This window comes from Oreochromis aureus, linkage group 9 (genome assembly GCF_013358895.1).
Source record: "Oreochromis aureus strain Israel breed Guangdong linkage group 9, ZZ_aureus, whole genome shotgun sequence".
Taxonomy (NCBI): domain Eukaryota; kingdom Metazoa; phylum Chordata; class Actinopteri; order Cichliformes; family Cichlidae; genus Oreochromis; species Oreochromis aureus.
Genome location: NC_052950.1, coordinates 11894356 through 11966444, shown reverse-complemented (window position 1 = coordinate 11966444; position 72089 = coordinate 11894356). Strand labels below are relative to the sequence as shown.

General features: G+C 40.2%; 3 protein-coding genes and 2 long non-coding RNA genes across 6 annotated transcripts; 4 read left to right on the top strand and 1 right to left on the bottom strand.

Annotated features, from left to right (window-relative positions):
- Positions 1 to 2634: 2634 nt before the first annotated feature.
- On the top strand, positions 2635 to 6278 carry LOC120442066 (B-cell receptor CD22-like). Its single transcript, XM_039617819.1, has 6 exons — positions 2635 to 2641; positions 2814 to 3197; positions 3656 to 3961; positions 4046 to 4315; positions 4741 to 4814; positions 5829 to 6278. Exons 1-6 carry the CDS (start codon positions 2635 to 2637, stop codon positions 6276 to 6278), a joined length of 1491 nt encoding a protein of 496 aa, XP_039473753.1.
- A 21754-nt stretch (positions 6279 to 28032) lies between these two features.
- Positions 28033 to 68783, top strand: LOC120441740 (vascular cell adhesion protein 1-like). 2 transcript variants are annotated; one of them, XM_039617115.1, is made up of 5 exons: positions 28033 to 28138; positions 28347 to 28412; positions 28601 to 28984; positions 67988 to 68293; positions 68397 to 68783. In XM_039617115.1, the coding sequence occupies exons 1-5, from the start codon at positions 28072 to 28074 to the stop codon at positions 68672 to 68674; spliced, it is 1101 nt and encodes a 366-aa protein (XP_039473049.1). In that variant the 5' UTR covers positions 28033 to 28071; the 3' UTR covers positions 68675 to 68783. The 2 variants fall into 2 exon arrangements, with proteins under 2 accessions (XP_039473049.1, XP_039473051.1); XM_039617117.1 differs by lacking the exon at positions 28601 to 28984 and having other exon boundaries at positions 68397 to 68773.
- On the top strand, positions 29967 to 31051 carry LOC116335094. Its single transcript, XR_005614239.1, has 3 exons — positions 29967 to 30255; positions 30826 to 30901; positions 31033 to 31051. It is a non-coding gene; the product is annotated as an uncharacterized LOC116335094 (long non-coding RNA).
- Positions 35595 to 46972, top strand: LOC116335093 (sialoadhesin-like). The gene is made up of 8 exons (XM_039617112.1): positions 35595 to 35662; positions 35935 to 36002; positions 36432 to 36815; positions 37128 to 37433; positions 45910 to 46170; positions 46352 to 46424; positions 46579 to 46618; positions 46724 to 46972. The coding sequence occupies exons 2-8, from the start codon at positions 35960 to 35962 to the stop codon at positions 46970 to 46972; spliced, it is 1356 nt and encodes a 451-aa protein (XP_039473046.1). The 5' UTR covers positions 35595 to 35662; positions 35935 to 35959.
- On the bottom strand, positions 39110 to 41808 carry LOC120441743. The gene is made up of 6 exons (XR_005614235.1): positions 41582 to 41808; positions 40993 to 41036; positions 40810 to 40856; positions 40469 to 40513; positions 39609 to 39638; positions 39110 to 39177 (listed from the first exon to the last, which is right to left on the bottom strand). It is a non-coding gene; the product is annotated as an uncharacterized LOC120441743 (long non-coding RNA).
- Positions 68784 to 72089: the final 3306 nt, after the last annotated feature.

The following is a 72089-nucleotide window of genomic DNA, read 5'->3' as shown; positions in this document are numbered from 1 at the left end:
TGCATATTCATGAATGATTGCTTGCTGACAATAAAAAGGGCTGCAGCGAAGGAATCAGTTGAAGTTGGCTAAGGACAGGAGAAGGCCTGGGCTGACTTCCCTCGTGAGTCACAAAGACAAAGAGCTCTGTCTTGTTTTGTTTTGTCGTGCAGTTTGGGCTTGTGTTCCAGCAGGGTTTGATAGATAAACCCAACACAGCTCTCAGTAACATAATACATAAACATTATTTCAATGACTATCATAAAATTGTAACTGATTTTATTATAAGTTCTTTACCTGAAAAGGTTGACTCTGTTCATCTGGATGTAGCGTTTTCAGTGGGAGAAACATTTCGTCACTCATCCAAGTGACTTCTTCGTTCTCAGCTGACTGCAGGTTTCCCCAACCTGATGAACAGTATATTTGCACAATGACTCTAACCAGCACTGGATTAGCAATGAAATATTTCTCCCACTTCCCGATAAAAAGAATCAGCTTTTTGGGATTTACTTACCTGGATGATTGAGCATGCATCAGAGCATTATAAGTTCATTAGTTCTTTGATTAGACAGGTGGGTGGTGGAGACCTAAATCCTCTGTAGGTCTTCACTTACTGTCTAGTTTTGTTTATTTTCACTTTCGTTAGGTTAGGCTGTTTGAGTCTGTTTATTGCTACCATACATGCTCAATGGAACCAAAGCTAGTCAATTTTATGTATATAACAATCAAATATGACATCATGGCCACCTGCCTAATATTGTGTTGGTTCCCCTTTTGCTGTCAAAACAGCCCTGACTGATCAAGGTATGGACTCCACAAAACTGCTGAAGGTGGGCTGAGGTATCTGCACCAAGATGCTTTAATTCGTGTAAATTGTGAGGTGGGGCCTTCATGGATAGGACTTGTTTCTTCAGTACATCCCACAGTTGTTTGATTGGATTAAGATCTGGAACATCTGGAGGCCTAGTCAACACCTCAGTCTCATTGTTGTGCTTGTGAAACCACTCCTAAATCATTTTTACTTTGTGTCAGCGTGCATTATCCTGCTGAAAGAGACCACAGCCATCAGGGAATACAGTTTCCATTAAAGTGTGGACATGGTCTATAATAATGCTTATGGAGGTGATACATGTCACAGTAAGATACACATGATTGGTAGGACCCAAGGTTTCCCAGCAGAACATTGGTTCATCACACTTCCTCTGCCAGCTTTCCTTATTTCCATAGAGATTCCTGCTGCCAGGTGTTCCCCAACTAAGTGATGCATCCAGCCATCCATATGATGTAAAAGAAAATGTGATCCATCAGGCCAAACCACCTTCTTTCATTACTCCATGGTCCAGTTCTGCTCATGTGCTCAGTGTTGGTTCTTTCATCAGCGGACAGGCGTCAACGTAGGCAGCCTGACTGGTCTGCAGCTTTGCAGCCCCATACACAACAAACTGCAATAGACTGTCTATTCTGACACATTTCTTTAGTTTTGCTGTCTCTTTGTCAGTAATATTCTGTTTATTGTGTGTTGTTTTTCCAGCTGTTTTCTTCTCTCCATAATTACCTTCTCTCATTATGTGATTATTTTGGTGCTGAAGGAAACACACTACAAACAATAAAAGATAAAAACATTCAGACATCTGCTATTGGCCGAGTGGATCAACTGAAGAATGAATCATTAAATAAAAGCAGAAAGATTTAGACACATCGAGGAAGCTGATCAACACAAAGCTGTAACCTGTGTGAGTACAGACACACACAAAGACACAAAAAGAAGAACAAAAAAGCTAAGACACAAATACTAATATTAATGAGAGAATGAGGAACAGGTTAGTGTGTGAGTGGGGGGTCATATGAATCTATAAACAGCCAGGTGGAAGTGGTGGCTTCTAAATTGACAACAGAGTGCATGATGGGAACATAAAAGGCAGACTGACTGAAAAAGAAAGACAAAAAAAAGTGTCACAGGTCTGTTTGCTTTGGCATTACAACATCTAAACAGAGAAGTGTTTCAGTCGCTGTGTTTCTGCTGAAATCACACACAGACTTTTATTTTGTCGTTTCTCCTGTAGCAGTCTGATCATTAGGTAAGAAAACATTTTAATTTACATTTTTATATCACAATAAAAATAAATTCTTTAATTTTATTCTCTGATTTCTAAATTTTGTATTGTTCTATAAAACAATGCAAGTTCCTGATTTGATCAAACCTTTATGTGATGTTATGTTTTTTATACAGGTGATGAGTTTTGTGACAGTCCAGTCTGTGAACATCATGACAGACATCATGTTACTGAGTCTCCTCTTTATTCCAAGTGAGCCGTCTCATTTCAGTCATTTACAGTCTGACAGATCAGTGCAGATAGAGATACTTTACAGAGAAAAAAACCCTCACTCCGTGCAATACTGTACGAACTGCCACTCAAAAATTTTGTACTGCTCAGTTTGTGCTGCTGCTCACTCCTGCCACTTTATCTCATGTGCAATATTCCATTTGCCCCCATACATGTACTGACATGCATTTCTATTTAAGATTTCTTTATCTATTTATACAAGTGTGTACATATATTTATCTATATATTTAGTCTGTTAATATTGTTTACTATATTTTTTGCTATATTTTATAAATATTTTGTTTTTCTTTACTATTTTTACTGTACTATCATGCTGAGTGACTTGTCTTCTGCTCGTCAAATACATTTCATAGCAATGTTGACCCTGCGCTAACTTGCATATGACAAATAAAACTGAAACTGAAACTGAACTGAAACATGTCTGATAAACTCAGTTTATCATAATTATGTTTCCTATCATGTGTATTAGTTTGTTTTGATTTTTTCCAGGCTCTTTGGCTGCTTGTCCTTCAGACACACACCTGTTCATCACTGCACCAACAGAGATGGAAGCTCTGAGTGGATCTTGTTTACAAATCCCATGTAACTTTAGTACTGTTGGAAAGGATGAGTTTGACAGCAGAAGACCTGTCTTTGGAGTTTGGATTAAAAATCATTCGGATGTTTTTGCACAGCCAAACAATGTGATCTTCAACAGCAGTGGGACAGTTAACATCTATCCAATGAAGATTACAGGAAACCTGAAGGAGAAAAACTGCACCACTCTGTTTTCCAGTTTAAACACAACTTATACAAACACATACTACCTCAGAATTATGAACTGGCCGTACAGATCAACAGCTGTTTGTGATCCTCTAAAAATAACAATTAAAGGTGAGAAAGTTTTCATTTTAATGTTAAGATTAAAAAGTTGAATGGAATTATTATTATAAGTCAGATTTTACAGAAATTTTTTAATTATTATATTATTTAATAGTATTATAATATTATTTATAAATATTATTTTTAATTAGTTTCCAATATCTTTCAGGTTATTCAAAAGTGTTTGCACTACAATGTTGATAATATTAGAAACTTACTGTATTTACTGACTTTACATTTGACAGAAAAAAACAGTGAATGCTTGATGTCCAGGTTTCTCTGTTTGCTTTCTGCGTTTATTCAAAAGATCAGCTATTTCTGCTACATGGAGGAAATAATAAATTTATATTTCTGATCATCATGAGCATTTAATATCGAGACTTTAACACAACTACACTGATCTCCATCTGTTACTTGACTGTATTTTCTGTATTATCAGTGCACAAACTGTGTTTGATGTGAAACCACAGATTCTCCTTGGAGGCCCAATATTACAATCCCAGGTGATCTGAAGGAGAAGGAGTCTGTCACTATAACCTGCTCAGCTCTCACTCCCTGTCCACACTCCCCTCCTCAACTCACCTGGAATCTCACACAAGACTCTCACAACAAAATAGAGGAAAACACAGATGGAAGCTTTACAACTAAAATCCAGCAGACCATCACTCTGTCAGACACACATGATGGAAAGAAGATCAGCTGCTCTGCCAGATATCCTGTGAACCAAGGAAAAGACACCAAGACAGCAGAGACAGAAGAGACTCTCAGTGTTTCATGTAAGACAATCAGAGTTTGTTGTTGAACCGAAACCTATAGGACAACATGATTTATGGCATATGTCTTTCTTTTTTTCTCTCCAGATGCTCCTAAAGAGACCTCAGCATCCATCAGTCCATCAGGTTTGGTGTCAGCAGGCAGCTGGGTGAAGCTGACCTGCTCCAGCAGAGCCAAACCTCCAGTCAGCAGCTTCACCTGGTTCAAGAAGAGCAGAGATGGAGCTGTGAAAGTATCTGAAGGAGAGATTTACAGCTTCAATGTAACAGATGGAGGAGTTTATTACTGTGTGGCCACTAATGATCTGGGTAATCAGACATCAGCAGAGATGAATCTAACTCTTACTTACTGTGAAGGTAAAAGTCAGTCACAGCTATTATTTAGCTTTTTTTAATGAATTCGATCATCAAAGTGTATAAAGTCTTTGTTTTTTCCCCCCCTTCTTGCTAAATTTCGTGAGTGTGGACGCTTCCTCTCTTTGCTCTTTAAATGCTTTGCTTCTTTCATTGATTTTTATTGATTTTTATGCTGATTTTTTCCCTTTTTTCTGTATGAGCTTACCTGCGAGAGCTTCTGGACACTTATAGATCATTAGGACTAAAGTGTTCTTAACAGAAACAGCAACATTTTTATAGTTACCTTATCCTCAGCGCTCCGTGTGTCTGTGGCCTAGACACAGCTGAAGCCTGATTACAGCGTCTGGGCACCGAACCGCCTCAATAGACTGGAAAGGTGCTAACCGCTAGGCTAACTAGCAACAAGATGCCTTCCCTCTCCACAGATGACTACCACAGCCTCCTGCAGAAGATTGCAGTACTGGAGACAAAAATTCATCGCTTAGAAGTAAACGTGGAGGTAAATGGACTGTGTGGAAATGAAATAACCTTGCCTTTGATTCAAAACAATGGCGATGAGCAAGCTAATACACAGCTAAGGAGCACAGATAACATGACCAAGAAAGTAGACTCTGTGCATTATTATAAATCCTCAAGCGATAATCCCCCCTTGGACTGTCTTGGTGCAAAACCAAGACATAAATCATGTCTCCTGGAAGGGGGAGGACGTATCACAGGCAGAGCACAGCGAGCTGAAATCTCTGAAACTGACTGGCCTTCACTTCCTACGAGACAGAGAAGCTCTTCTACCCCTGTATACGGGAGGAAACAGGACTGGACAACCGTGAATAGGAAGGTTAACAACAAACCTCCAAAACAACTGAATGTGAAACTGCAGAACAGATTTGCTCCACTATCAAAGGACCCTGGATCTATATCGGACAACCATCCATCTAAAAGTAGCGAAGTAAGGTCTGAAAATCTGTTGAAAAGTAAAAGGCCGCAGGGAAAGCTAAAGGCTAGGCCTGAAACTCTGATTGTGGGTGACTCTGCCGTAGAGGATGTACAAAGGATGTGCGGTAAGAACACTAAAGTCCTCTGCTTTCCTAAGGATATGGTCAACAACCTGAAGGAGAGAATTCTTCAAATTGCAGATGAATATCCAACTGTGACAAACATTGTTCTGCATACAGGGTCAAACGATGTGTCCAAACAACAGTCGGAGGTTCTGAAACGGGACTTTACTGGATTATTAAATACTGTAAACTCTCTGAATGCAGCTGTATTCATCAGTGGACCTGTACCGCCCGTCAGAGGAGGAGACGAGAGATTCAGCAGGTTGTTTGCACTGAATAAATGGCTCATATCAGCATGTACTGACCACTCAGTGCATTTTATCAACAACTTTAATATTTTTTGGGAACGCAGGCATCTGTTTAAAGCAAATGGATTTAATTTTAACAAGTCTGGGGTGAAACTGTTCACCTCCAACTTGTTTTATTCCATACGTCATCCATCTGTGCTTGGTGCCAAGGCTGAGATAAACGAGGAGTTATCTCATAAAGAGGAACAAACAGTACTCCGAGAACAGACAAAGCCCAGCAGAAACCTTGAGGAGGAGCTCCATCTGCCCCCACCCGGGAAGAGCCTCAGAAAGGAGAGATGTCTGAGGCAAGAAGAGGGGTCCCTATTCGTCTCCAACTCTCTCAACAACACCATTGACCAGGACCAGGGACCACGACCTTCCCCAGTCCCCCAAACCCCTGACAGGCCATCACCCTCCTCCCCCTCCCTTTCTCCCTCCTCCCCACACCTGAAATTCACTGAGGAGATGATGGAGCGGGTCAATGCTGGGCTCAGATCTACCCCCGGCCCAATCCCTTTTGTCCCCATAAACCCCCACCAGAGCAGCCAAAGGTTCGCCATCGAGCCCCGCCCTCAACAGAGCAATCGAAGTTACATTGCCCAGCCTTGCCCCCCTTAGTTCCTCCTTACCACCTTCATGCCCTGTCTCCGCAGTCTGATGTGTGATGTGTGGAGGGTCCAGGCTGTGAGGATTATGGCAGTGGTGACTTTTCCCAGGAGAAGCTGGGACCCTGTTTATTAGAAGGTTTTAAAATTTCTGCACTTTTAGGCGACAGAAGGAGACATATGGCCTGGTCAAAACAAAGAGAGCTGCACTCTAAAAGATCTTTAAATATAGTAAACATACCTTGTGTGCCACAGACTGCTCCCAAACACGAGGGGGCAAATAATACCTCTAAAACACTTAAGTTGGCTTTATTAAACGTTAGATCTTTAGCTGGGAAAACATTTTAATTAATGATTTAATCACTGAGCACAGCCTTGATTTTATGTTTTAACTGAAACTTGGTTGGACCAAAGTAACAGTGGAGCTGTTCTCATCGAGTCGACCCTCCTAACTACAGTTTTATCAGTGAGGCCAGGGTGAGCAGGAGAGGAGGAGGGGTGGCTGTCTTATTTAATGAATCATTTCAATGTAAGCAGCTATCTCCTGGAAGTTTTCAGTCTTTTGAATATGTGGCTTTACAGCTGAAGGCCCGATCTAAAGTTGTGTTTCTTAATGTTTACAGGCCTCCCAAATACTGCACAGACTTTTTTAATGACCTCAGTGAACTGATGTCTGTGATCTGTGTTGATTTCGACTGTGTAATTATTGTTGGGGATTTTAACATCCATGTGGACAACCCTCAGGACAAAGGGACAAAAGACCTGAGTAACACTCTGGGCAACTTTGGGCTGACTCAGCATGTAACGGAGGCCACACATAATAGAGGACACACTCTTGACCTCCTGATCTCCAAGGGCCTGAGCATTTCAAACGTTACCGTGTCTGATGTGGGCCTGTCTGACCATTACTGTGTTTTCTTTGAAAGTAAAATCTCAGCCCACACAAATATATCAACAGCAGTGATCACAAAACGGTGTATAACTGAACACAGTAGTGAGATCTTTAACCAGGTCTTCCCATTAACACCTGACCTGTCCAGAGGTTCAGTCAATGAGCTCGTCAATAGCTTCAATGCTAAAATGTTAAATGTAATGGACACTATTGCTCCCATTAAGGTGAAGGTTATCTCTGGAAGGAAGAAGTCTCCATGGAGAAACTCCACACTGGTGAAAAATGAAAAAAGAGAGTGTAGGAAAGCTGAGCGCAGATGGAGAAAAACAAACCTCCAGGTTCATTATGACATCTATAAAGAGAAACTTCACAATTATAATTTACAACTGAGGAGTGCAAGGAGGTCCTACTTCTCTGACATCATCACTAAAAACAGTCATAACGCTCGGGTCTTATTTTCTACAGTTGACAGGCTAACAAACCCTCCTGTGTCAGTGGCAGCTGAACTTCATTCGACCATGGCCTGCAATGACTTTGCCAAATTGTTCACAGAAAAAATCCAAAAGATTAGACAAGCAATCAGTACATCAACAGCAGATCCAGGATATGTACTGTGTCCACCGAAAAACTGTTTAAACACCATCAAACAGTTTCACCCTATTAACAGCAAAGACCTGGAGGACATCTTAGGTCAACTGAACTCCTCCTCTTGCTGTTTAGATGTCCTGCCAACAAGTTTCTTCAAAAAGGTCTCAAAGACTTTGGAGTCAGACCTGTTACAGATCGTCAACTTTTCTTTAACATCAGGTGTGTTTCCAGAATCACTAAAAACTGCTGTAATAAAACCTATAATGAAAAAGGACAATCTTGACAAGACACAAATGAATAACTACAGGCCGATCTCAAATCTCCCATTTTTAAGTAAGATCATTGAAAAAGCAGTTTCTCAACAGCTCAATTACTTCTTAAAACAGAATAACTGCTATGATGCCTTCCAGTCAGGTTTTAGACAGAACCACAGCACTGAAACCGCTCTGACCAAAGTGTTTAATGACATATGTCTGAATACAGACAGTGGAAAAATGTCAGTCTTAGTTTTACTGGATCTCAGTGCAGCATTTGATACAGTTGACCACAACATATTACTCAAACGACTGGAGAATTGGGCAGGTCTTTCAGGAACTGTACTAAACTGGTTCAAAACATACTTAGAAAACAGGAAATACTTTGTATCAATAGGTAACTTCACATCTGAGCAGACAAGTATCACATGTGGAGTTCCCCAAGGTTCCATCTTGGGACCCCTTCTGTTTAATATTTACATGCTCCCACTGGCACAGATTATAAAGAACAACAAAATAAACTATCATAGCTACGCAGATGACACACAAATATATATCACAATGTCACCAGGAGACCGAGGCCCTGTACAGGCTCTTGGTAAATGCACTGAGGAAATTAATGACTGGTTGTGCCACAATTTTCTCCAGCTAAACAAAAACAAAACTGTGTGGTGGACCACTAGAGGGCTCCACTCACACCCAGTGTTGAGGAAGTGTGTTCCTCTGTTTTGTGGCGCGATATGTTCAGTTGATGTTGGAGACGAATAAAGATGGAGTGAGAACGGAAAGCTCTGTGTCGTTGATGCTTACCTCCACATTGGTGACCCCTGACTAGAGCATGCAACGGGCCGCAGATAACACAGACTCCGCTATGGAGGCATCAGCGGCTACCGGACCTCCGCCTCCTGTTGCGGCTACGTTCGCTGTGGCGCTGAAACTGCCGGACTTTTGGCTCCATGACCCCCCGGCGTGGTTCGTACACGTGGAGGCTCAGTTCGCCCTTCGCGGCATCTCGGCTGACGACACGAAGTATCACCATGTGGTGGCCTCGCTGGACCCGCTGGCCACCCGTCGGGCGATGACGCTCCTCCGGGACCCACCCGCCCAAGGGAAATACGCCGCCCTTAAAAAGCTGCTTCTCCGGCGCTATGCCCTCTCCGACGCTGAACGAGCCGAAAAGCTCCTCAACTTGTCAGGCTTGGGTGGCGGTACCGCGCTCGAGCTCATGGAGAACATGCTATCGTTGCTCGGGCCGGATGACGGGGGATTCCTCTTCGCCCACCTCTTCCTCCGCCAACTACCGGCCGCCGTGAGAGCGGTCCTCGCAAACTCCCCGCTTCTGCCTGCGAAGGATTATCGCTCCCTGGCTGAAGAAGCGGATCGCATTCTCCTGGCTAGCCGCACTTTCAACGTTCACGCCCTGGCTACGGACCCGCCGGCGGCGCCTTCCACTGCTCCACCTGCCTCCCCCGGTGCATCCGCCCCCTTGCTGACGGCAGGGATTGCTACACGCCGGCACCGCGGAAAGAACATCTGTTTCTACCATCAGCGTTTTGGCGGGCAGAGCGCCGCTGCCTGCGCCCGCCTTGCGCCACGGCCCAGGGAAACGGACCCGCCAGCGCGCCGTAGCAGCCGCGACCGCTGGCGACACAGAAAGGCTGCTCTTCATTGAGGACTCGCGCTCCGGGAGACGTTTTCTTGTGGACTCCGGCTCCCAGAAGAGCCTCCTTCCCCCTACCGCTGCCGACGGACTAGCAGCGAACTGTGGGCCGCAGCTCATGGCAGCTAATGGCTCTCCCATCAAAACGTTTGGGGAAAGGTTGGTGACTGTTTGTTTTCATGGCCGGGATTTCCAGTGGAACTTTGTTGTTGCCGCTAGCTCTGTACCTATTTTAGGTGCTGATTTTCTGTGCGCTCATGGAGTGCTTGTCGATGTTGCTAACAGATGTTTAATTGATGCTCTCTCGTTTTCTTCCCTACCGTGTTTTACTCGGGCCGCCGAACCCGTAATTCGGGCTAATGTAGTGACCTCCGGGGATGCTTTTCAGCGTTTGCTTTCAGAGTTTCCATCGCTGTCTGTCCCTGATTTCTCTGGCACGGTAACGAAGCATGGAGTTGAGCATTATATTCCCACGGTCGGGCCCCCGGTGTTCGCGCGCGCGCGTCGCCTCGAACCCGCGAAACTGTCCGTCGCTCGGGAAGAGTTTGCTGCCATGGAGCGCCTTGGCATTGTACAGCGTTCGAACAGTGCATGGGCCTCTCCGCTTCACATGGTGCCCAAATCGGACGGTCGGTGGCGGCCGTGCGGAGATTTCCGCCGTTTAAATAATGCCATGGAGAATGACCGTTACCCCATCCCCCACATTCAGGATTTTTCTGCCAATCTTGCCGGAACGTCGATTTTTTCTAAAATTGACTTGGTGCGGGGGTATCACCAAGTTCCCGTGCGCGCCGAAGACGTTCCTAAGACCGCTGTCATTACCCCGTTCGGCTTGTTCGAGTTTTTGCGCATGCCGTTTGGCCTGAAAGGTGCCGCCCAGACCTTTCAGCGGCTGATGGACTCAGTTTTGCGTGGGCTGCCGTTCGTTTTTGTTTATCTGGACGATATATTGGTGGCCAGCTGCTCAGCGAGCCAGCACGAGTCCCATCTGCGCCAGGTTTTCCAGCGTTTGGCAGCGCACGGCCTGATCATCAACCCTTCCAAGTGCCAGTTTGGGTTGCCTGTTCTGGATTTCCTCGGGCACTGCATTTCCGCTGAAGGTGTGGTTCCGTTGCCCGACAGAGTCCAGGCTGTTTCAGCTTTTCCGCGCCCCACGTCGGTTAAAGCGTTGCAGGAGTTCTTGGGGATGATAAATTTTTACAACCGCTTTCTCCCCAGAGCTGCCCACCTGCTACAGCCACTCTATGCTGCCTTAAAAGGTAAGACAGCCAAAGATCCGGTTGACTGGCTGCCAGAACGCGTCCATGCGTTTTCCGCAGCCAAGTCTGCGCTGGCTGACGCCGCCCTGCTGGCACACCCGCTTCCGTTGGCGGAGACCACCGACGCGTCCGACGTGGCAGTGGGTGGGGTGTTGGAACAGCGGGTTTCAGGTCTCTGGCAACCGCTCGCCTTTTTCAGTCGTACGCTACGGGATGCCGAACGCAAGTACAGTGTTTTTGACAGGGAGTTGCTGGCCCTGCACCTCGCGACACGACATTTTCGTTTTTTCCTCGAGGGTCGAAACTTTACTGCATACGTTGACCACAAACCTTTAACGTTTGCGATGTCCAAGGTCTCTGACCCATGGAGCGCACGCCAGCAGCGCCAGTTGGCGGCCATTTCGGAGTTTACCACAGACATTCAGCACATGGCTGGTAAGTCCAATCACGTCGCTGACTGTCTGTCACGTGTGTTGGTTTCTCCGGTGTATGTCGGCATCGACTACGCTGCTATGGCCGCCGAGCAACGTGCTGACCCGGACATCCTGGCCCTTCAGTCAACGAAAACGGGCCTCGTGCTGGAGGACACCCCGGTGTGGGACGGCGGTCCGCGCCTTCTTTGCGACGTTTCCACCGGCCGCCCCCGCCCGGTGGTTCCCCTTTCGTGGCGTCGTCGTGTTTTTGACTCGGTGCATGCCCTCTCTCATCCCGGCGTCCGGGCCTCGGTCAAGCTGGTCAGCGCCAGGTTCGTTTGGCCGGGCCTTCGCAAGACGGTGAAAGAATGGGCGGCGGGTTGTATCCCATGCCAACGCTCGAAAATCCACCGGCACACGCAGGCACCCCTCGAACCTTTCCGTATCCCCGGTAGGCGTTTCGATCACGTTCATGTGGACCTGGTTGGTCCCTTGCCGCAGTCACAGGGTTTCACGCACCTTTTGACTGTGGTGGACCGCACGACCAGGTGGCCGGAGGCGGTACCCCTGGCGTCCACGACGGCGTCGGCGGTGGCCAGAGCATTTTTGTCGACGTGGGTTTCCCGTTTCGGTCCCCCTGCTGACATTACCTCGGACAGGGGCCCCCAGTTTGTTTCTGAGCTTTGGTCTGCTATGGCTGACGGCCTGGGGGTGAAGGTCCACCGCACCACAGCATACCACCCGCAAGCTAACGGGATGTGCGAACGGTTTCACCGGTCTCTTAAGGCCGCGCTTCGGGCTTCCTTAACAGGTGGCGACTGGGTCGACCGTCTTCCGTGGGTTTTGCTGGGATTGCGTAGCGCGATTAAAGAAGACCTCGGGGTTTCCCCGGCTGAACTGGTCCTCGGCCAGCCCCTCCGGGTCCCCGGGGAATTCTTGCCTGAGAGCCCTCCCCCGTGTTTTGATGCCTCTTTGTTGCCTTTTCGCCCCCCGAGTGACTCATTTCCTGTTCCCGGTCCTGTGCACCACTGCCTGCCTGACACTTTTGTTACGAGTTCGTTGGACTCTGCTCGTTTCGTTTTCGTCAGGCACGATGCCCATAGGACTCCGCTGCGTCCACCATATGACGGGCCGTACAGGGTTCTTAAACCAGGCAGCAAACATTTCATTTTGGACTTTGGCGGTCGGCAGGAGGTTGTCTCTGTTGACAGACTTAAGCCTGCACATGTTATGCAAGGGGATCAGGTGGTCCCGGCCCAGGCCCCTCGCCGCAGCCGCCCACCTGCCACCGGGCTGATGGATTCTGTTTTTTCCCCCAGGAGCGACGCACAATCAACGGAGTCCGAGTCGCCTGCAGCTTTTTCTGACCGCCAGTGCCAGCCTCGTTTCCGGGCTGGGTTGCCCTCTGTCAGTTCCCCACCCCCCCGGTTCAGCCGTTCCGGCCGTTTGCTTAAGCCCCGGGTCCTGGACTAGTTCTGCTGGGTGTTCGGGGGGGGCATGTGTGGTGGGCCACTAGAGGGCTCCACTCACACCCAGTGTTGAGGAAGTGTGTTCCTCTGTTTTGTGGCGCGATATGTTCAGTTGATGTTGGAGACGAATAAAGATGGAGTGAGAACGGAAAGCTCTGTGTCGTTGATGCTTACCTCCACAACTGAAGTAATTCATTTCATTCATTTCATTTCATTTATTTGTTCATTTCAGGCACAACAAAATACATATATTGAACATAAAGTGCACAAAACAAAAAACAAACAAACAAAAATTACCTGAAAAGGAGTGGGACGAAGAAAACTTATTAAATCCCACCCCTATACTCACTCATCAACAAAAACAATAAGCTTCCCGCAGCTACGCCCATCGTTGCAAAGCATCATACATATACATACATACATATATATCTACACACACATGGACATATATATACATACATATGCGCACACTTTTTTTTTTTTTTTTTTTGAATCCATACCAGCAATGGTAAGAGAACAGACATTACAGAGCACACTAAAACCATCATTGAGTATACTGTGACCAGACCAACTGTTTGTAGAGGAATTTAAATCTATGAATATTTTTGCATTGTTTCAGCTGTAAACTCAGACTGTTCCAGATTTTCACACCACATACAGACACACAAAAACCTTTACGGGTTGTTCGAATTCTGGGTAATTTGAATTTTCCGAAGCCTCTCACATTATAACCTCTTTCTCGAATTTCAAATATAGTTTGTAAATTTGCAGGTAGAAGTTTATTAAAAGCTTTGTATAAGATTTTGGATGTATTGTAATTAACCAGATCCTGGAATTTAAGTAACTTTGCCTGAATAAAGAGTTTGTGAGTATGATCTAGATAACCAGCCTTGTGAATAATACGCAGTGCTCGTTTCTGTACTGTAACTAATGGATTAGTTGTATTTTTATATGTGTTTCCCCACACTTCCACACAATATGTAAAATATGGAAGGACCAGGGTACAGTACAGAGTACGAAGTGCATCTTTATCAAGGTATGGTTTCACTTTGTTCAAAACTGCGAGGCTTCTGGAAATTTTGGTTTTTATGTGTCTGACGTGGGGTTTCCATGAAATTTTATTATCAATTACGACTCCCAAAAATTTGTTTTCACTCACATTATCAATTGGTACACCTTCAATCTTCAGTCTTTGGTGCCAAAGAAAAACGATTACAGGTCACCAGAGAACTTCAATCTATACACCTAAAAACCACAAACCAGGCGAGAAATTTGGGTGTAGTGATGGATGCAGACCTAAACTTAGAAAAACACATTAAGACAATAACAAAATCAGCTTACTATCACCTCAAGAATATTTCAAGGATAAAAGATCTGATGTCTCAACAGGACCTGGAAAAACTAGTCCATGCATTCATCTTTAGTAGGCTTGACTGCTGTAACAGCATCTTTACAGATCTACCTAAAAAATCAGTCAGACAGCTACAGCTCATTCAGAACTCTGCTGCTCGAGTCCTCACTAAGACCAAAAAAGTGGACCACATCAGTCCAGCTCTGAGGTCTTTACACTGGCTGCCTGTCCGTCAGAGGATAGACTTTAAAGTTCTGATGCTGGTCTATAAAGCTCTGAATGGTTTAGGACCAAAATACATCAGTGACCTCCTGACCCAGTATGAACCTTCCAGATCCCTCAGGTCATCTGGATCCGGTCTGTTATCAGTCCCCAGAGTCAGAACCAGACACGGAGAAGCTGCATTCAGCTTTTATGCTCCTTATATCTGGAACAAACTCCCAGAAAGCCTCAGATCAGCTGAAACACTCAGTTTATTTAAATCCAAGTTAAAGACTCACCTATTCTCAGCTGCATTTGAATAAAGCACCAAATCCACACTTAAGTTTAAATTTCAAAACCTACTTTTCAATTACTGATTTTATCTACTGTTTTGATATTTGATTTTATCTACTGTTTTGATATTTGATTTTATCTACTGTTTTGATATTTGATTTTATATACTGTTTTGTTTGTTTGTTTGTTTGTTTGTTTGTTTGTTTGTTTGTTTGTTTGTTTGTTTGTTTGTTTGTTTGCTTGCTTGTTTTAATCAATTTTAAATCATGCTTTTTATTTGTTTTTGTTTTTAATGTCTCTGTAAAGCACTTTGAATCACCTTGTTGTTGAATTGTGCTATATAAATAAACTTGCCTTGCCTTGCCTAAATTGTCTTTGCATCATACCTTACCACAGTGGAGAGAAGGAAATGTGTTTAAGTGAGACTGAATTTAGTTTAATGAACTTTAAAGATCCTTCTTCGTGGGTTTTTCATGGATTTTGATTCACCTTAAAAACTTTTATTTACTATTAATCAGTTATTCTGTCAATTACAGTTTTTCTTTGCTCTAAAATCTTGTTGTATTACAGCTGGAACACTGGATGGTGTCTACACTATAGTGAAGACTGTGGGAATCATAATGCTTGTGAGCGCACTGGGCATGTTTGAGTGGTGAGAAAAATGTTTCTATGATACACTAATTTGCAGAGGTGTCAAAAGTACAGAGATTCTTTGCTTATGTAGACGTAGAGATACTTGTGCTAAAAAATACTCGAGTAACATTTCAACTTGTTTAGAAGTAAAAGTGAAAGTCAAAAAGTACCAGCTCTGAAATGTACTCAAAGTAAGAATGTAAAATGAACTCCTAGAAGAACCTTTTTACCACCTATTTTTATGCAAAGCTAAATGAACCATGTGCTATATTAATGTAATAATAAAATTATATTGGTAGATGGCAATAAAAAACTTTATTTCAGTCTCAGTATTAGACTGAAACAAGCTATAGCTGCTAGTATCAGTTAAGTAGAACATGAGCAAAGAAATAGAAGGAAAATTAAAAAAATAACTAAATTTTCTGTTGATCACATTGTAGTGGGTGGGTTTACCTCTAAACAGGAAAATGAGCACATTCAGGGGTTAAAGTGGGATTCAGAGGGTGGGGGAACCCTAAAAAGGAGTGTCTCAGGGGGAAAAATCATCAACTCAGAATAATTTCTATTGAGAGCTCCAGTAGATTTAACTGCTGCTCTGAGGTTTACTGCTTTTAGTGGATGTACACAATTAAATTTAAATAGATGTAAGTCAATGTTTCATGAGTTGTCCTGACTGATTTCCATCGTCTATACTGACAGTACACTGTTTACGCTGTATTTATACCCTACCCTTTATGTAACCTAATGGTGACCATGAGCACTGTAGTCTGTTCTGTGCACCAGTCACACACACTTTAAATCCATCACAACACAGCAAACTCGTCAGTTTATCTTGCACTGAACTGAAGAGTTCTGTCATAGTTTGTTTTGTATAATATTGTTACGTCCCCATGAAGGAGGTCTAGGGGTGTGAGTGTGGGGACCAGTAACAAATGGTTCCGGAACAGAATGAAAAGGGAACCAGACAGAGGTGTTCAGTACATAATATGGTTTTATTACAAATAGTCTTAACCTAAAGAGCTGGCAATGCCGTTTTATCAATAATGCCAAGAAAACCAAAGGAAGCAGTCGCAGCAACAGAGGAAAAAACTACCAAACAAATAAAGGAGGCACTTCCCACTTAACTCCTCACCACGGGGAGACGCTTCCGGAGCCCACAGGCCCATCTACTCACTCAATTTAACACCACAGGCACACCAAACATGTAATTGGACCTTTCCAACACCTAGAAAGATATTGTAGACTCACAGGACAAAAAAAAAAACAACAACAAAGAAAAACACCCGCACCACACAGTTCTTCCCCAGCCTATATAACCTCAGAGGTGATTGCTGACTGGGTCCAGGTGCCAAACGAGGGTAATGAACAGCAGGTGCGTCCTGGAGAGACGGCAGAGTGAAAGAGAGACAGAGGGGTGGGAGGAGCAAGAGAGGAGGAGGCATGGAGAACAACACCACACCCCCACAAGGGCAATTTTCAAGAGGAGGCCCTGCTAGGGCCGTAACAAATATGAAGAAACATAATGTCACAATTAAAAAATGAGGATTTACATGTGAGCTTTAAATTTCCAGTTTATTGAATCCCACCGAGCAGTCGTTGCCTTTAAATCTAATCTCTCTTCTTCCTGTCCTGTCTTTCTTATGTTTCTCAATCTCTGAGTGAAGTTGGCTCTCTTTCTTTTCCCTCTCTGTGACAAACAGCATCTGGGCCATAAGTTGCAGCCTACTTTAACCCCTGACTATGCCACATGGTTTTTTAGTAGTAGAAAGTACAGATATTTATTGTAAAATTTAGGGAGTAAAAGTAAAAAGTTTTCATTAAGAAACGACTTAAGTAAAATACGTACATACATAAATATTTGCACTTCATTATTTCCCACCTCTGCTTATTTAAAACTATATACTAAGTAGTTAGTGCTTCTCATTTGTTTTGTTTTTATCCCTCAGCTGGTTCAGATCAAGACGCTCCAACAATCCAAAGACAGAAAGCTGTCAGATGAGCAGAGTCACATCACAACACATCAACTAAAGTTTCTGCAGGACAAACTCCACCTTAAAGTATCACTTAATTCACTGCAATGTTGTAGAATTAGTAGAATCTTTACATGTTTGGATATTTCTTTATAGTTTGATCTTCAACAGCTGTACATGACCATCATACTCTGAGTACAGAGATGGAAATATCATTCCTCAAGCCAGTGCTGTCTTCCCAAAAGTAAACTATTCAGTTTTGCATCTTTAGAGCCAGATTTACTAAACAGAGCAAAATAGCATGCCCAAATGTTTCTGATAGGTCTGGTTAGTTTTACAGGCACAGTCAGTTCATTTCAGTGTGACATGTCTGATCTGCCAAGAGTCATGCAACTTAGCTTAAGCTCATAAACTAACTGGGGATTAATCCTTCTGGGAGAAATTAAGATGTAGCTACATTATAACCGTTATCTGGAGATCATGACTCAAACAATTTTATAAGTCCATTTGTGTACTTGATTCAAATATTGTACTTTTTATTTCACGCCTTCAGTAAGGAATTCCCTGAAATTAACATGCAAGAGGGTCGGTGTAGAAAACCACTGACCACTCTTTGTCTAATAGTCTATGTTCATAGTTTCTCTTAAAGCTGTAATAGTAATATGTAATTTATCCTGTCTCCCTGTCATCTTAAAACCACATGTTGATGAACAAATGATCATTTATACACAATTTTCTGAATGTATTCTGTGAACATGGGAGGTAGATACCTTCTCTCTGTAAATATTCCCAGCTTACACTTGCTTTAAAAAAAGAAAAGAAAAAAAAGTGCATGCAGACTGCTGTCTGTGCTGTTGTTTGACCTCTTTGCAAAGGTAAATAAAACTTATAAAGACAACCTGTTTGTGTGAACCTCAGTTTATTTCAGATTTCAACAACAAGCTTTGAGTCAGAGTAATCCAATGGCTGATTGGAAATTGGATGTGAGATGGAGAGTGACTGAATACTGGAGGGGAAAAAAGGCACAAAAAAGAAAATTGATTGTTTCTTGGTCTTCATGTCTGGTCTAGAGATTATTCGTTACAATTTGATGATTAACATTTTCTGAGAATAATGGGAAGGGATACATATTTGGCAGTCAAGGTTTCAGGAATCAACTGTCTGCTGTTTGCTGCACAACCAACCAAACTGTACTTACTGTGGTGTTACTGCATAGTTTCTCATGTTTTATGATTATTGGTGTTGGAGGAGCCACTCCAAATTTAAAGTATGATAAATGAAAATGGGTCTCTGCTGTTGTCTGAATGGCTGCACTGATGAATGACTCATGACTCATGAAATAAAACCAGAAACATTTGGGTACACGGAAGAAGTTGGTCAGCAGGGTTCTGCATGTAATCATCTTATGTGATTACAGACACAGCTTTCTGCAACCATTTTCTTCTTCGTTTTACTCATGTGGACTATGTTTGTTTCTTTTTCTGTGGTGTTTGTTTTAAGAAATTATCTTTAGAGCAACTTTAGATGTAGAAATTTAATGTTCCTCAAAATAGTTCCATCAGTCATATTTGTGGCTGTGCAAGACCCATGTGGATGTCAAGACAATTTTGTTTTAACTCAAGTATCAATAATATGCACATCACCTGCCAGGAAACAGATTTAAAATGCAAAGAGTCCTTTTTCCATGTAAAACATAAAAGAAACACAAAATTTGGTCTGAAAAAATCTTTCTTTACAACAATGCTTCAGCTCATGTTGTTGACGTACAGCTCTTTGAAGGTCCTTTTAATCAGACTGAGTCTGCACTTTTACTGACTGTACTGGATGACATTAAGTTTCTGTTTGTCACAAATGAAGAAGAGTGAATTTACATGAATGTGGCTTCAGGGCACAAGCACTGAGAATTTTGAGCTGGCTGCTGTATTTTCCCTGTTCTAAATAATTTTTAGCAGTAATTTTTAGCAGTGCTATACCCCAGCGGGAAACCATTATTACTCGACATAAACCATAGAAAAGAATGGATTTCAGATCACAGTGAAGTGCATGCTTCTTTTTATGTGAAAGGTTCCTCAGCCATATGGACTCAGAATGGTTCTGCATTAGTAATGTGTGCAGATGACAGTCAGTTACAAACTGCCCATGTACTAGCAGAGAAAGTCTGTTGCCAGAACAAGGCTGTGTAAAAAATATGTGGTACAGCTGATCTGTGGGATATTCTTCCTTGTGTTGTTCTGGATCCGTCAGTCAGCTGAGGTTGCAAATTTATAACATTAAACAAGCTGAAGTGAAAATGAGTGCTAAAAGCTAGAAGAACTTTCTGTGTATTGTTTGATCTTTGATGTTTTTTTCTTCCATTCCTGGTGAACTCTGCTGTCACTGCCTCCCCTGTTGATGTTCACTTTAGGGATGAGTAATGATAAGATTTTCACGATTCCGATTCCATTTTCGATTCTGTTTAACGATTTGATTCTTTATCGATTCTCTTATCGATTCATATTTTTTTAAAAAGGAGAACACTAAGGTCGATTAGCTTAGAACTTTGTTTTATATCTTTTCTTTGAACAAGATAGAAATTTAGGAGTAACATGGCCTTACAAACCCAACAGTGAGATCTTAAGAGATCCACAGCCTACGGCTCTTCAATGGGGTGTCACAGGGTCCCCAGGAAAAAAAATTGTAAATGTAAAATAATAAAATAAATATTCTTAACATAACATAAATTATTCTGTAGCAATTACAAAGAATATCCAGTAATGTCCCTGCCTACAATTAAACACATTCACTTACCGAAAATCGGGGGCATCTGCTGCAAGCCTTTGACCACAAACTTAGTCACTGCTCGGTGACATTCGTCTATCCTGGCCTGAAAGGAGACACTACCGGTAGACTGCAGCGAGAACTGCCAGCATCTGAGCCAGCCAGACTCTGTCTGTCTGTCTCATCATGGTCACCTAAATGCAGCGCACAGTAATGGCAGGTTTTGTAATAAGGCAGATCGCACTAACATAATATGCACTGTTAGTTGATTATTTACCTGCCGCATTAACGGGAGAGGACGTGCAAACGTTAACGCTGCTGCTGGGTTGAGATTCACGAGTCCGGAGCGGAATTAAAAACACGACATTCATTTAAGGTCATCGCGTGTTTTGTGAGCAAATGCTTTTGCATATTCATAGTGTTTCCTCCTTTAAATGAAATATCTACTTTGCAAGTATTGCAAGTTGCCCGTTGTCATCCGTTCTCGTAAAGTATAACCAAACTTTTGAGCGTTTGAGCCGCTTCGGCGCCCTGCCAGGTAAATGACGCCCGCAACGTGGTGACGTCATTCGGGCGACTGAATCGATAAGGAATCGTTTGCAAAAATGGCAAACAATTCCAAGGAATTGAAACAGTGGGAACCGGTTCTCAACAAGAACCGGGTTTCGATACCCATCCCTAGTCTCACTTGTCAATAAATTAGCCCTTCAACCAACGCACAGTTGAGCTTTGTGATGTTGGTTTATTGGAGGACAGTGCACTAACTCCTGTTAGTTCAGTAGTGCATAGTAACTCCTATGATGAAGTGCTTCGAGATGCTGGTAAAGGAGTACATGATCTCTTCACTGCCCCCCATATTTGCAAATCCCAGTTTGCTTACGGGCCAAATCCCTCCACCGAGGATGCCATTTCCTCTGCTCTTCTCATGAGCTTGGCACACGTGAAGGAGAAGATCAGTCAGATATAAATGCTGTTTGTTGACTTCAGCTCAGCACTCAGCAATACAATCATCCTCAAGCGGCTGTTGAGGACACTGACCCTTCTGGGTATCAGCACCCCCATGTGTAACAGCCTGCTGGACTTCCTCACCAACAGCCCTCAGTCAGTGAGAGTGGGAAACATCATCTCAAGCTCCTTCTCCCTCTCCATCGGCTCCCCTCAGGGCTGTGTCCTGAGCCCACTGCTGTTCATGCTGCTGGCACATGACTGCAGAGCCTAATTTGCTACTCATCACATCAACAAGTATGCAGATGACACAACTGTGGTGGACCTCATTAGGGACAACAGTGACCTCTCCTAACAGTCAGAGGTAATAGTGTGTCTGTTTGGTTTCTTTTTTTAACTTTCATTATTTTATTTTACCTAATAAACTAACATCTAGGACTTATTATCTATTCTTTGATCCACTGTTTGATTATAATCAATATCTGTTGAGCAAATCTTGTATTACAGTTGTAATGATTGTCCCAGCATGACACTCAGGAGATGTTTCTTATTGTAATTTCTGCTCTACAGTTATTTTAAGGACTTGATTACATTTATGAATCAAAGTATGAATTCAGAACAAGTTTGCAGATTTGAATCAGATTTGAAAGTGCAGTTTGATTTTATAATGAATATGTATGTGAAACCACAGATTCTCCTTGGAGGCCCAATATTACAATCCCAGGTGATCTGAAGGAGAAGGAGTCTGTCACTATAACCTGCTCAGCTCTCACTCCCTGTCCACACTCCCCTCCTCAACTCACCTGGAATCTCCAACAAGACTCTCACTGCCAAGAATTCGGTGAAGTAAAACAAACTATTTTCTGCAGGTCTTTTGTTATTTTCATCCTTCTGTAGTAACTTCAGACAGCTGTTTTCATCTTTTGATTTTAAATATGTGTAAATGGAAGTTGCTGTCATGGTTGTGGGTGATTTGACCCAGCTTCTTGAGTTTCTTGTGTTTTTGTGTTTGGGTATTATGATTGTGATTTAAGGTTCGCCTTGTGTCTTGGTCTCTCCTCTGTCTTGCCAGTATGTGTGTGTTGTGTCATCTGTGTTTTTGTTGCTCCGCCCTCCCAGTGTGTCTTGCTTCATTGTTCCCCGGGCCCTGGTCATGGCTGTGTGTTTCGTCTCCCCTTTCTGCTTACCTGCTCCCGCCTTGCGTTTCATTTCATGTTCCCCTGTCTCTCGTGTACTTTCATGTATGTTCTCCCAAGCCTGTTATCTCGCTCTCACTCTCTCTGTCTTGCTCCCTCTCTGTCTCTCTCCCTCATTGTCTCATCTCCCTTAGCTGTTTTCATGTTCCCTTCTTTGTGTCTCCTCCTGTCGTTTCCCAAGTCTGTCAAGTTTCCCTGAGTGTCCCTTTCTCCTGGCTTCCGTGTCAAGTTGTGTGAGTTGGTCTGCGTTTTTATGTTTCTTGTTTTACTTTGACCCTGTAGGTTGTCTTCAGTTTTCATTCGCCGTGTGATTAGCTTTATTGGCTCCAGCTGCTTCCCCATGTGTTTTCACTCTCCCTAATCACCCATGTGGTGCTTATCTTGTGTCAGTTTCCCTGTGTCCTTTTCATGTTTTCTGTGTATTGCTCTCTGTGTTCCAGGTTCCTCTTCAGGTCTAATGTTTCTGGCTTCCCTGTATTCTGTGTGTTAGTTTTAGATTTAATCTGCTAAGTTTAGTTTATTCAGTCAAGTCTTGATTCTTGTTTTGCCTTTTGTTGTGTAATGTCATCCAGCCTATAATAAATGTCTTGCCTTTTGTTTAAAATTACTTTCTCATGCAAGTGTCTGCTTTTGCCTCCACTTTCCACTCCAAACGGTCCACCAGCTCAGACTGTGACAGTTGCAGCTCTTCAGTGGGAAACCGTAAAGCAGCTGGTAATTATATAGCGTCATCATCATTTTTGAGCTCTCAAACAAATCTTAAAAAGTCTGAACCACCCAGTCACACATACATATACTATAATGCCAAAAGTATTTTCCAGCATTCATCTGCTATCACCTATATTGTCGCGGTACTGCGTCTGGTGACCCAGTGTTTGTTTCTGGTTTAATATTCTTTGGTTATTGTTATTTATGGGTTTTGGTTATCTTTATTTCTTCAGTTCTCAAAGATCTTAGTTCTCCCTCCCTCAGTGTTTATCATAGCCTGTGTTTAGTCTCTGTTCCCGTGTCTACTCTGTGCCTTTCCCGTGTTCCACATTTCATGTCTAGTTACCATTGTCTCTATCTTAAGCTTGCAGTCCGATAAGTACTTTTCTCATGGCAACCACCAAATGCAGACTAGTCGATGGGATTACCATAAACGTGTGATTCATCACTCCAGAGTGTGCGTCTACACTGCTCTACAGTCCAGTGGTGGCGTGCGTTACACCACTGCATTTAAAACTTTGCTCTGTGCTTGGTGATGTAAGGCTTGGGTGCAGCTGTTCAGCCATGTAAACCTATTGCATCAAGCTCTCTGTACACCATTCTTGAGCTAATCTGAAGGCCACATAAAGTTTTGAGGTCTGCAGTGATTGACTCGCAGTCAGTGACCTCTGTGCACCATGTGCATCAGCAACCGCTGACCATGCACTATAATTTAAGATAGCTTACCACTTCCACATGAAAGTGATTAAAAAAAACAGAATTCAAGGATTTGGATGGATGAGTGAATACTTTTGGCAATATAGTGTACATATATTCCTTTTCTGCTATTCAGGTTCTTTTGACTGCATTGGGAACACATTGGATTTCAGTGTCTGGTTCAAGAATACTATAGCATGTGGAGAAACCAGGAATCAATCCACTGACCTCCCAACTGGTAGATGACCCACTCCTCCACCTGAGCAATATACACATTTATCAATCTCTTGAGACACATTTCTCATGATTTCTTGTTTATTTATAACGATTTTATAATTCTTGGTGATCTAGTTCTTGTCCTTCACCCCTGTGTAACCGAGGTAACATCTGACCCCACTTTATTCTGAATCCCTTTATTGTGGCGGGAATGAACTCTGTATAAGTTCCAGGTCGACCTGCTGCATGTCCCCTGCTCTCATCGCTGCTGCTGTCCCTGTGGTTGGTGTGCTTGTCAGATATTGACAAATATCAATTGACAGTGTGCAATAACCCGGCCGATTTATTCAACGTAATATCCTCTCTCAATCCACTCAATGGTGAGTTATTTGCTTTGTTTATTTTGTTACAATTAATGAAAATGCGGTGCCGCGGTCGCTGAGCAAGGATCTGGTCAAGTTGCTTGTTCCATAAGACAAGGCATTTTCAGAGCTGCTGTCCTTTGGGAGGGACAAACTGGGAATAATGGACACAAAGACATCAGACTAAGGAATTTGTGAGAATGCAGGAGAGCCAAAAAATTGCCTGGTTGGCTCTCTGAAGATGCAGAGACCAGGAGGTGGAGATCATGGTGGTGTGTTTGAAACTGAAGCTCTGGCTCATGTGTCAAAAAACATCACCACCATGCTTCTGAAGCATTTTATCGACACTTGGTTCGACTGGGCAGACTCGCATCATCAGCAGTGTCTGAAGGTGGTTACTTTGTCGGGCCCCTTCTGGGGGGTGGGGGCCCTGGACCTTTGGGTCCCCTGTGGCTTGTGAACTGTGGCTGCTGTCCACAGTCAAACGTGGTTTGCATCTCCATGGACTCAGAGGCTGCCGTGCAAGAAGGAAGCCCTTGCTCCAAAAGTGGCACCTTAAGGCTCGACTGAAGTTTGCTGCTGATCACATAGACAAAGATAAGACCTTCTGGAGGAAAGTTCTGAGGTCAAACGAAACAAAAATTGAGCTTTTCAGCCACAATGCCCAGCAATATATTTTGAGGAGAAAAAGTGAGGCCTTTAACCCCAAGAACACCATGCCTACCATCAAGCATGGTAGTGGTAATATTATGCTGTGGGGCTGTTTTGCTCCCAATGGAACTGGTGCTTTACAGAGAGTAAATGGGATAATAAAGAAGGAGGATTACCTTCAAATTCTTCAACATAACCTAAAATCATCAGCCCGAAGGTTGGGTCTTGGGCGCAGTTCCAACAGGACAATGACCCCAAACACACATCAAAAGTGTTAAAGGAATGGCTAAATCAGGCTAGAATAAGGGTTTTAGAATGGCCTTCCCAAAGTCCTCACTTCAATCCCATTGAAAACATGTGGACAATGCTGAAGAAACAAGTCCATGTCAGAAAGCCATCAAATTTAACTGATCTGCACCAATTCTGTCAAGAGGAGTGGTCAAAGATTCAACCAGAAGCTTGTGGATGGCTACCAAAAGCACCTAATTGAAGTTAAAATGTCTAAGGGACATGTAACCAAATATTAGCACTGCTGTATGTATATTTTTGACCCAGCAGATGTGATCACTTTTTTCTGTTAACCCATAATAAAGTTATAAGAGAACCAAACTTCATGTATGTTTTTTGTGACAAAGAAGTATCTGTTCCAATCACTCTATCAGAGAAAAGTCAGAGTTGTAGAAATAACTGGAAACTCAAGAGAGCCACGATATTATGTTCTTTACAAGTGTATGTAAACTTTTGACCACAACTGTACTTATATAGGTTGTTGCTGTGGTTTCCCTACTATATTGTTCTCTTTTTTGCTTGTTTTGTTCTTTTTTTCCCCAGCAGGTGATCTAGTGGATTTTAGGTGTCCTTTCTCACTGTCCCTCTTCCCCTCTATTTTTCTTTCCCTCTCCTTTTCTTGAACATCACTTGTCTATGTCTTTCCCTTTCCTATTCACCGGTCATGTCTGTTCCAATTGTAATAACTTAAAAGTAAAAATAAATAAATAACAAAGATCAATCAAGTGCCTTGAAGCATGGCAATGATCCACTTGGGAAAATAAATATGTTGGGCATTTTTCTTGGTGTTCAGCCGATAATTCTGATTGCTACTGTGCCAAACAGGACAAAAACAAAACAAACAAACAAACAAACAAAAACAAAAAAAAATAAATAAATATATATATATATATATGACCGGTTGGCTTAACGACGCAGTGCCACAATAACACAGAGGAAAGAGTGTGGAATCTAACTGCGGCTGTGCGTGCATGAGCCTAGGTCGGCTGTCTGCGGTCCGGGATGGTGTAACTCTGTCACAATGTCAATTGGACCTCGATGGGTTTGATGGGTAATGTCAGCTAGATGGGTGCCATTTAAAGCAGCCACATGCAAAGTCTCAGCGGGAGAAACTAACAGCACACCCATCCTTTGAGCTAGGTTCTCATCCAATAAACTCTGCTCACCCCTGGAGTCAATGAAAGCTTGACAGGTAAATGTGATTAACTGGTGGGACAATTTAGCTGAGCAGGCTAGGTGGGAAGAAGCATTTTGAGTCCCACCCCTCAGGATCCCTACCGCTATTCATGGGCTACACTTTTATACCTGCGAGGAGCACATGTCAACAAAATGACCTTTTCTGGCCAAAGGCGAAACACTCACCCACATGATGTCTTCTTCTCTGACCCGATGGGCTGAGACGGGCCTGTCCCAGCTGCATGGGCTCCTCCTCGTCTGCCTGCATGCTCTCCATCCGCCTCCACTTCCAGGGAGGAGACTTCGCCCAAAAACCCCCAGACGTTCCTCCATACTTGTGCATGTGGTCGTCTAACCTAATACACATATTTATTCATTCATCTAATTATTTTGGTAAGTCCTTTGTTGGTAACTCACATTTCAGGCTGTTCAAAAAGGCTCCTTGAAGCCTCTGCCTGAAAATTAGAGCACATTGTGTCAGAAATCCTCCGCTCTTGTTCAGCTCTCCAGAAAACTTGTCTGGAGCAGGTACAGGGCGCTCGTGAGGCAGTAGAGGAGGGCAGGAGGGAAGAGGGCAGGCAGCAGCTATAGCAAGTGGTGAAGGCGGGGAGGCGTGTTGCTGGCAGCCCTGAAAGAGGATAGCAACATACATTTTAATTCAGTCACAACCTGTAACAGGGCGCTCTGCACCTTGGTTTTATGCTGCAGCATCTTCAAATGCCGCTCCAGCAGATCTGCTGTAATTATAATTCCCGCTGCACCGGAGTCGAGTCTGCTGGCCCCCCAAGCAATGTTCATACGTGCTTTTCAAAGTGCGAATGTCTCTGGTGGTGGAAAAACAGTCCAGAACACCCATGTTCGATTCTGTGACTCCTGTTTACACTCCACACTGGTGCTCCAATTTGTGACTCCCCTCCAGTGACTTGAAACTCTGCACTTGCAGCTCCTGGCAAGTTGGCAGGTATATTCACAATTAGCAAGGTCTCTAACACTATAAGTCTCGGCCTTACTGACAAGGTTAAACTCAACAAGCGTCGACCGGAGCTCAGCCACACTGCTAAATAGGTGACTCTGAAGATAGTATTAAATTCCAGTTCTTTGTAATTTCATGACAATAGTAATCAGTGCAGCTGATGAGTGGCAGGTGCGGCGTCAGAAATGCTTCTGGGTCAGGAGGTCGCATCGCTGACCAAAACTTCCGGAAGCGAGAATGAAAACAACACCCAGGGAGATGAGGAGAGAGAGAGACGCAGACAACAACAACGGACACGGACAGAGCGGGCAGGTCAGCAACAGAGAAGAAAATATGCGTTAGACTGTTAAACACTACTGTACCTCATAGCAGAAAACTACAGCATTTCCCTAGCTCACCAGAATACTGTTCTGTGACAAAAAACTGTTAAAATCTGGAGGTAAATGAACAGTAATTACTGATAAAGCACCACCACCACTGCTATATGTTATAATAAGCAGCCGTGTAAGCTAAGTGGACGTTTAAAACAAGCCAGAAATCTGGTAAAAGCCATTTTCCATATTAAGAAGGTACTTCAAGGTGACATAAATCCAGAAATACGCCAACCAAATACACTCATTTTCTTAGCTCAACTTGTCTTAGCTTGTAACTCCCTACAATGTGAGATTAATACTGGAAATTATCAAATATATTCTGCAAGCTCAAGGTTTAACTCAGAGGCATTTAAGGAGTCTAAAATGTCTTGCAGTCATTTTAGACTCTGACTTCCTCTTTTGCATGATAAGCAGGAAGCATAACACTGACTGTTTCACACTTGTTGTCAGTGAGTATCTTTATACTTCCTCATTTCTGACATGACAAAAAGTAGTTCACTTGGGTTATTAGAATTCTGCTACAAAAGATCTGACATGAACTCGTTAGGTAAGAAAATATTTTATGCTTTTATTTTTTAGTTTTGTGATACTAAAACTTATTCTGTTGTTTTTCTTTTACCGTACTGACAGAGACATTATTGTGTTTACTAATGCTTTACTTGTAGTCACAAAAACATGAGTTATTATAGTTTCATTTTTATTTATAGATTTTGTATAGTTATATTATTAAATTAACAAGTTTTTTGCCAACCCAGGGAACAAGATTCTGTCTATGAACATGGTGAAAGTTGGCATGATACTGATTTTCCTCTTTGTTCCAGGTGAGCTGTTTATTCAGTTATTCAAAGATATTATTGGGGTAATTTATACTCTACATTAATTTAGAATTGATGCCAAAAGACCATTATAGATGGAGCCAACTGCTCATTCCCTGATTGAAAAATATCAGCACACACAGTTAAACGGAGGGGAAAAATGTCTGCTGCTAAATATAATGCTGTATTTACAGTTGCTTTGGCTGACTGCCCTGATGAAGCAGACCTCTTCATAACTGCACCAAAGAAGTTGGAAGCACTGAGTGGATCTTGTTTGCAAATCCCATGTAGCTTCAGACCCAAAGAAGAACAGAAGTTTATCACCACTAGAAAAACCTTTGGAGTGTGGATAAAAAATGATTCCAGAATTTCCATTTATCCAAACAATGTGATCTTCAACAGTAATGGAGCAGTTAGCATCTATCCAATGAGTATTACTGGGAACCTGAGTCAGAGAGACTGCACCACTCTGTTTACTAATTTAACCACCACATACACAGACACATACTTCTTCAGAGTAGAGAGTGAAACATTCATGGCGACAGCTCATTGTGATCCTCTTCAAATAACAGTCAGAGGTAAAGATTTTTTTTTAATTAGTTTATAGTAAAATGTTTTAATAATTGCTCTTCCATGAACTGGCAAAGATGTCTGTGGAGACCAAAATTAACAATGCTATCATGATGAGTAACCAGACTGACAGCACTAATATTTATATTTCCATAATTCCATCAAAAGCTGTGAATAAAATTAGAATGAAATGATCTGCAAAACATTTTCATCCTGTATTTAATTAATGTGACCAGAGGAAAACAAAGTTACGACATAGTAATGTTTTGTTTCAGAATAATACAGGCTTGAACTGCAATACCAGTTTAGCACTGTTTTGCTACAGAGACATGCTGTTATTGCACTGTGTAGACACTGTGGTTTGACATTTTCATGCTGAAAAGACCACTGAGTTCAACCTATGTTTCTCCAAAGGAAGTTAAGCATGTGAACAGGTTAGAGTGTAGCACTGAATGGTAGTCTGTACTGGTAGGGCACCTATGAAGAGTGGAAATGTGGCGGTTCAGATACCTGTGCAGGTATGGAGATGTCTAGGAGAAAAGACAGCTGAATTTTTGACCTGATTATTTATTACAATCCTGGAGAATGAGAGGATGCCTAAGGAGAACATTTCCGTGGTACAAATATCCAAGAAGCACACAAGATAGAGCCAGCATGGCAGAGTGGGTGGAGCTAAATAAAGTGGTTTTCAGAAGTGTTCCTGAGCCTATGCCATTTCTGATTATTAGGGAAATGAAGAAACAAAAAAGCCTCAAGTATCAAAAGTAAAATTACTTCCAATTCACCACATGGTGTTTTGCCTTTGCATTCTCTAGAGCATTTCTATTTTTTTGGAAAAAGGTTTGTGGTTTTTCTGCTGCTGTTATATTCATACCCACAGACTTCAGTGTTCACATGTATCACAAGAGCTAAATTACCTCTTCGTGACTTGATGATCTGTGTTGTTTATATAGATATATCATTTCAAACCACAGATTCTCCTTGAGGCCCAATATTACAATCCCAGGTGATCTGAAGGAGAAGGAGTCTGTCACTATTACCTGCTCAGCTCTCACTCCCTGTCCACACTCCCCTCCTCAACTCACCTGGAATCTCCAACAAGACTCTCAAAACAAAATAGAGGAAAACACAGCTGGAAGCTTTACAACTAAAATCCAGCAGACCATCACTCTGTCAGACACACATGATGGAAAGAAGATCAGCTGCTCTGCCAGATATCCTGTGAACCAAGGAAAAGACACCAAGACAGCAGAGACAGAAGAGACTCTCAGTGTTTCATGTAAGACAATCAGTGTGTTTTTATGGATCCTGTGAGTAAACAATAAGTAATGGAATATTGAATGTTTATAATGGATAACAGGAATCCTTGTTACAGCTATCCCCCCCGTTTTTTCCCAGTGCGCCCCAAAGAAACCACAGCATTTATCAGTCCATCAGGTTCAGTGCCAGCAGGCAGTCAGGTGAACCTAGCTTGTTATAGTAAAGCCAAACCTCCAGTCAGCAGCTTCACCTGGTTCAAGAAGAGCAGAGATGGAGCTGTGAAAGTATCTGAAGGAGAGATTTACAGCTTCAATGTAACAGATGGAGGAGTTTATTACTGTGTGGCCTCTAATGATCTGGGTAATCAGACATCAGCAGAGATTCATGTGAATACTGAAGGTAATGTTAACCAGTACTTATTCAACTGAATGCAAAGAGGAGTTTTGCATTGCTGTTTATGATTTTTGGTCGTCTTGTCTATGACACGCTTAAACAATCTTTGTGACTGTTGATTGTTTGACTTTCTTTTTGACTTCACACAGTATTCTTCAAGAAGGCAAACTTTAAAATCTTTTGTTTGAACATTCAGGTGGTATTGGTCTCTTTGCTCTACTGCAGACTGCAGGAATCACAGTGCTTGTGATCACACTGGCCATCTTTGAGTGGTGAGACAAGTCTTTCTGTGATATGCTCATTTTAAATGTGTGTGGCCTATATTGCATGGATCTTTATCATTCATCACTGCCAAACCAAACAGAAACTAAAACTTTTTAATTGTTTGTTTGTTTTATTTCAGCTGCTTCAGATCGAGACGCCCAACAAATCAGAGATAGAAATCTGCCAAATGAACACTTACTTAACAGCTGAACAACTAAAGTCTATGCAAGTCGCAAGAGGAGGGAAAACTCCAGTTTAAAATACAATATGAAACTATTTTTAACGCTTAAGAGTTGGTTTGCCAGAATTAAGGATGTTTGTAGATTTCTTTATAGTGTGGTGTTCAAATATTTTTAGGCAAATTATTAAAAAAAAGGCCATACTGGCTTAAAATGTATACCACCAGAGCTTAAAAGGTTGCTTGTCTCGCTCAGATTATTCATATTAGCAAAGTATGCTTATAGACCAGGTCATACTAGAACTGCCTCAGCACATATAAGGGATCACTGTTTAATAAATATAGATGATAGGAAACTAGACAGGGTTGTGTTTTTAAATGCTACTGTGTTCAATGTCACTGACAACAGTGTTTTAATAACAAAATGAAATGTCTATAATGATGTGTTTTGTGTGTGTGTGTTTATGGGTGTGTGGATTTGTCATGTCTGTTGTGTTTTACTTTTTTTGTAATACGTTTATGATCTTTTGCATGTAATCTTCCACGGGCCAACGGATGCAAATTATCTTAAACTATCTCTGGTACAAAACATTGAATCACAACATTTATGTTAATATTGTGCATTTTTCCTTTTCAAATAAAATCAATTAATAATAATAACTGAACCTAGATGTTGTTGTATCTCAGATCAAAAACTGTCTTTCTGGGTGATGGTGAGCATTTTTAAATAGCAGCTTTTCTGACAGTACGGAAAAATCTTGTGGAGCTCCAAAAGTGAATTGTTTTTATTAATGATTTGCTGGCTGAGTGGTTATATACGCTGATGATCCAACTTTTTTTGAGCATGACTAAAAATAGTAGAATTATTGCATAACATTACAAAGCATGTGACAATAACAAAAAATAATTACACAATTAGAACTTGAATAAACTTTTATTTTGGTCCAATCATACTAATTACCTAGATCATACTAACTCCAAGATGGCCAAAAAAAAAACACCAAAAAAAGAAATAGTGGGACCATTGTGGCTCTGTGTATACTAATTTAACAATGTGATGATAAATCAGATGCAGGTCTTCTCTTGTTCTTGCACAAGTTGAAAGATCTGGCGTACTTCTTTTGTCATAAACCAGTGCATGCGTGGGTCCTTGGCTTCCTGGCTGATCAGTGAGGTTGAATAAGTAAGTAAGTTGCGGGAGAGCTGTGGGTTGCACGAGAGCTGCACTGTGAGTGTCACAACAAATGTGTGATGTTACTATAGGCGATACTATCAAGTCAAAAGACTAGCCAAGGATTGGTTAAGGCCCAGCTTGGGGCCTGTCACAGATCTGCTGTCCATTTTAAGTTGCTGTATCTGTACTATAATAGCAAAACAAATGACATACGTGACATGTAAAACATGTGAGACAGGGTGGAAGCTGGTCTTCTTCTCAATTATATGACTATAAAGCACCTGTTAGTTCAGTGATCTGCCATTAACAACAGGAAGCTACAATCAAAGTTGGATAACAACAGGCTACAATACAAGTTTCAAGTTTCAAGTTTTATTGTCATGTACAGATAAACAGTGTAGCCACATTTATCCATAATGAAATTCTTTGGCTCGTGCTGCTCAGCTTTACATGAGCATATTGAGAGTGTGCAATTATATTGAGAAGAAAATAACAGAAATTAGCAGTGGTAGTAGTAATAATGATAATAATAATAATAATAATAATAATAATAATGATAATAATAACAATAACAATAATAACAATAAAAAGGAGAGGAAAAGGACTATTAAATATTAGAGAATTTAGTTGGTATTTACATTTAAGACAAGTTGGTATTTACAAGTTTGTGCAAGAGTATTTGCAGATTGTGCAAAGTTGTGCAGTGAGCATTTAAGTAGCATTTGTTGAAGTGACAGTGTGCAGAGTCCTGTAATTGTAGTGAGTGTGTAGTGGTGTGTATGGAATGTCAGCAGTTCAATAGTCTGATGGCTTGTGGGTAAAAACCGTCTCTGTGTCTGGTAGTGCGGGACTGGATGCTCCTGAACCGCCTGCCGGATGGCAGGAGTGTGAAGAGTCTGTGGCTGGGGTGGCTGAGATCAGAGAGGATCCGCTGTGTCTTCCTCATGCAGCGCTGTCTGTGGAGATCTGGCATGGCTGGCAGTTCAGTCCTGGTGATGCACTTTGCTGATCTCACTACCCTGTGCAGAGCTTTGTGGTCCAGAGCATTACAGCTGCCGTACCAGGTGGTGATGCAGCCAGTCAGAATACTTTCAATGGTGCATCAATAGAAGTTTGTAAGTATTCTGGGGTTCATGCCGAATCTTCTCAGGCGCCGCAGGAAAAAGAGCTACTGTCTTGCTGCTTTTGTGATCACACCAACATGGTGTGACCAACTCAGATCCTCGCTGATGTCGATGCCCAGGAATCTGAAGCAGGTGACTCTCTCCACCTCTGCTCCTTCGATGTGGATGGGGGTGTGGCCTCCTCTCTGCGGTCTCCTGTAATCCTCGATGAGCTCCTTGGTTTTGCTGACGTTAAGCAGCAGGTTGTTGTCACGGCACCATGATGTCAGGGCTCTCACCTCTGCCCTGTATGTCGTCTCATCTCCATCAGAAATGGTGTTGGAGCTGTGTGTTGCTGTACAGTCGTGGGTGAACAGGGTGTACAGCAGGGGGCTGAGCACACATCCCTTTGGGGCACCTGTGCTGAATGTAAGTGTGGATGAGGTGTTGCTGCCGATCCGAACCACCTTAGGTCTGTCTGTCAGGAAGTCCAGGATCCAGCTGCACAGGGAGGAGTTGATTTTCAGGTCACGGAGTTTTATAACGAGTCTGGATGGTATGATAGTATTGAAGGCGGAGCTATAGTCTATGAATAGCGTGAACCTGGCATCATTACTGTGATACTATTGGGTCAAACGATTAATAAGAGGTGTCAATCATGCAAATTGGCCAAAAGAAACCAAAGTTAAAGCCCCTCAGAGTTTAAAGGGCCAGAGGCCGGTTAAACGCTCTATGTGCACGGCACAAAAGGCCCATTGCAATGTAAATGTGTGGTTGTTGGAGTGATTTCGTTAAAAGTTGTCATTGTCGTGCTTAAAATTTGTAAACCTTGTCTTGAACTGTACTATTAGATATTTTTCTGTTAATCCCTACATGTAGGATGTTGGGGGAAGCTATTATCTATAGTGTTTAACTGCAGGCACATTGCATGAAATATTCTGGTTTCCTTATTTAGTAAGGAATGTTTACTTCCTGCCATTTATGGGCTCACCTATGCATGTATATGGTGGACCATTAAATGGGTTAAGCCAGGGTGAGGGGAGATGACCCTTTTATGACTAGAGAGGTTGTTAAAATGGTTGTAACTGAAATGGTTCTAACTCAGCTGACATGGGTATTTATGTATTGACAGTGCTGTCATTTTTCACTGTTTCACTTCAGAAACATAAATCTTTGCACAAATGATGTTTATATGTTGGTTACTGAATTTCTGGAATAGAATGTAAACTGAAGAATAATTTTAAAAGGGTTATATGCTAAAAAAATAAATAAATAAATTGGGCGAGGAAAAAATTGACTTTGAAGAATAAACTAATTCTGTTTTATATTCTATGAAATAATTTTACTAAATGAAGTGATTATGGGTTTATAATCATTTTGCATTTTGACCAGAAATGAGAGAAATGATTTGTCATTTAATGTATCTAGATAAACTTTACTGTATCAGATGGTGGGATTTAGTAGCTTATATTTCTCATATTATATTAATTATTATTTTAGCATCTATATTTGAATTCATGGCTTAATTAAAAATGTCTTAACATTTATTGAGCTCGGATATAAAATTCTTTTATCCACAACTAAACTCATGTGTCAAAGACAAATGCCTGGTGTTGCTGCTCAACAACCAAATTGTACTGTTACTGTGCCCTTTCTCACACTTTGTGATTAATTTTAGTGCTGCTGCAGTCACTGCAGATGTGCTACAAGATAAATGTAAATGTAAGTGCTTGTGGCAGAGGGACTTCACTGTGACTGAATTTTGAGGAAGTTGGTCAACAAAGTCTTTTGTGTCGATTGATGAGAGTAAATATCAGCTAAATATTTACACCAAATGGATATATGAAATGTATTTAATAACATAAACATGAATTTTTAATGAAACAAGGAAAGTGGATTTAAAAAACGAATCACTTTTCAGGAAATTGGTATCTTACTTATTCTTTCAGCATCATTTGTGTTTTCTTCTCTTTACATGTGTATATAATTCCTAGTAATCAAGAATTATTTCATGTTGATAAATATATTTTGTAAAAGTGTACAAGCTTGAAAAAAAAAACTCAAGTGAGTAAAGAGGTCTTATTGTGACTTTAAAAATATGTCTGACTTCCTCTGTCACAGGATATCAGCAGAACTGAAGAGTTTTTCTCAGAGGCATCGAGTGACGCCTACAGCAGCTTTGTGACTTAATTGCACCTTCTTAAACAGCTTGTTCTCTTTCTGTACTTCCTTCTTTCTAACATCGGCTGGGTGACACGGTTTAATCTAATTCTTTAAAACAGTAAAATAATAAGACAACACTTGGGCTTGTTTGGTAAGGACACATTTTATTGCTTTTATTCAGTAACTTTTTACCTTTCTTTTACTGCACTTACAGGTACATGTAAAGTAATTTTATTTACTGATGTTCTAGTTTTACATAGACTGCTTTGTGTTACATTTTTTTTATATTTCAACATAGTTTGAAGTGAAGAACTACAAGAAAAAAAAACAAGAGATGTACAAAAGGAAAATACTTCAAAAAATTTTAAGTACAGTGTTACAGCTCCATACGTGAAATGATTTCTTTTCTTTTTTAAAATCCAGGCAGTAGAGTAGTTTGTCTGTGAACATGGAGACAGTCAGCATGTTACTGATTGTCCTGTTTGTTTCAGGTGAGTATTTCAGTATTTCAAAGTCATTATTAGAGTTATTTTACATCGTGAACTTCATTTAATAACAAAGACTTACTTTTTGTTCTGACTTTAAATTTATATATTTTATGTAGAAACTGTTAACAACAGAGGAACAAAAATGTTTGTTGGCACTTTCAAGCATTACAATAGACAGTTTTTGAAACTCTGATTATTATTATTATTATTATTTTCATCTTACATCCAAACAGCAGATGGTGGCTGAAATGTTCCTGTTATGGCTGGATTATCAGCTAAATATTTAATTTTACAAGAAAATATTCACATACAAAAATACTATCTCACTAACTAAATTGTAGAGAATACACGTTTTGCTCAGGCATAGAAAAAAAACATGTAGTTAACTAAAATTAATGTGTGAATTGATTAATAATTAAATTGTATTTACAGCTGCTTTGGCTGGTTGTCCTGATGAAGCAGCACTCTCCATAACTGCACCAAAGAAGCTGGAAGCACTGAGTGCATCTTGTTTGCAAATCCCATGTAGCTTCAGACCCAAAGAAGAACAGAAGTTTAACAACACAAAAAAAACCTTTGGAGTGTGGATTAAAAATAATTCTAGATTTGGCATTTATCCAAACAATGTGATCTTCAACAGTAGTGGAGCAGTTAGCAACTATCCAATGAGTATTACTGGGAACCTGAGTCAGAGAGACTGCACCACTCTGTTTTCTAATTTAACCACAAACTACACAGACACATACTTCTTCAGAGTAGAGAGTGAAACATTCAAGGCGACAGCTGCTTGTGATTCTCTTCAAATAACAGTCAGAGGTAATAGTGTTTTTCGTTTTTTTTAATTTTCATTATTTTGTCTTACCTATTAATAAACTTATATTCAGGACTTTGATCTGTTGTTTGATTATAATGAATACCTGTTGAGCAAATTTTGTATGACAGTCGTAATGATTGTCCCAGCATGATACTCAGGAGATTGTGTCTTATTATAATTTCTGCTCTGCAGTTATTTTAAGGACGTGATTGCATTTGTAAATTTAAGTATGAAATCAGAACAGATTTACAGATTTTAATCAATGATACAAATTTCAATGTGATTTTATAATGAATATGTATGTGAAACTACAGATTGTCCTTGGAGGCCCAATATTACAATCCCAGGTGATCTGAAGGAGAAGGAGTCTGTCACTATAACCTGCTCAGCTCTCACTCCTTGTCCACACTCCCCTCCTCAACTCACCTGGAATCTCACACAAGACTCTCACAACAAAACAGAGCAAAACACAGATGGAAGCTTTACAAGTAAAATCCAGCAGACCATCACTCTGTCAGACACACATGATGGAAAGAAGATCAGCTGCTCTGCCAGATATCCTGTGAACCAAGGAAAAGACACCAAGACAGCAGAGACAGAAGAGACTCTCAGTGTTTCATGTAAGACAATCAGAGTTTGTTGCTGAACTGAATCCTATAGGACAACATGATTTATGGGATATTTATTTCTTTTTTTTTCTCCAGTTGCTCCTAAAGACACCTCAGCGTCCATCAGTTCATCAGGTTTGGTTCCAGCAGGCAGCTGGGTGAACCTGAACTGCTCCAGCAGAGCCAAACCTCCAGTCAGCAGCTTCACCTGGTTCAAGAAGAGCAGAGATGGAGCTGTGAAAGTATCTGAAGGAGAGATTTACAGCTTCAATGTAACAGATGGAGGAGTTTATTACTGTGTGGCCACTAATGATCTGGGTAATCAGACAGCAGAGATTAACGTGACTGTTGGAGGTAAAGTTCATCATCAGTTATTTTAAAAATTGCATTTTTCTTTTTTTTTTTCTAGTTACCCATACGATAAAAAAATATATTTTAAAATATATTTATATATTTTGAAATATATTTTAGCACATATATTTTTTGGCCATTTTTAGTATATTTTGAAATATATTTCAAAATGTATTTTAAAATATATTTAAAAAATATATTTATAATATATTTTGAAATGTGAAATATATTTATAAAATATATTTCAAAATACAATTTAAACTTATTTAAAATCATTCAAAAATATATAAATTTAACCCTTCATATATTTCTAAGAAAACACATTCACATGTAACAGCTGAAAGAAATCTTTATTTGATGTTTAAAACATACATATAGCATATCAACCAAGCAAGGAATATTCATTTTATAATTTTATTCTCATTACATACTTAAACATTCTAAAAAAACACACACACATATATATATATGTGTGTGTATATATATATATATGTACACATATGTGTGTGTGTATGTGTATATGTGTGTGTGACTGTATGAACATAAGTCAACATACTTTAAATGTAATTTCTTTTCCTTTTCCAGCAGTCTCAGTTCCCCCAGCTTTCACTCCAATCCTCAAAGCCCTTCTGGACACATTGGGAAACCTCTTCCTTACCGCCACTGTAACAAACAAAAGTCACAGTTCTATTACTTTTATCAGAGTTAAAATAAAAATATGATTTATGTTAGCTGGCTTTATTTAGCAAACAGATATTTCTGTTTATATAGATACAGATATTAATACAGATATATTTTACGCATAATTTTACCCCTTTTTTCCTAGATGGAAAGTCTATCCAGTTCACATTACAGTAATGCTAACACCCCTTTTGGTTGTCTCTCCTTACCCTCCAGCATTCATAAATCTGTTGACCTTCTTTGTCTGAGACCAACCACTACAATGCATCATCACCTATTTAGTATTGGTAACTTACTTTACAACCTATTTTAATGGTTGCAAAGTAAGTTACTTGTGCTGTATGCAATTTTAGATAGACAGAAAGTCTTCACTTACTATATATGGCTGTCATAGTGTCCTTATGAAGGGCAGTTCTTCACTCATGACGATGTCCGCTTTTGATCTGTCCTCCTATAAAAGCATGAACATTTGAGCGTTTGACTAGTTTTAGATTTCCAAAATCTGACATTTGTACAACTAAACATTTGAGCTACAATGATATGCTATTGAGAGATACTTTTATGGGTACTTTTGGTAAAGAAACTGGTGACAGAGTTGTAGGCTTTTTAGAATACTATTAGCTAACCATTTGAACTGACTTTCAACGCTGTTTACCTTTTAAATTGCTGTGGATCAAAACCTCCAGTGGGAAGGCGGCCATTAGAAGAACACGCACCATTGAACCTGAAAACAACAAAACAAACAAAAACAGAACAATATATAAGAGTCAGGCAGAGTAATAAATCTCTTCCGAAGCAATATAGTTCATTTTGGGTGAAAAACAAAACATTCCCCTAAAATATATATACTGACATCAGCAATCAACATCATGATTGTAATTATTTCCTTTTTAGTACATCTACTGCTGTGTGCATGTGTCAAGCACTACGACTGTATCTATGCATATAAATTCACCATATATATCCTGTTTTGTTATAGTCAAAAAAGGCAAACAAACAAAGGCATTCAATCAGAGGTGAGAAATTCACTGGGAATATCAATTATAGGTGAACTATTCTTTACCTACTAGCAATCATATTTGAATGTAAAATAAAATAAATAAATAAATAAATAATAATAAAAATAACATGATGTAATTAAAATGCACAACTTACATTAAGGAAATCTGCATTTGTATCCACAGGCTAAAAGTAAAACAGTAAATGTGTTAGTAATAGTACAGGTATTTGTAAAAAAGAAAAAAAAAAAAAAGACGCAGTAACTGTTCTAGTGGGATGCTAAATGCAGAGATTTATATTTACAGTATAATACTGCATGTACAGGTAGCTGTGTTGTGAACTGTAACTGAATATTAGAGAATCTCAGAGAAATTAAATGTATTTATTTTTTGAATTTATCAATCACAAAAAACGTCTGTTTTGAAGGCCTGTTACGATAACAACTCGGTATATTGACCAATAAACAATTGCGACAAGTAATGTCATTGTCATTTTAAGACCATTTTATGTCTTTGAATGTATAATCATAATATAACACCATAATAATGTCAGATCTACACACTTTCAATTGACAAACCAACATCTAATTCTAAAAATATTTAGATCATGGAAATTAGGTATCAAAATATTAGATACCATAAAAACTTGAATAAATAGTAAATTGTCTAGCAAATAGAAAACAATGTTACTTAATGTTATTGTGTTGTTATTATTATATTTTATTTTTGTAAATATAATGGCAGATAAATTGCATCATTAACAATTATTGAGGTCATGTACATGTATTGTGTGTTAAGTCGATATATCGATTATTGTGACAGGCCTACTGTTTTGGTATCATAACAAGTTTGTCAAACATGCATGACCACTAAGCAATGTCTAAGCAGTAGTATTAGTCTGAATGACAACAAACATAACTAGTGTTTTGGAAAATCTGTTAGAAAACAGTTATTTCAATAATTATGATTAGCATGTGACACAGACACTGCATAAAAACTACAACAACAAATACTTACTTTAAGAGGATGGGGGAGGGCAGCATGAGGTTGAGACTTTGACATCTGTAAGAAACAAATTCATGTATTACAAACAAATCACTTAAAAATACATTAATGTGGCAGATGCAGTGTATAAGTACAATCAGGGCTGTCACAACAATGGGGTGGGGCCAAGTGGCTGCAACCCTAGGTACAATGTGCAGGTATATTTAATTACATATAATATATGTGAATAAAGCAAGAATCAGTTTAGGTTAGTCACTGTGCTGACTGATGCTTGCTAGGTTTATATGATTGCAAACTGCACAAAAACAACAACAGCAACAACATTAATGACAATGACAAACAAAATTACCTACATTTATGTAAATCTGACATCAGGAAGATCTGCATTCGATTTCATGGGCTGAAATAAATAGGCAGAAACATTACTGCTAAAAAACCAAAAACTCTAAAAAGCCTAAAATGACTTAAAAGCAAGGAAATGTGGAACATTGTAATTAGCGAACATTAATAAAGCATAACTGTGCTTTGTTTCTAACCTTGGTAAGTAAGTGCTCTGTAGCCAGAAGGAGAGGTGGGATTTCTGTGAAAGCCAAATTAAATGTGAATAGGTTTTGATAGTTATTGTATATAACAAGTGTAAACAGTTTTATTTGTATTTTTTTCCCTTTCTGAGAAGGCAGAATAATAAGAAAAGGCAAAAGTACGTCACAATATAATTAATTAAGTTACATATTTTGATTACCAAATTATGGAAGCGTGGAGCTGCCACCCAGGCAAAAGAAAAATAGAGCTATATCACGTTATAACATGAAATGTTTATTGTTCTAACATTATGCTTTTCATGTTTGTATAATATAATATCACGTTATTACAATATACATAATTATCACGTTCGCACAATATTGTACGGACGTGATAATTATGTACATTGTTCGTACAATGTTGTTCAAACATGTTGTTCAAACATGAAAAGTATATTGTACTAACATGATAGTATATTGTTAGAACGATAAACCTTTCACGTTATAACGTGATATACTTATATTTCTCTTTTGCCTGGGTGGCAGCTCTACGCTTCCGTGCCAAATAAGCGAGATTAAAGTAATATTATATGAGAAAAGGCACCTGCTAGCTTGATGATGGAGGCTTCATAGACCGGCCACCCGCCTTTTGGCTTCTTGTCGCCACTCCACCAAATAAAGGTCCGTTTCCTCCATGCCGGCTAATTATTCATCCTCATTAAAATCTCGTATATGTTCAGCTGGCAGAATTGAGAATTTTACATCTTCCAACCACCTAATTAACGCGAACATAATCGGCTTGTTTCTTCCCGTCTCCCGTATCCGGCCGTTCCTCTCACTGTCGGAATCAGTGTTGCCAACTCCTCAGTAAGGAAAATCGCTATTGGTTGTCCTAAAAGTCGCTAGAAGTCGCCAAATGACGTCATCACCTAATTTGCATAATTGGTCATGCTAATATAATTGTAACCTATGTTGTTGGAGAGAGAAATAACATCGTGGAAGAGACATAAAGTGAGTAAAAAACGTCCTAAATGCATTTAGAGTTTATTTAGAACTACAAATTAAATTTCTTTTAGCAATTATTGTTTTTTTTAATGTCACAATTCCAACCCTGCTCCTTCACCCGGGCTTGGACTGGCAAAAGTGATCCGAAATAGGCACTCTGGTGGAGTTACTTTGTGTGTGTGTGTTTATAAGTAGTTTTAAACCTTGTGATCTACAAAACAGCATATGAGTAAAAGAGTAAAAGAAGAACTGACTGTGTTACAGCACCCGCTGCTTGTTGAGAGTAAAAGCGATACGTGCTTTCACGTCTTTTTTTAGCGACTTTTTTAAGAAAAAAAGTCGCTAGGGGGTCTGAAAACTCGCTAAATATAGCGACAAAGTCGCTAAGTTGGCAACACTGGTCGGAATTCGCGCCTCAGAGACGTCGTTATTTTTCAAAAAAAAAAAAGGAACAAAGAAAGAAACAGCAACTACTAATAAACAGTGTTTGTGCACGTTCATTGCACATTTGTGGGAATGTTTAAATATTTAATTTTTATTAATTACTTTTCATTATGTCTTTATTTTTTAAACCACCATGGCAATGCGCATGCGCATACTCTCCTGCACGCAAAGGGCTTTGGAGTTGACGTAATGCCGCAATGCATTGTGGGAGCGCAGCACCATCTTGGCTGGTCACGAATCAAAACAAGATTGCTACGAACCATTCTGAAACGTAGCTCAAAAGAAAATGACGGTATCGAGACAGATTGTGTCCAGATGCAAAGAGACGGTACTTGATTGTTGAAATGTGGACCCGTATGAAATATAGCCATGGAGTAGAAACCCTGAAGACCAAACCGCTATTGACTTAGCATGATCTACTCTGGAACCTTGTTTGTGGAGTTAGCGCATACACGGCGCACCAATTTCGCAATTATAAATCTCTGGAGGCGCACATCCAATTCACCAAGGACTGGGTACAAGATTTGGCTATTTTTAAGCCTCCACGTACGCCGTCATTCAAGCAAAGGTAAGTCAGCTTGAGTACTGCGAGTAAAATGCGTTTGATTCCCCCCGAACATTCAGATTAGTGCAAGCATAAATTCATTCATGAGGGGGAAATTACAGTGAGAACATGTAGAGGCTCTGTTAGAGGGATAACATAGTGAGTTCAGTGCACTGATGTGATATTGTCCTATAGGATTTAGTTATTCTTTATGGTTAAAGAAATTGCCCTAATTAATTCATATTTATTATAAATAATCCTAATTACACATCTTGCTTCCTTGTTTGTGTCCTGTGTCACTAAAAATACATTCTGTTTTAGTTTTATACATTGATTAATGACCTGCAGAATCTCCTTATCATATTAGGTGTCCATAATTGTCACTTAAAGTTAAACATTATGTTTTCTCCCTCTTGAAAGTGATTACATCCTTGCATTACATACTTTAGGTTCATTTTTTGCTGATAGGTTTCTAAAAAGAAACAGGCAGATTTAGAAAGATGCAGTGTTCTATACATGGATACATAAAAACACTTTATTTGTAACATTTATGATAAATGGATTTGAAAGTAGATAAAACACATTTGTGTCGGCCTTGGCTTATTAAAGCTCTTGTCTTTAAATGAACTTTGTCTGTGTGTGTTTCAGGTACTGCACTCTTAAAGACTGAATTGCAGCATTGCAGCCACAGGTCATTGTGAGCATCACAGGGAAGGTTGAAGCCGCCCACTGCACCTGTATGGCCGGAGTCGTGGAGACCTGCAGCCATGTCGCTGCTCTTCTGTTTAATGTAGAAGCAACAGTGTTGATCTGTGGCACAAGGACTTTTACAGATGAACCTGCATACTGGGTTTTGCCTGGTAATATGACCAAGATACAGCCAGAGGTTGGCCATAAGATAGACTTCTCCTCTTCAGCTGCCCCAAAAAAGGTTCTTGATCAAAACATAAACAGACCATTCGTTGTGACAGGTAAAAGAAGCCGTCCTCAGAAAAGAAAAGTTCCACCTGCTACTGTGGAGGAGTTGGATCAACTGATGGGACAATATTTTTCCAAGCATAGTTCTGTTCTGAATAACCCATAATGTTTTAATATAGGGGGCCATGTAAATAATTTGCATTTACTGAATATGTACTTACTAAGTACCACTGTTCAAAAGTTGAATAAAGAAACAAAGAAATGTTTGCCTATTTTTAACTAAAAGCACTTTGTAGAACATCAAATCAGTTACCATGTAGAATCAATGTCATGTATAGTTTACAAATGACAAAATGTTCACATAAAATCATGACAGCATTTAAATAATATCACCCACTACTACCATTCTGTAATTTACTGTCTCTTTTGAAAACTTATCACTACATAAACAGCACAAGACTTAAGAGTATTTAACAAGAGCATTTTTCCCTGGTTTTACTACCACACTGGGGCACATGTTCACCAAAACGCAGCAAACCTTTGCCATCTTATCCAGGAGGGTCACCTTTTTACCCACACATGGAAGAAGTAATCTGATTGGTATGGTGGTATGTAGCATGTAGTTTGAAGCAGGGATTTCGTAGTGCCCCATGTGCAGGATTTGTTTCTTTCATTTCATAGGCTGGTTTGCTGCAATAATGCCAAATAATTAGCAACTCTATAAATAGAAGGTAGTTCTGCATGTTTGTTCTAAGTTTGTGCTATGATCTTAGAGCGCATTGAAAATAAAACTAACAGGCTATAAAGAATAATATGAACTTATTTAGAACTTACCTGAATGAAAATACTGAAGCACACCAACAGATATCTGTGGATGGTAGAGAACTGAATATCAGCTTGTCTCGCAGCTGCTATCCAGGCTAGACGCCTTCTTTTGGTAACATCCAACACATAAGCTCCCTCATGATGCTTCCAGGTGAGGAAACAATGAAAAGAGAGCCTGTTTTCAAGCTTATTCCTTTGCCGGTAGTGCAATCTAACATTACAACCGACCACACAGCAAGCATTTGTTTGGCCTGCTAATATGGCACCTCAACCAAAAATCCTGGCTACGCCCCATCCCGTAAGATCACGCTCCAGAGTCCTATTAACGTACGGATCTAGAAAGAAGACGCTGCATTTTTAACTCTGAGGGAGATGGAGAATGAGCCTATTTCCAAAAAAAGTAGAGTGTGTTCCTTTAAGTACTATATTGTATATATTGTCAAAAACTAAAGTGTACATAGCAGTTGTTGTATCTTGTTTACTGTATCACTGACAGATAATTTCAAAGTCAATGAACGCTACATTATAGTGAGATATTGTGTAATGTGAAATACTGTAAGCAAATGAATAAACAACCTAATTCTTGCTAGACCTTTGACTCTGTTTTGTTTGAATCCAACTGTTTTTTGCAGATGTGCATAAAGCATGTTAGTATTATTATCATTATAATCATTATTGCACTAAATACATTTTAAATAAAGGATACTTTGATATACATTCTACTGTAAGGTTGGAAATGTATTTTCTTCACCCTAAAATATGTTTTGAAATGTATTTTGGTTTGAAAGAAATATATTTTCAATTTCAAAAATATATTTTTGTGGAGCATCACAAATACAAAATATATTTACCATATATTTGAAATATATTTTGGCCAGGAAAAATGTATTTTTTTACCGTATGGGTATCTTTGTGATATACTTTATGAGAGAGGAGGAAAAGAAGTTTGCTTTATAAGACACTTAATTTTATTTTATAAAAATCAGGATTGTACTTCATCCTTCACAGTGCAGTTATTCAGCTTTTAAACCTTACAGACGTTTCTGTAATGCAAGAATCTTTTTGCATTACAGAAAACTGGTTGGTGTCTACACTATAGTGAAGACTGTGGGAATCATAATGCTTGTGAGCACACTGATCATCTTTGACTACTGACAGTCAGAGTTTGATCTATGGGATATTCTTTTTTTCTCCAGATGCTCCTAAAGACACCTCAGCATCCATCAGTCCATCAGGTTTGGTGTCAGCAGGCAGCTGGGTGAAGCTGACCTGCTCCAGCAGAGCCAAACCTCCAGTCAGCAACTTCACCTGGTTCAAGAAGAGCAGAGATGGAGCTGTGAAAGTATCTGAAGGAGAGATTTACAGCTTCAGTGTAACAGATGGAGGAGTTTATTACTGTGTGACCACTAATGATCTGGGTAATCAGACATCAGCAGAGATTCATGTGACTGTTGCAGGTAAAGATAAAGGCTGAAGACACTGAAGTCTTTCTTTTCTTCCATTTTTCAATTGTCTTTGAAGATTTCCTTGTTGATCTATTAATTTCATTGCTACACTGAAACTTAACAACAATGTAAAAAAAGGTTTTGCAAGCGTATCTTTAAGTCCACATTATTGTATATTGTTTGACTCACACAGAGTCCACACTGGTCCTACTTCTTGGAGGAATCTCTGGGATCATCTTACTCATTTGTTTGATAATCTTTCTTTGGCAAGTATCACACATCACATTAGAAGACATGATGTTTAACGGTGATATTTTAGCTGCACTTTAAAATGTGTGTTTTTTTCCATCAAGCTGAGATCTACTCACACATATATTCAACATAAACAGATATAATTTTATTGCTTCTCATGTCGTCCAGGTGGTCAAAGTCAATGCGTCGAACTCAACAACAGACTCAGGTAAGACAATACTGAACTTCTCTGTATTTCAGCTGTTTACATGATTGTAAACTACCACCTAGTCACATGGTCTACATCACAGATATTACTTTGCTTATTTTATAGATTCAACCACATGAAGAGCGGGTCGTTGAAGGGCCAGCAAATAACACAGAAAAAGAGGAAGAAAACATCCATTATGGAGAGATCAGCTTCTCTAAGCTGGGATTTGAAGAATCCTCTGAGTCAGTGCAGGACAGAGGACAGCAGCAGGATACGGTGTACGCACAGGTGAAAGTCAACAAGCCAGTAAACAGCTTAACACAGAGAGCTCATGGCCAAGAGGAACTCTACACTGAGGTGAAGAAAAAATAAGAGCTATTTCTTTACAACCTATGGAGAGTAAAAAATAAATGTGGAACATATACATGAAAATGTGTCATTGTCACTGCCAAACAGTTCAGTGAAAATAATGCCCTTTTTTTCTATTCCCCCTCCTGTATAATAAGGCAGTTTTCAGATTTTGATTTCCTGGGGGGCATCCCATTCTTAATCAATACAGTTTAATATGATGTTGGCCCAGCCTTTACAACTATAAGAACTATGGCTTCCGGTCTCCACTCTAATTCATCCCAAAGATGTTCTGTCAGGTTGAGGTCAGGACTCTGTGCAGTCCAGTCGAGTTCTTCCACACCAAACTAACTCATCCATGGCTTTATGGATCTTGCTTTGTGCACTGGTGCACAGCCATATTGGAACAGGAAGGGACTAGCTCCAAACTGTTCCCAGAAAGTTGGGAGCATTAAATTCTCCAAAATGTCTTGGTATACTTAAGTATTAAGATTTCTTTCCACTGAAACTAAGGGATTGAGTTCAACTCCTGAAAAACAATCCCACGCCATAACCCCCCTCCATCAAGCTTTACACTTGACACAATGCAGTCAGACATGGCAACCACCAAATGCATACAAGTCCACTGGATTGCCAGAGAAGCGTGATTTGTCACTCCAGTGATGTGTTTACACTGCTAAAGTGTTTACACTGCTCTACAGTCCAGTGGTGGCATGCATTACACCACTGCATTTGACACTTTCCTTTGTGCTTGGAGATGTAAGGCTTGGATGCAGCTGCTCAGCCATGGAAACCCATTCCATCAAGTTCTCTACAAACGGTTCTTGAGCTAATCTGAAGGCCAAGTGAAGCCTGGGGACCCATAGTAATTGACTCAGAGTCAGCAACCTCTGTGCACCATGTGCGTCAACATCCACTGACAACTGGCCATGAAAGTGATTAGAACACCAGAATTCAATGATTTGGATGGATGAGTAAATACTTTTGGCAATGTACTGTAAATATATTACTTTTATCTATGGACAGCATTCACATACAGGGAGTGCAGAATTATTAGGCAAATGAGTATTTTGTCCACATCATCCTCTTCATGCATGTTGTCTTACTCCAAGCTGTATAGGCTCGAAAGCCTACTACCAATTAAGCATATTAGGTGATGTGCATCTCTGTAATGAGAAGGGGTGTGGTCTAATGACATCAACACCCTATATCAGGTGTGCATAATTATTAGGCAACTTCCTTTCCTTTGGCAAAATGGGTCAAAAGAAGGACTTGACAGGCTCAGAAAAGTCCAAAATAGTGAGATATCTTGCAGAGGGATGCAGCAGTCTTAAAATTGCAAAGCTTCTGAAGCGTGATCATCAAACAATCAAGCGTTTCATTCAAAATAGTCAACAGGGTCGCAAGAAGCGTGTGGAAAAACCAAGGCGCAAAATAACTGCCCATGAACTGAGAAAAGTCAAGCGTGCAGCTGCCAAGATGCCACTTGCCACCAGTTTGGCCATATTTCAGAGCTGCAACATCACTGGAGTGCCCAAAAGCACAAGGTGTGCAATACTCAGAGACATGGCCGAGGTAAGAAAGGCTGAAAGAGGCGACCACCACTGAACAAGACACACAAGCTGAAACATCAAGACTGGGCCAAGAAATATCTCAAGACTGATTTTTCTAAGGTTTTATGGACTGATGAAATGAGAGTGAGTCTTGATGGGCCAGATGGATGGGCCCGTGGCTGGATTGGTAAAGGGCAGAGCTCCAGTCCGACTCAGGCGCCAGCAAGGTGGAGGTGGAGTACTGGTTTGGGCTGGTATCATCAAAGATGAGCTTGTGGGGGCCTTTTCGGGTTGAGGATGGAGTCAAGCTCAACTCCCAGTCCTACTGCCAGTTTCTGGAAGACACCTTCTTCAAGCAGTGGTACAGGAAGAAGTCTGCATCCTTCAAGAAAAACATGATTTTCATGCAGGACAATGCTCCATCACACGCAGCGTCCAAGTACTCCACAGCGTGGCTGGCAAGAAAGGGTATAAAGAAGAAAAACTAATGACATGGCCTCCTTGTTCACCTGATCTGAACCCCATTGAGAACCTGTGGTCCATCATCAAATGTGAGATTTACAAGGAGGGAAAACAGTACACCTCTCTGAACAGTGTCTGGGAGGCTGTGGTTGCTGCTGCACGCAATGTTGATGGTGAACAGATCAAAACACTGACAGAATCCATGGATGGCAGGCTTTTGAGTGTCCTTGCAAGAAAGGTGGCTATATTGGTCGCTGATTTGTTTTGGTTTTGTTTTGAATGTCAGAAATGTATATTTGTGAATGTGGAGATGTTATATTGGTTTCACTGGTAAAATAAATAATTGAAATGGGTATATATTTGTTTTTGTTAAGTTGCCTAATAATTATGCACAGTAATAGTCACCTGCACACACAGATATCCCCCTAAAATAGCTAAAACTAAAAACAAACTAAAAACTACTTCCAAAAACATTCAGCTTTGATATTAATGAGTTTTTTGGGTTCATTGAGAACATGGTTGTTGTTCAATAATAAAATTATTCCTCAAAAATACAACTTGCCTAATAATTCTGCACTCCCTGTATTTTTTTGAGCAGTGTATTTATATCATTTTACATTCATTAAATGTATGCAGGGCATAAACTTCACAAGTACATGCATTTTTGTTTATAAGATATGCAAAAGATGTAGATCTTAGTGAATGGGGAAAATAAAAAATACTCTACTGATTAGTTGAATGAATTTGGTCACAAGAAAGTTAGCACTGTATTTTTAGGCTTCATACAGTATACATACTTACTGTATGAACTGAGATGATTCTGGAGGCAGATATAAGAATGCAAAGAGTGTTTTTTATGTGAAACATAAAACACATACAGCAGGAAGTTAGAGAATCACCCCCCCAAAAAACCCCAACAACCTTTTTTACTGCCTTCTGGCTCGCTCAAGCAATCTTAATAATATCTAGTTTATATTTTACAGAAAGGTTCAGTATTATGATAAGAATATATGACATATAAACGAGCTTCTGTTATCACTGCTTCCCCTTGCAGATACACACAGTTTTCTTAAATTCTTCAGCCACCTGTTGTGGCTGTGTTAGATACTGGCTGTATCCCAATTCAGGGTCTGCCGCATTTTAAGGCCGATTACGTCACAGTGACGTGACGAAGGCTGTCCCAATTCAAAGGCTGCTCGAAATGCGTCCCTCAAATGAGTCCTTCATTTCCTCAGATTTTAAGGATGTGGCGGTGTAGACTTCATGGCCCAACATATCCCAGACTTCATAGCGCGGCGGTGGGTGTGGATAATTTTGCCGAAAAATACAGCTGAAGCGGAGCGGCCAAAGAGTAAACTTTTAAAAGTACTGAATATTATGTCACTTATTTATGTGCAAATGTTTAATAATGAAGAACATTAAAACATTACTGTTGGCCACATGTCGGCAAAGTTATGTGACATTAGGGATGTTTGTACTTTCAGCGTTAACTTGGTATTAAAGTCTTTAAAATATACGCCGTTCCATAGTCGACCTTAATCTTACAGAGAATGTGATGATTTTATGGATAATTAAAGTCAGTCGTATATCCACAAACACAACAAGCTGAAAGTCAGTGAATGCTGCTCGGTTTTCACTCCTGAATAGCACGGCACAAGCAGGATTCACTGCACTGTTAATGTGCAAAAGAAGCGCGTATTTCCAAAAATTCCGATAAATTCCGATAATACGCGTTTCTTTTGCGGTGGAGGAACGCCAAAGTAATTGCTTATGGGGCTTGCTTCTTCGACATCTTCAAGAGTTCCGAACAAATCTACGTCCTCCTCCAGAAAATCTTATGTACGCAAATGCGCGTCGCAACTGCTTATCTGGTGCGCGTCTTTTATTTTGACAGCGAATGTGCACCTGTGGACCACTTATGTGCAGCCCTGGTTATATTGCTGCCTCTGTTCGGTGGTGTCGAGCCAAACGGACTTTAACGTGTGTTTGAACGAGCTGACGGTTCACTCGTTAAGCTGAAAGAAAGATGCTTTAATCACAGGAGTCACACATGTGTCCACTGCACCATCTGGGAACTCTTGGTGTTTAGCACTCGTAATAACACAAACACTAAATCCTCCTTCTCTTGTGCTGTTTTGTAGCAGTGTGTACACCTGAGACTGTCACCTGTCTGTCTGTCCTGCACTCTCTCTCTGTTTCTTTCTCTCTGATTGTGGAATAAAAGTATGAACATGTATTTATAAGTTACACTTGTGTTTGAATCCTGCAGCTTATCACACATTTGATTTCCATGTGTGACAACTGCAAGTGTCCAGAGTGAGGACAGACTGACGGACCCACTGCTGCACATCATCTGTGAGGCTTTGCACCCCTGATGATCCACCAGGACAAACTCAGCAGTGTGTGAGGAAGAGGAGGAGGAAGAGCCAGCAGCAGCTGACAGATGGAGAGAATAGACAGACTGTTCCCTGTTTGTGAAGGACTGCTAAGAAAGTTTAACATAACTAATTGTCTGTCCTGAATCAGTCTTATTAGGTAATGTTCAAATAATGTTATCATTCCAGTGTTTTCAGTGTGGGAGAAAGTACTCAGAGCCTTCAAGTTACACACTATGAAAGGCAGCAACAAGTTTAATATTCAGAAACCTAAAGTATGTATCAGCAGCAGAATGGACCTAAAAATAAATGTTTGTTTCAGTTCTATGAAGCTTTGAGTATTTTGGATTAGTAGCACTAGTTTGTTGCATCATATTGCTGTAATTGTTTATATGCTTTATATATTCTGAGGTAAGTTGATCTATAGTGTTACATCATATTCTATAAGGATGTTATGTGTTTGTAGACTTTCTGCCCAGTTTGACCCATTTAGCAGAAGTCAGCCTGTTTAAGGCTCTGATATCTATTCTGTATGACTTAAAGCAGTTATGACATGGTCTGATTTTGTCACGGGTTGCCGGGGCAAGCCGTGTGAGAATTAATCAGGACCCAAGATGCGGCAGCTCTGGTGCAAGTGAGTTTAATTACCAACAGTGGATACAACAGGGATGACGCGGGTGAAACATGAAACTAAGAAAACCTAAACTGGAAAAACTAACAGAACTAACCAGAAACCAAGATGCAGGGAGGCACAGGGAAATACACGAGAAGATGGACGGAGAGACGCAGGAAGACCGAGGGGAACAACACAGACGAACCAGCAACGAGGACGAGGTAACACACACTATAAATACACACACCAGGAATCAAGGGATGGGAAACAGGAGGGGAACACACCTGGAAGACATCACAGCTGACGAGCCAGGGGAAATGTAAACAGAACGCACTGACATCAGACAAAGACCTTCAAAGTAAAACAGGAAACATATACACGTAATGACACAGACTTAGAAACGCAGACTCGACACAGGAATACACGGGCAGAAAAGAATAAACACTAAACTGAGGAAGAACAGAACCAAAATCACAATAATAGAAAACACAAAACGCTGGGTCAAAAGGATCCAGGATCATGACAGATTTTCTCACCCAATAAAGGAATATTTAATATATCAGTCTGCTCTTCATTCTATCAGAAACAGTTATCACAGCTCGTACATTTTCTTTTTACACATGTATGTAAGCATTGAGCCAAATTTAGTAATGCCAACATATTAAAAGAACAATATTTGTCTCTTATATATAATACATCTAGATATACACACTGTAAAACATACTTGTCTTTGAGTGAAGATTTAATTAAGGTGATAGGAAATATAAATAACTGAAACTTGAATCTTTACTGAAGCTCAGTATTTAACACAGAGTTCAAGTTCACTGCTGTAAAATATCATAATAATCTAATAATATATATTAGGGGTGGCCAACTCCAGGCCTCGAGAGCTGCTGTCCTGCAGGTTTCAGATCTCACCCTGGGTCAGCACACCTGAATCAAATGATTAGTTCATTACCAGGCCTCAGGAGAACTTCAAGTCATGTTGAGGAGGCAATTTAGCCTTTTAAATCAGCTGTGATGGATCAAGGACACATCTAAAACTTGCAGGACACCGGCTCTCGAGACCCGGAGTTGGCCATCACTGATATATATATTGGCCATATTATATTTACATTACCAAAGTAAGATGACTTTAGTCTCATGAACAACATTAGCTAATTGTTATTTACTAGCTAATCTAAAAATGACTGTTCAGTACAGAAATGAAGCCCAACAATCATGTTTTTTACAGTCCCGTGATCTCAGCCTAAGATACTTATTAAATCACACAGAGCTCATGTAGAAACAAATGAACATAATATGTTCTCCTTCATTTCTGTCAAACAAAGCTGTATGAAATGATTCCAGCTGTTAGTATCATGGTTGCTAGACAACCTGAGCAGGGTGACGAAGGCCAGACCGTCCCATTTCACAAGCCTCTCACTTCCGCCCTTCCTGCACTTCGTAGTACCCGCCCCACGTAGTCCGCAAATTGCAGGTACTACGAAGCGTGCGGTCGCTGGATTGGGACACAGCTATGGTTACGAAGCGGATTTCAAACTCAAGACTGTAGTCACACAATTGAACTTGGGAACAGAGCAGCTGCAAAATCTGTCTGTCTTTGTTATTATGCTCAGCGTCTTTTTAGTTTACATTTTAACAGCACAATTGTGAGCTTTTTGTTACGCATAAAAACAACATTTTTTTATTTTATTTATGGAACATTATTTAATAAATGTTGATAATTTATTTCTGAGTAATTTTTTCTTGTGCATCTACGCTGTATGTTAATAAAAGTGCCTGTGTGACATCTGGGACACAGCTTTGACTAAGAACTCTGTTTTTGTTCTTACTTTATGGCTTTAACAAAAATATCGAGATATAAAGTATATCGCCATCCAGCTGAAGAAAATCGAGACATGAATTTTGGGCCGTATCGCTCAGCCCGAGATGTTTTAATTTGCAAGTTGTAATTATGTTGCAAAAATGCTCCCGATCAGTGTTAAATGAATTACGCACATGTTTAAAGTTGAACTCATTCTAAATACTGTATCATCTGTTTAATGTCCAGCATTATAATCTATAAATAAAAAACGGTTTTTCAGGAGCTCAGAAGCACAGGCTTTTAGATTGTTTAAAAAGAAAAGAAAATCAATTTATTAAAATATATTAATAACAAACACAATTAAAAGATAACTTGAATTAAAAGTCGTGTGTGTGTGTGTGTGTGTGTGTGTGTGTGTGTGTGTGTGTGTGTGTGTGTGTGTGTGTGTGTGACTTTGGTAATGGTCAATATCCACAGGGTGGATTAAAATAAGAATGGAGAAATTGCTAAGAGAACTAGAAATAGTGTACACAAAGACATTAGACTAAGGAATTTGTGAGAATGCAGGAGGGCCCCCAAAATTTCCCTTATTAGCTCTTTGAAGAGGCAGAGAGCAGAAGGTGGAGCTCATGGTGGTGTGTTTGAAACTGAAGCTCTGGCTCATGTGTCAAAAAACAACACCAGCATGCTCCTGAAGCATTCTATCAACACTTAGTTTGACTGGGCAGACTCACATCATCAGCGATATCTGAAGCTTCATTTAGTACTTCACTGCTTGAGTATCTGATACAAGTTCATCAGGAAGTGAATAATTTGTGGGCTTTTTGGTTGGTTTTAGTGGTGATTTTGTGTGACAGCAAACTAGTGTGTAACATGATGAATCCAAGGGAGGAAGACAGGACATTCTGACGCTTCCTAAAGATTCATTTCATTTCCATTTTAATTATACAACTCAAACCACAACTGCAGTCACCTCAAAGCACTTAGTATTGTAAGGTAAAGACCCAGCTGTTGTGTAGAGATATGAGTGAAGGACCCAAAATGCAGACACTGGCTTAGATGCAATGAGTGAGCTTTATTTACATCTGGTGAAAGTACAGACAGAAACAGAGGTGGTGAGGACAGAATCTAAGAAATAACCTAAAATCAAAAACTAAGATACAAGGAACCAGAACTAACAAATCTTAGGGGACTTAGAGCAGAGGTAACACGGAGGATGACAAGCAGGGAGAGAAGCATGGCGGTAACACAGACCAGTAAGAAGCAGAAGAGAACACAGGGCTTAAATACATGTTGGAGCAATCATGGAATGAGAGACAGGAGGGAAACACAGCTGGGAGGTAATCAGAGCCGACGAGACAAGGGGAAGCAAAACTAGACACACTCCACACAGCACAGGCACTATCAAAGTAAAACAGGAAATAGAATAAGTATGCACAGACACGAGCTTAACACTAAGCCAACAGACATGGCAACAGGGAGGGAACACAGAGACACAGAACAGAAGGAGCTCAAAAATACAAAACAGAAACCAACCCCTAAGAAGAAGAAAATCTTAACTTAGAATTAAGCTGAAACACAAGATTTCACCGAGTCACAGACTCAGGATCATGACACCAACAATCACAAACTCCCTATGAGCAAACACTTTTACGACAGTGGGACGAAAAAGTCCTTTTGACATGAAGAAATATGTGGTAGAACCAGGTTCAGGGAGGGGCAGCTATCTGCCATGACCATGTGGGGGGTGATGGGAGGCAGACAGGACAAAACACATGCTGTGGAAGAGAGCATGAACTAGCTCTTCAGTGTCATTCTGAGACAGGATATTTCTAACTTTAGAGATATTGTGCAAATTGAAGAAAACAGTCCTACATATCTGTTTAATATGTAAATTGAAGGACATATCCTGGTCAAAAACAACTCCAAGATTCCTCACAGTGGTACTATAGGCCAACTCATCCAGACTAAGGGTCTTGTTAAATACCATATTTTTAGTGTTGAGTACAATAAGCTCAGTTTTGTCTGAAATTAGAAGCAAAGAATTAGAGGTCATCCAGGTCTTTAAGGAACCGCAGTTTAAAAATGTACATTATGCATTTCATGTAAATGGTCCACTGGAGAAAGTGATGTGATGTACTTTGTGTCAAAAAGTGAGTTATGTCCCTGATTTATGACGGGATGTAACAAGGAAAGTAAAAAAAATAAAATTATGACAGTCATAAGTGTTATGATATTTCATAAATGTATTATATTTCATAACTGGGTTATTATTAATAACAATAAGATGATGAAATATAGCGACTCTTTCGACAGCTGTTTGTGTGCATGTGTGTGTGTGTGTGAAAATGTGTTAAATGATAATAAAGGTTATTTGTAATTAAACTGACTTTTGTGACAACAGTGGGCTGTGGCAATGGGGGGAGCTGGAGGCTTCATACCCCATTAAAGGTCTTTAATTCACATTATTTGGATTTGTTTAACCAGAAAAAGGAAAAGCAGAATCACAGTGAAACTAAAATAATCTTAGCGTGAGTTGACCATCGGGGAGTGAGACTGTGGCGAGACAGGTGGATGTTCACATTGCAGGCAGTTTGAGGAAACAAAGCCCTGAGGTGGGGCTCCTCCCTGAAGCATAAAGAGAGGTGGTCCTACCCCTAACCTTTACCAATGGGAAAACTTGTGCCCAATAAAGTGAAATGTGACCTCAGAGAAAGAGAGAGGAAGCGTTTCGCCTGCCTGAGTTTCACACACTTGAAATAGCGCCATGAGTCTAACCCACGGCTGGATCTGGGGCTCCTTCATGGACCCTCAAAAGAGTAATTACAGGAGAAACTGATAATTACTCTTTTGACCACTGAGAAAAACAACCGATTTTATAGCATTCTGAATGACACAGAGTTTAAGATAAGATAAAAGCTTTAAAAGTCCCAGACGTGGAAAATTTGTTGTGTCACAGCAGAAAGCGGACAGCAGCAGAAATTAAGAAAAACAATGAAATAGGATACTATAGAGAATAAAATAAAATTGTTAAATTGGTTTCACCCAGGACTGTATAGGCGTTGGTTGAATAGCAGTGTTCACTTTGAGGTGTTGTTCAAAACACACAGGACGCGCAAATAAGGCTATTCCTTCTTTACTGTCATTCTTTGGCACAACAACACAGTAATGCAACCACAGGCTTACAGGGTGGTGTACAAGAACTTGTAGGTAGGGGTGTGTGGTCTGCAAACAGAACATATACAAAATGCTGAATATAATAAACATTCAAGTCATGAATTAAAATTCATTCACTTTCTTCCAAACTAACCAGAAACACAAATGGAAATTCCTATATGAACATCTTCGCTCACAAGTTTTGTACACTACTCACCAAACCTTCCTGTACATGATATTAATTGCCAATACACCCAATAATGTTATATCACAGAACAACTAACAAGTGTGTAACATAACAGCTAGCATTAGCAGCATGAACTAGCCACATAGCAAACAGATCAATACACATTGCACTTCTACATATACCAAATGCCTGAATGGCATAAAAGGCTCAAGACTGTTCTTTCCAGGCAGGGCTCACTGTCTGCTCACAGTTCTTTAGCAATGCACACAACTCACACCATGCGTAGACATCCACTGCTATGTCAGTCTGCAAGGTGGCTCTTGATATATGTTAGCTCAAACTCTGTCCTCCGGACCATGTGCTCAATAGTGCAACTGCGCTCTCTTACCACAAGGGGGCTCTCGCACACAGTTGACACCCCTTGCAATAAAAATTGACGTGGTCGGACGGTCCTCCCCGAACGACCTGCCTGTTATGTGTTTTTGTGTGTGTGTGTGTTTCTTTCCCGCTTTCTCCCCGTCGTCTGTGTCTGGTTGTTTACGGAAGTTTGCACGCTTCTGGGAAAATGAGAGCGGGGCGGCCTCTGATCTGGAAGCCCCCCCGCACTGCAACCATTTGACGTATTTTATACATTTTACCCCTATTCAGTATTGACTGTGTTGGCTAATGCCCACTTCCATTCCTGGCAATCACAGCCATAGCTGTGTTTGATGCCTACAAAGATATTTTTGCATTTGCATTAAGTTTTTACATTGTGCAGTAGTTTTACAGATTTTACTTTAAATGCCAAATCTACCTGTGGGCTTGACTTCTCACGTATCTATTACATGTATTTCACTTAACAATGTAGTGTATACTGTACAGTGTAGCGAGGGATGCCCAGACCTCTACATTGGAGAGACACAAACAGCCACTTCATAAGCGCATGGCACAACATAGAAGAGCCACCTCTACGGGACAAGACTCGGCGGTCCATCTGCATCTAAAGGTCAAAGGTCACTATTTTGAGGATGCCAATGTACACATTTTGGACAGAGTGATTAGATAGAGGATCATTAGGGTGTCCATTGTCCCTCTTGGGGGGACACTCCCACAGGGCTTAAATCTGGGACTCTCCACCATTTTACCCTAGAACTGAAGAAGCTTCTCGGATGAGAAGTGAAACATATTCAAGCAACTTAAAGAAGTTCAGATGCTTTTCTTTCCAAGCTCCTTAGACTTTTATGGCCAAAGTGGGTCCAAAAGTCTACAGAAAGTCAGTTAATCCGTTCAACACTTTTGTTGGGCCTGCATACCAGACATACACTGCTATTCATGCTGAGTAAGGATTTACTTCTTCACCTTCTGGTGTTCGAGGTGAGGACCAGAACTTCAGGTGTCTGCCCTGCAGAGGCCAGTTTTGTTTGCTTATAGATTTATTAAAATGCTGTACGCTTCTGCCTTATACTCACTCACAGAGCTGTCTGCTCTTACCTTACAGCCGCTTACAAAACTGGATGCTTTTACCTTACAGCCATTTGTGGGACCTTATGTCTTTATCTTACACCCATTTAAGGCGCCTTAAGTTTTTACCTTGCAGGAGTTTAAAGGGCCTTATGTTTTTAGCTCATAGGCCCAGAAAAGGCCACAGACCCTTGCTTTGCAGCCATCCAGACAACTGCATGCCTCTGTTGTACAGTTACAGGCAGCTGCATACAGAGAAGGGTCCGATACTTTAGTAGTGCCAAGCTGAATTAACCCTTTGTTGGACTAGTCACAGTTGGCCATGACACTATCAAAGGTTTCTTACTGATCCTCATTGCTACATTTTTAAACAGTACATGTGTTCAACATGTGTTCCTACAACAAGTGGCATAGATTTTTTCATTAATAAAATGGTAGATATATTTAACCTAAATATATGGGTCATGTGATTTGAACATGCAGGTTAAATTCTTAACACAGTGACTCCACTATATAAACACTTCATTGTGAGTATACATCGTATATACAGTCAAGCAGTATACAGGTATATATGTCATAATAAAATCCACAACATAACTCCCTTTGTAGCTAGACTTTCAGTCATACCCAGTGTTGCTTTCCCTCAGCTTTATTTGTTGTCTTTGTGGTTGAGGTCTGTGGCAGCCTTACAATGGCTTTAATGTATCCAGTTTTGTCTGTCTGCTATTATTACTGCTGTAGGTGTAGCAAGCACTCCCTGATTCAGGCCTTGCCACCAGGGTCGAGACCAAAGTTTTCTCGTAATGATTCTCAAAAACACCAGTTTCCTGGTTTCACCAGTGCAAGAAAAGCCTCTAAATTGAACACAGGAACTTCTTGCTGTGAGGCAACAGCTAGTGATAACTGCATTTGATTAAAATAGTATTGCGGGCATACATGACAAATGCCGTAATGCAGAAACGAGTGCTATCTTGTTTTGCAGGAGCAGTGCATTAACTGCATGAGGTATCAGTAGTTTAGGTAGGTGGAAGAGTACAACACTGGATGAGGCCTTGATTGCTTGTGAGGTTTAAACTATAGCGTGAATGTACAGTTGCACAATTTTGAGCAAAATGCCAGTGTCCTAATCTTCTCTCCAGTGTCTTCTGCTTTTAATGTCTATGTTATTTTATCTAGAATAGAATAGAATAGAACAATCCTTTAATTGTCTCACAAGGGGAAATTTGGTTGTAACAGCAGCAAGAAAAACACATATACAAACAAAGAGTACACAGGACACAGAACAGAAACATTCACAATTTTTTTTTTACATATTTACATCAAGGACAATAGTTACCAAGGACAATAGTTACCATATTGCAGTCTGATGCTTTGAAGTGCACCTCACATGGGATTGGAAAGTGACTTTGAGAAGTAAGTGAATGTTTTCACACAGTTATTCTGGTCTAAACATAAATGTGCAGCTAACACAGTTTCATACGTTAAAGATCAAATCTTCTCCTCGTGTCATTCTCAAAGCATGATAGTGACAGTGTGTTTGCTTCAATACAGTGCAGTTCTGCTTGGCATAGCGGCACACGGTGTCACAAACTGCAGTGTTTGAAATCATGTTGGCGTTCGGGAGGTCCAAGAGATGAAGGGCAGCCTCCAGACAGAACCTCTCATCCCACTGTGAATGAGCATCACCTTAACCTAACAGCCGACAAGACCAGTTGGGAAGAAGGAATGTGCTCTGCTCCACCAAACATCAGGTTAAAAAGGAAAGTCTCATCTCAGTTTTGCTGTTCAATGTTGGAGTGCTGATTGAACTCCGCTTTCACTCAGCCACTGGCCAACTCTAGGACAGCAGAGCAGTGAGATGTGCTGGACTGACTTACCTGTGTGCACCATTAAAGAACTGAGTGATTAATGCTCTGATATGTATCATCTGTCCATCACCCAGTGTGACAAATGCAAGCCAAATCAGGTATTAAAAGATAAGTTAATAAACATTATGTCCAGTGTTAACTGTGTTTGTGATTTCAGCACTTTTCCTTAGTTGTTTGTTAGACTGATGGTGATAACATTTATTGATTGCACCCTGTCACTTGAGTGTATTTAGTGTACATGTGACTACGAGCTACACCCTGACCTATCCTCAACTTCCATTAACTTCCGATTCCATTATTTACGGTATGATGTCGGTATGATGGGAAAGGTGGGGTCCTTATTTTACTCTATGTAGATGGTTCTAGAGAAAGTCCTTAATCCACAGGCAGATAGAGTATGAGAAACCAAAGCTAATTAATTATGTTACCACTCTGCTGGAGATGACCGTGTCAAAGGCTGAGCCAAAGTCAATTAAAAACATCCTTACATTCCAGATGGATCACAGTTGTGTGGAGGGCCTCTGGCTATGGCATCCTCCATTTATCTGTTGTCCTTGTATGCAGATTGGTGGGGGTTGAATATAGGCAGAAGATCTTGAATGATGTGGCTTCTGATCAGTTTCTCAGAACACTTCATAATGACATGAATGACAGCCACTGGCTGGAAGTCCTTTTCTCTGCTGGTGGTGGTCTTTTTCTTAGACAGGGATGATGGCTGAGGCCTTCAGACAGGGTGGGGCAGTGGCCTGTGCTAAGGACAGGTTGAATATTTTAGTGAAGACCCCTGTGAGTTCAGTACATTACCAGTGCTGAATTCCTGCTTCAAACCTTTGATCTTGTGTGACACTCTCTTCACCTCCACAGCACGATTCACAGATTCTTTCTTCAAGATTACCTTTAACTCAACTTTTACTCAATTTTTCTTTCTGTCTATACCATGGTAGAATAGTTTGAATCCAACGCCAATGCTCCTGGCCTTGCTTCCCTTCCACCGGCGCAAACATTATATGTGCCTTCCTTCTCTCTATTATATCAGGTATCTCTCTCAATTTATAAAAGTAACCGGGTCATAAATCACATACTATTATATTTACACAAAAAGTGTTCTAAACGTCAAACTGTTTTTAATTTGACAGTCAAAGACAGAGGAGAGGAGCTTTGCATTGCTCTTTATGAATTATTGTTGTCTTGTCTATGACACTCTTAAAGAATCTTTGTGATTGTTGATTGTTCGACTTTCTTTTTGACTTCACACAGTATTCTTCAGGAAGGCAAACTTGTTTGAAGATTCAGGTGGTATTGGTCTCTTTGCTCTACTGCAGACTGCAGGAATCACAGTGCTTGTGATCACACTGGCCATCTTTGAGTGGTGAGACAAATCTTTCTGTGATATGTTCATTTTAAATGTGTGTGGGCTATTTCAAGGATCTTTATCATTCATCACTGTCAAACCAAACAGAAACTAAAGCTTTTTTTAATTGTTTGTTTGTTTTTTATTTCAGCTGCTTCAGATCGAGATGCTCCAACAAATCAGAGAAAGAAATCTGCAAAATGATCACACAACTGAACAACTAAAGTCTATGCAAGTCACAAGAGGAGGGAAACCTCCAGTTTCAAATACAATATGAAACTATTTTCAATTCTTAAGAGTTTGTTGTCAAGAATTTCAGAACTCTGTAGATATCTCTTCATAGTGTGGTGTTCAAATATTTTTAGGCAAATTATCAAAAAAAATTATTTATGTACATTATAGAATGTATACCACCAGAGCTGAACAGGTTGCTTTTCTCACTCGGGTTATTCATATTAGCAAAGTATCCTTATAGACCCACTCATACTAGAACTGCCTCAGCACATATAAGGGATCAATGGTTAATAAATATAGATGATAGGAAACTAGACAGTTCTAGTAAACTAGATAGGAAACTCGACAGGAAACTAGGAAACTGATTATGGGTTTATAATCATTTTGCATTTTGACCAGTAAGATTAGAAATGTTTTGTCATTGAGTGTATCTAGATAAACTTTACTGTATTAGACGGTGGGATTCAGTAGCCTATATTTCTCATATCATAGTCATTATTATTTTAGCATCTATATTTGAATTCATTGCTTAATTAAAAATGGCTGAACATTTATTGAGCTCAGATATAAAATTCTTTTTATCCACAACTAAACTCATGTGTCAAAAATCAAATGTCTGGTCAACACACAAATTGTACTGTTACTGTGCCCTTTCTCACACTCTGTGATTAATTTTAGTGCTGCTGCAGTCACTGCAGATGTGCTACAAGATAAATGTAAATATAAGTGCTTGTGACAGAGTGACTTCACTGTCACTGGATTTTGAGGAAGTTGGTCAACAGAGTCTTTTGTGTCGATTGATGACAGTAAATATCAACGAAAAATTCACACCTGTAAATCCACAGAACCCGAAGCAGAAATCAAAATCAATACATCATAAATCATTTTTATTTATACTGTGTTGCTCCTTGTATTGGTAACCTGAAAAATATGCCAGAGGACTGTTTTTTTTCTTTTTTTAAAAATCACTAATGTAACCTGCAGGGAGACAGAACCAGCAAAATTTCCACCAAATGAGTATGAAATGTGTTTAATAACATAAATGTGCATTTTAAGAAACAAGGAAAGTGAAGTTGAAAATAAAAATTTCAGTTTTTCATTTCGTTTCATCTGCATCTAATTTATTTTTTCAGCCAACATAATTTGTGTTTGCATAGCTTCTTAATACGTGTATATAATTGTAATTCAGTATTATTTCATGTTAATAAATATATTCTGTAAAAGTGTTCAAGCTTGAAAAGACTCAAGTGAGTAAAAAGATGTTTTAAGGGTGTGTAGGTAATTTGTCTTTAAATATACTCTCTTCCTTCCTCTATCACAGGAGAACTGAAGAGTTTTTCTCAGAGGCATCGAGTGACAGCAGCTTTGCGAATTTAATGCACTTTCTTAAAAAGCTTGTTCTCTTTCTCTAGTTCCTTCTTTCCAACATCGGCTGGGCGACACGGTTTAATCTAATTCTGCTAAAACTGTGAAGTGATAAGACTAAACTTTGGCTTTTCTGGTAAGGAAACATTTTATTGCTTTTATTAAGTATTTTTTTTTTTTTTTTACCTTTCTTTAACTGCATTGACAGGTACATGTAAAGTAATTTTATTTGCTTATGTCCGAGTTTTACTTACTTTTACTTACTTACTGCTTTGTGGTTTTTTTATACATATATATTGTCAAAGGAGTTTGCAAAGAAAAGCGTCTGGACTTCTTTAAGTTGCTTGAAGACGTTTCACCTCTCATCCGAGAAGCTTCTTCAGTTCTAAGGTCAAATGGCCGAGAGTCCCAGATTTAAACCCAGTGGGAGTATCCCCCCCAAGGAGGGACAAAGGACCCCCTGGTGATCCTCTAATCACATGCGCCCAGGTGTGAAAGCGGGTGTGGGACCTAATCAGCCAGGGTTTCAGGTGAGCCCATTGTGAAACCTGGCCCCACCTTGTCATGTGAATTCCTGAGGTCAGATGGCCCAGGATGTGGGTGGGCGTTAAGGCGTCTGGGGAGGGAACTCAAAACTGGATTATAGATGGCAGACAGTTGGTGTCGTAAACCACCGCCTCTGTTCAAAGATGGTCGCTCACAGTGGACATAGATGGCCTCTTTCACTCCTCTTTCAAACCATCTGTCCAATATGTGAACATTGGCATCCTCGAAAGAGTGACCTTTATCCTTAAGATGCAGATGGACTGCTGAGTCTTGTCCTGTGGAGGTGGCTCTTCTATGTTGTGCCATGCGCTTGTGAAGTGGCTGTTTGGTCTCTCCAATGTAGAGGTCTGGGCATTCCTCACTGCACTGTACAGCATACACCACGTTGTTAAGTCTGTGTTTTGGAGTTTTGTCTTTCGGGTGAACCAGTTTGTGTCTGAGTGTGTTGCTGGGTCTGAAGTACACTGGGATGTCGTGCTTGGAGAAAACTCTCCTGAGTTTCTCTGATACACCGGCTACATAGGGGATGACAACGTTGTTGCGTCTGTCTTTCTTATCCTCCCTCGCTGGTGTCTGATCTTCTTTTCTGTGGCTCTTTGCTGACTTTATGAACGCCCAGTTAGGATAACCGCATGTTTTCAGTGCTTCCTTTACATGTGTGTGTTCCTTCTTTTTCCCTTCAGGCTTAGAGGGAACATGTTCTGCCCGGTGGTGTAGGGTCCTAATTACTCCAAGTTTGTGTTCCAGAGGGTGATGGGAGTCAAAGAGGAGGTACTGGTCTGTGTGTGTGGGCTTCCGGTAAACTTCAATGTTGAGGTTGCCATTCTCTTCAATGTGCACAGCGCAGTCCAGGAAAGGCAAGCAGTTGTCCTTTGTGTCTTCCCTGGTGAACTTCCCTGGTGAACTTCCCTGGCGGTCAAAATCATTGACCGCCTCACATATCACCGCCTTTATCCAGGGGATGCCATACGCTGCATTTATGGACTTCCTAAAATCCACAAGGAAGGGGTCCCACTCAGACCCATAGTCAGTAGCATAAACTCAGCCACTTATAACATTGCAAAACACCTTGCTACCATCCTCGCACCTCTCGTGGGGAACACCCCACACCACATCAAGAACTCCACAGACTTCACCGACAAGGTCCAGAAACTTACCCTGGATCCAGATGAAACCATGGTGTCCTTTGATGTAGTCTCTCTCTTCACTTGCTTACCCACCACGGAAGCAGTGGAGACTGTCAGAAAACGACTACAAGAAGACAGCTCCTTGGAAGACAGGACCAACTTCACACCTGATCAGATCTGCACACTGTTAGACCTCTGCCTTACCACAACATATTTCAAATACAACGAAGGCTTCTACAGACAAAAACATGGCTGTGCCATGGGCTCCCCTGTGTCACCTATTGTAGCCAACCTTTACATGGAGGAAGTGGAAAGAAAGGCTCTTGGCTCTTTTAAAGGGAGAGTACCCAGCCACTGGTACAGATATGTAGATGACACCTGGGTCAAAATCAAGACACAAGAAGTGGAATCCTTCACTGCGCACATTAACGCCGTGGATAAAAACATCAAGTTCACCAGGGAAGACACTAAGGACAACTGCTTGCCTTTCCTGGACTGCGCGGTGCACATTGAAGAGAATGGCAACCTCAACATTGAAGTTTACCGGAAGCCCACACACACGGACCAGTACCTCCTCTTTGACTCCCATCACCCTCTGGAACACAAACTTGGAGTAATTAGGACCCTACACCACCGGGCAGAACATGTTCCCTCTAAGCCTGAAGGGAAAAAGAAGGAACACACACATGTAAAGGAAGCACTGAAAACATGCGGTTATCCTAACTGGGCGTTCATAAAGTCAGCAAAGAGGCACAGAAAAGAAGATCAGACACCAGCGAGGGAGGATAAGAAAGACAGACGCAACAACGTTGTCATCCCCTATGTAGCCGGTGTATCAGAGAAACTCAGGAGAGTTTTCTCCAAGCACGACATCCCAGTGTACTTCAGACCCAGCAACACACTCAGACACAAACTGGTTCACCCGAAAGACAAAACTCCAAAACACGGACTTAACAACGTGGTGTATGCTGTACAGTGCAGCGAGGAATGCCCAGACCTCTACATTGGAGAGACCAAACAGCCACTTCACAAGCGCATGGCACAACATAGAAGAGCCACCTCCACAGGACAAGACTCAGCAGTCCACCTGCATCTTAAGGATAAAGGTCACTCTTTCGAGGATGCCAATGTTCACATATTGGACAGATGGTTTGAAAGAGGAGTGAAAGAGGCCATCTATGTCCACTGTGAGCGACCATCTTTGAACAGAGGCGGTGGTTTACGACACCAACTGTCTGCCATCTATAATCCAGTTTTGAGTTCCCTCCCCACACGCCTTAACGCCCACTCACATCCTGGGCCATCTGACCTCAGGAATTCACATGACAAGGTGGGGCCGGGTTTCACAATGGGCTCACCCGAAACCCTGGCTGATTAGGTCCCACACCCGCTTTCACACCTGGGCGCATGTGATTAGAGGATCACCAGGGGGTCCTTTGTCCCTCCTTGGGGGGATACTCCCACTAGGTTTAAATCTGGGACTCTCGGCCATTTGACCTTAGAACTGAAGAAGCTTCTCGGATGAGAGGTGAAACGTCTTCAAGCAACTTAAAGAAGTCCAGACACTTTTCCTTGCAAACTCCTTTGACTACGATGACCTGGATGACTGAGAACCTTCACAGACATACATATATATTCCAACATATTTTAAAGCAAAGCACTACAAGAAAAGAAAAAAAGACATGTATACATGGACAAGGAGCATTTTTTTCAAACTGCTTTAAAAATATTAAGTACAGTGTTACAGCTCCATACGTTTCCTTTTTTAATCCAGGCAGTAGAGTAGTCTGTCTGTGAACATGGAGACAGTCAGCATCTTACTGCTTGTCCTGTTTGTTTCAGGTGAGTATTTCAGTTATTTTACAAAATGAACTTCATTTAGTCACAAAGTGAACACAGAGCCACTTTTTGTCCTGACTTTAAAATGTTTTATGCACAAAATATTAACAACAGAGGAACAAAAAAAGTGTTTGTTAGCACTTTTAAGCATTAAAATAGACAGTTTTTGAAAATCTGACTATGAAGATTTTCTTCTTACACCCAAACAGCAGATGGTGGCTGAAATGTTCCTGTTATCTCTGGATTATTAACATATTCAAATACAAAAATATTATCTCACTAACTAAAGTGTAGAGAATACTTTGATCAGAGATGAGAGTTTTTGGGGGAATGAAAAAATATAATATAGTTAACTTGTTTACTATTATTATGTGAATGAATTAATCACTCAATTGTATTAACAGGTGCTTTGACTGATTGTCCTGATGAAGCAGCACTCTTCATAACTGCACCAAAGAAGCTGGAAGCACTGAGTGGATCTTGTTTGCAAATCCCATGTAGCTTCAGACCCAAAGAAGAACAGAAATTTATCAGCACAAAAAAAGCCTTTGGAGTGTGGATTAAAAATGATTCTAGATTTGGCATTTATCCAAACAATGTGATCTTCAACAGTAGTGGAGCAGTTAGCATTTATCCAATGAGTATTACTGGGAACCTGAGTCAGAGAGACTGCACCACTCTGTTTACTAATTTAACCACAAACTACACAGACACATACTTCTTCAGAGTAGAGAGTGAAACATTTAATGCAACAGCTTCTTGTGATCCTCTTCAAATAACAGTCAGAGGTAATAGTGGGGTTTTTTTTTTTCTATTTTCATCATTTTACTTTACCAATAAATAAACTAACATTTAGGACTTACTATCTATTCTTTGACCTATTGTTTGATTATAATCAATATCTGTTGAGCAAATTTTGTATGACAATCGTAATGATTGTCCCAGCATGACACTCAGGAGACTGTTTTCTTTTATAATTTCTGCTCTGCTGTTATTTTACGGACTTGATTACATTTATAAATCAAAGTATAAATTTAGAACAAGTTTGCACATTTGAATCAGTGGGACAAAGAGCAGTGTGATTTCATAATGAATATGTATGTGAAACCGCAGATTCTCCTTGGAGGCCCAATATTACAATCCCAGGTGATCTGAAGGAGAAGGAGTCTGTCACTATAACCTGCTCAGCTCTCACTCCCTGTCCACACTCCCCTCCTCAACTCACCTGCAATCTCACACAAGACTCTCACAACAAAATAGAGGAAAACACAGATGGAAGCTTTACAACTAAAATCCAGCAGACCATCACTCTGTCAGACACACATGATGGAAAGAAGATCAGCTGCTCTGCCAGATATCCTGTGAACCAAGGAAAAGACACCAAGACAGCAGAGACAGAAGAGACTCTCAGTGTTTCATGTAAGACAATCAGAGTTTGTTGTTGGATCCGTTCAACATATCTTGATTTATGGGAAGTCAGCTCTTTGTAACAAATGTAATCTGTGTCACTCCTTTTCTTCAGATGCTCCTAAAGACACCTCAGCATCCATCAGTCCATCAGGTTTGGTGTCAGCAGGCAGCTGGGTGAAGCTGACCTGCTCCAGCAGAGCCAAACCTCCAGTCAGCAGCTTCACCTGGTTCAAGAAGAGCAGAGATGGAGCTGTGAAAGTATCTGAAGGAGAGATTTACAGCTTCAATGTAACAGATGGAGGAGTTTATTACTGTGTGGCCACTAATGAGCTGGGTAATCAGACATCAGCAGAGATTAACGTGACTGTCAGAGGTAAAGATAAATGCTGAAGCCACTGACGTCTTTCTTTTCTCTCATTTTTGTCTTGTCTTCGAGGTTTTTCTTGTTGATCTATTAATTACAGTTCTACAGTTAATTAATTATTAATTACATTGGCACACTGAAATGTGACAATGATGTAATAAAAAACCTTTTGCAAGGGTATCTTTAAGTCCTCATTATTATATCTTGTTTGACTCACATTTTATATTTATGTTGTACCAGGAGAGCAGAATGGTCAGTTCACGCTGGGCCTTTCTCTTGGAGGAATCACTGGGATCATCTTACTTATTTGTTTGATAATCTTTCTTTGGCAAGTATCACACATCATAGCAAAAGACATGATATTTCGCCACTGACATTTTAGCTGCAAATTAAATGTGTTTTTTTCATCAAGCTTAAATCTGCTCACACACTGAAATAATTTTATTGCCACTTATGCCGTCCAGGTACTTAAAGTCAATGCATCAAACTCAACAACAGACTCAGGTAAGAAAATACTGAACGTCTCTGCAGTTTATCTGTTTACATGATTATTTACTATTTCTATAACAGGCATCTAGTTAAATGCTAAATGTCTAAAAACATGATTAAGAATAGGATTTTCTTATTTTATTTTTTTTATAGATTGAACCACGTGAAAAGCAGGTTGTTGAAGGGCCAGCAAATAACACAGAAAGAGAGGAAGAAAACATCCATTATGGAGAGATCAGCTTCTCTGTGCTGAGGTATGAAACATCCTCTGACTCAGTGCAGGACAGAGAACAGCAGCAGGATACGGTGTACACACAGGTGAAAGTCAACAAGCCAGAAAACAGCTTAACACAGAGAGCTCATGACCAAGAGGAACTCTACGCTGAGGTGAAGAAAAAATGAGAAGTATGTGTTTTTAAAGAATGAATTATGAATAAAAATATGTCATTGTCACTGGCAACAGTTCAGTTAAGTAAAAGAAACTATTTTATTCAGACTTTTTATTTTCACCCTCCTGTACTAATATCATACATCACATCGGTTTTCAGATTTAGATTCCTTATCATCTTAAATATGTGTAAATAGAAGTTGCAGCACTTCAGTAGGGAACGATAAAGTGATGGGTACTTATATAGCACCATCTGACTTATTTTGAGCGCTCAAAACAAATCATACTACAAGTCTGACCTACTCAATCACATGCACATATACTGTAATGCCAAAAGTATTTGCGGCATCCCACTCTTAATCCATCAGACAACTATCGTTCCCCTAGCAACCACCAAACCTACACTAGTCCCTCGGATTGTCAGAGAAGCATGATTCGTCAGTCCAGAGAACATGTCTGCACTACCCTGGTGTTCAGTGGTGGCATTTGTTACACAACTGCATCTGACACTTTGTTCAGTACTTGGTGATGTAAGGCTTGGATGGAGCTGCTCAGCTATAGAAACCCATTCCATGAAGCTCTCTGTGCTAATCTGAAGGCTGCAGGTTTGGAGGACTGCAGCGACTGACTCTGCACACAGTTGGTGACCTCTGTGTAGTATTTGCCTCATCATCTGTTGACCCTGTTGAGTTGGTGTCATTCCCAAAGCCTTTTTTATAATACCACTAACAGTTGACTATTATATATTTAGTATCAAGGGCATTTTACAACTGGCCATGAAAGTGATTGGAACATCAGAATTCAATGACTTGGATTGATGAGTGAATACTTTTATCAATATAGTGTACATATATTGCTTTTATCTATGCACAGCATTCACATATATTCAGCTCTGATGGATGCATAGGGAACAACTTGGAGTTCACCATCTTGTTCAAGGATACTTTATCATGTGGAGAAAGGCAGGAATCCATCCACTGACCTTCCACTTGGTAGATGACCCACTCCTCCACCTGAGCAAAGCTATCCTAGAGAACTGCTTTACATGACAGCAGAGGCATTTCTGCAAATTTAGAACCTCCTGATAATGTAGCTATTTTTTATTACTATTATTTTACTTATTGCCATATTAAGACAGTATTTGCATGTTTTTGTGCTCATGTGTGATTTGTTTTTGAGTTCCCAAAGTTATTAATAGGAAACTAGCCAAAATCCATGTCATAAAGGTGGCATACAAACACATCTGCAAACATTTAGAATTTTTTTTAAAATTTGTATTTTTTTAAATATAAATTTTTAATTGTTAATATTAAAATATTTATCTTAATTCATAAAAGACTCAGTGATATTTCAGATTAGTTGTGACTGTTGTTTTTCTCTATATTGTGTCTGAAATGAATTGGTAAGATTTTGAAAAAGAAATTTGAAGTTTAAAGAAAAAAGTGTGTGAAATGATCACTGTTTTTTTCAGGTTCGTATATATAAACGAACTTAAATTTTTTTATGTTTGATTGAATCAGTTCTAATTTATATGGACATGCTTTTGTGAAATTATTCACAAATTGTTGTACATATTTGTATATCTTTATACTTGCAGATCATACACACGTTTATCAGCTTTTTGAGAGAAAATTCTCAATAAAGTGATTCATATGTTTATTCATTGTTTTTTTGTTATTACGGTTTAATAATTCTTGGTGAAGAATCCTCTTTCCCTGCTTCAACATGGATATCCTGTCAAAAGGCTTTTCAACTCTCTCCTCCAGTGCTTTCATCTCAGTCTTCAACTGTTCTGACAGGTCAGCTCCAACTTTCTGAGTGAAGAGCTCAACTCGCGCCGATGGCGCCATCTTGTGGATAATGCCATTAAAAAAATAACAAACGGAACGCCCCCCCGAAAAATTAAAAAACCCCAAAACATACCATTTGTCATGGTATAATTTGTAAGTTGTAATTATTCTGCAGAAAAATGTTTCCAATCAGTGGTAAAGGCATTATGCATCTGTTTAAGAAAGCCACTTTATAGAGATTATATCGGATTTAATGTCCAGCATCATATTTTATAAATAATGTGTGTAGTATTTGTCGACATATCTCTTAATTAAAAAAAAAAAAAAATGTTAATGAGCTCAGAAACACAGACTTATATATATTGATATTTTCTTTTCTTTTCAAAAATATTCAAACATATTTATGACAAAAAAATAAAATAAATCAGCTGAATTAAGATGCTTGTGAGTGTTACATTATTAATGGTCAATATTCACAGGGTGGATTAAAATGTTAGTGGAAAAATTAAGGTGGAGTGCTGTGAAAAGTCATTTTACATAGATAGCATTGTGAGAGTCCTGGCTGAGCAAGGACGCGTCAACTTGTTTTTTTTGTTTTTTTTGTTGTTTTTTTTTAATTAGACCAGACATGGTAAGAGCTGCTGTCCTTTCTCCATCATTGCCAGAGCTCTGGAGTTTAGTGTTCAGGAGACTGAGCAGGTTACCAGGAGAGGGGAGAGTTAGGTTATCCCAGTTGTATCCACAAACAAAAGTTCCACATAGATGAAGAAAAAG

Coding starts and splice junctions, on each gene's coding strand:
- LOC120441740 (XM_039617115.1), top strand. CDS start 28,072: ATGACAAAAAGTAGTTCACTTGGGTTATTAGAATTCTGCTACAAAAGA. Junction 28,985..67,987: donor TCTTCAAATAACAGTCAGAG/GTAAAGATTTTT, acceptor GTGAAACCGCAG/ATTCTCCTTGGAGGCCCAAT. Junction 68,294..68,396: donor AGAGACTCTCAGTGTTTCAT/GTAAGACAATCA, acceptor CCTTTTCTTCAG/ATGCTCCTAAAGACACCTCA.
- LOC116335093 (XM_039617112.1), top strand. CDS start 35,960: ATGGAGACAGTCAGCATGTTACTGATTGTCCTGTTTGTTTCAG. Junction 46,171..46,351: donor GATTCATGTGACTGTTGCAG/GTAAAGATAAAG, acceptor TGACTCACACAG/AGTCCACACTGGTCCTACTT. Junction 46,425..46,578: donor TGTTTGATAATCTTTCTTTG/GCAAGTATCACA, acceptor CATGTCGTCCAG/GTGGTCAAAGTCAATGCGTC.
- LOC120442066 (XM_039617819.1), top strand. Junction 3,962..4,045: donor AGAGACTCTCAGTGTTTCAT/GTAAGACAATCA, acceptor TTTTCTCTCCAG/ATGCTCCTAAAGAGACCTCA. Junction 4,815..5,828: donor GCTTAGAAGTAAACGTGGAG/GTAAATGGACTG, acceptor CTTGGTGCCAAG/GCTGAGATAAACGAGGAGTT.